Source organism: Acomys russatus, chromosome 9 (genome assembly GCF_903995435.1).
Source record: "Acomys russatus chromosome 9, mAcoRus1.1, whole genome shotgun sequence".
Classification (NCBI taxonomy): domain Eukaryota; kingdom Metazoa; phylum Chordata; class Mammalia; order Rodentia; family Muridae; genus Acomys; species Acomys russatus.
The window spans coordinates 13783450-13855538 of NC_067145.1; positions in this window are offsets into that span (position 1 = coordinate 13783450).

A 72089-nucleotide genomic window follows, 5' to 3' on the forward strand; every position below is an offset into this window, starting at 1 on the left:
AAACAAATAATGTCTCTTCTTTGATGTACATATCTGACAGTGTAAATGGATGGTTTCAGAGCCATCAGGAATTCCTCATCTCTGCCTTTGAAATAATATTATTCTCTTGCAGTCTTGATTCAGAGAACCCATGAATTATGTAGCCACTTGTTTCCATTTTAAAAAAATGTATGCTTTTACCTATGTTCATTTACCATTTACAACAACTAATCTATATTATGGATCAAATTGGTGACTTTATAAATTTTTAAACAAGGTATGTTTTGTGAGAACAGTCCTAAATAGTATAAGAATTTAAAATATTAGCCCCATCCTTTCTCTAAAATATGGCTATTAGGATATGTTGAATTCTAATCTGTAAGCTCCTTAGGAAATCAGAAGGTAAATGAAATGAACCAAACTGGAAAGCTAAACCTGAGGTTAAAACAGGAGACAAGGTAAAAACTTTTGTGCCTGATATCTTTCACATCATTATTTTTTTTTTTCTTCACAGAATTTAAAAATGTGCACTAACTTTATCCTCTGTACTTTACCAATTACTTCTGTTTGTCTGACCAAGTTTCTCCTTGATTTCCTCCCATCATTTGAGCAGTGAGATCATAGTTATGTTTCCCAATGTTTTTTGACATCTATTGCACCAATATCTCAGTGACAATATTTGAAATATCCTAGACTATAAAGATTTTAGGAATTCTTTTAGATTAGAAGACAAAAAACATTTCTATCACCATAAAATTTCTAGCTATTCAAAATTTATTTTATTTTATTTTGCTTTGTTTTTTAATGTTTTATTAATTTATTCATATTACATCTCAGTTGTTAGCCCATCCCTTGTGTCCTCCCATTTCTCCCTCCCTCCTGCTTGCCCCTACTCCCTTCACCTATGTCTGTGACTGAGGGGGACCTCCTCCCTCTGTATATGCTCATAGAGTATCGAGTCTCTTCTTGGTGGCCTGTTATCCTTTCTCTGAGTGCCACCAGGCCTCCCCATTAAGGGGACGTGGTCAAAAATGGGGCATCAGAGTTTGTTTGAAAGTCAGACCTCCCTCTCCACTCAACAGTGGAGAATGTCCTATCCATCGGCGAGGTCTGGCTAGGGTTTCAAAGTTTACTGCCTATATTTTCCTTGGCTGGTGCCACAGTTTAAGTAGGATCCCAGGACCCAAATCTGCCTGTCCAGGCAGTGGTGGTGCAGGCCTTTAATCCCAGCACTTGGGAGGAAGAGGCAGGTGGATCTCTGTGAGTTCAAGGCCAGCCTAGACAAAAGAGGGAGTTCCAGGACAGCCAGCGCTGTTACATAGAGAAACCCTGTCTCAAAAATCAAAACAAACAACAAAACAAAACAACAAAATGTTTGGAGAAGTGTGATATAACTTTCTCACGTACTCTGGTGCCTCACATTTGACCATGTCCCCTGGAGGGGGAGACCTGGTGGCACTCAGAGGAAGGACAGCAAGTAGCCAAGAAGAGACTTGATACCCTATGAGAATATATAGGGGGACGTAATCCCCCTCAGGAACAGTCATAGGGGAGGGGAATAATGGGAAAATGGGGGTGGGGGGAGGAATGGGAGGATACAAGGGATGGGATAAACATTGAGATGTAACAAGAATAAATTAATAAAAAAAATTAAAAACAAAAAACAAAAAACAAAATGTTTTAACGTGGAAAAAAAGAATTTTAAAATAAATGTGTGTCCATTTTCTCATCAAATCTTTTTTGAAATGATTTTTCTATATTTATCTTGAAATAAATATTAACATATATTCTGAAAAATAAAAAGTTTATAGTTTCACAGTTAACCTGATTGTCCCTTATTCATGAAGTTTAATTGATATAACATACATGCCATGATCTAGGTACTCAATGGAAAGTCCTACATTAATACATGGACTACATCTTAATTGTGAATATGTTGCTAGTGGATTTGAGAGGATAAAATAAATAACAGATGGCTTAACTTACATAATTACATTTTACTCTTAAGGTGACATTTGCTGGACACATTTTTAAGAATCATAGACTGAAGAAATTTGCTAATATGTTCATATACATTGGGATGGCATTCCTAGGATATTCATTTTAATATATGACAAAGTAAGGATATGAGTTATAAAAATGATTGCAAAGCCCATTCCAAACCCAAAGGTTCAATGACTTAACATAGTATTCAAAGATAATGTAAACTTTATTTTTAATGAAAAATATAATCAATAATTTTCATACATCTCCACACCTCTCTCCCAGCTGTCCTTGTCCTGGAACTAGCCATAATTTGTTCTAAATTTTTGTCTGAGTATTTTTGCCTTGAAGAAATAAGAAATAAACAAAGCAACCAAATAAACAGCAAACAAACAAAAACAAATGTAATGAACAACATGCAACTTCATTTGCATGGCCTTCATAGCTGTCCTGCTAATTATGATGTTCCAAAATTCATATTTTCTTCTTACAGATCTTCTTGATAGTTGCAAACACATTTCATTTACTCTGAAACAGAAAATCCCTTGCTATTTATTCTCCCTCACCACTTGTTTTTTAATCACCTTTAAATTCATTTCCACATTAAAATTTTATGTCATCTTTATTAATGGAAGAAAATCTAATTTCTTAATCCTTGACTTATGCTGATATGAGATCAAATATGTAACATGATAAGCCTGTTTTATTTTCCTACCTCTATCTTTGATATTAAATCTTAGGCTTATATAAGCCCTAAAACACATATTACCGACTCTAGAGCTGAAAAATTTTGTGTAGTTTCACTTTGTCTCTGAGGGAAGGGATAGTAGGTTTTCTATTGTCCTGCTTTATGAAGAGCAGTAGATGATAAGTGAACTAATAAATGTCTCATCCCCTATAGACAAAGAAGCAACAAGAAGGATATTATCAAGTTCCTTGTATACCAGAAGGGCATCCTGTTTTCAGGGCTAAGTAGGTGGTCTTACACAGGGGTACATGGAGTGCCTTTTGCTGGAGAATACTAAGGTAATAAAGTGAGAGGTCTGAGAGCAAGTACATAGAGATGAGATGGTCCATTTCATCTTCTCTCCAGTGTGTTTTAGCCTGGTGTTCTCTGGGAGAGAACCCCATGTTTCTAACTTGGTACTGATGTTAAGTCATAGAATCAGAAAGGGAATATATGTGGAGGAGATTACATGGCTCGGTCTACAGAGCTCAAGATGATGTATCTCAAATATAATTTGACTGGAGAATCATTGGAAGATACCTAAGAAACTACACATAACATTTAAGGACGTGCCTGGCAAGTATTACATACACATTTAGCATTAACTGTAATTGTTATCCATGATAGTAAAACTAATCTGAAATCACATTACTCTTCAATTTTAGCTAAGCCAGTCAAAAAATAACTAAGATAACTCTCATGAATTTAATGGTTTTGCTTTGTCCAGCTCCCTAACCGTATAATCAGCTGTTCCTCCTGGACATAGCCAATAGTACAAAAATATTATATTCAGAACAATTGCTATATTTGACTTTTTGTGCATCAATAATTCTTTTCCTTACAAACCCTTTTAGTGGCCATTTTTGCATTGATCAATACCACATTTCCTTAGAAAATTAGACAAACATTATATATTAATTATTCCTAGCATTTTTTTTTTTTTACTTTCTCTTTCTGGATTTTTTAAGCAATTTCAATTATATCAGAAACATCTATTTTTTGACTTGCTTGTTTTCTTTCCAAATATGTTACAAATGCCTAGCAAGAAAGAATTACATGTTTATATGCCATTTTATTTCCTCATATACTAAAACATGAAAAATGCATATTTGTAATAAGTAAATATATTTTGATTATAATGAAAAAGTAAGAGGATAATTGTAGTTGTCTAATGAACCAAAAGATCTCTGTGTATTATTTAACTTAAGAAAATTACATGTTCTCAAAATTGTTACAGTAACAAGTCTTTGTTTAGATTATTTTGGCATTCAAAACACAAATAAATATATAATTTATAATATAAATCCAATCATAACTCTAAAGGAATCATCATAATTGTTTCCCAAAGTACCTATATAAAAGGCCACTCTATTCCCTGGCTCACAGCTCTATCTCCATTCCCAGAGTACTGCTGCCACCATGGACTACCTGGTGAAACACCTATGAACCAATACCCTGAAAGCCAGGTCCTCTAAATCACTCCCAACTGCAGTAAATGTCTGCTGCTACCTGGGATATAATTTCAGGCTCATAACTCCCCTTGCATTACTAGGCACCGGCCACTATGAGAGACAACCAGATAATAAAGGCCAGAGCCAGAAAAGCAAACGTGGTATGTATCCACTTATAAGTGGATATTGGTTATAATCTACACTATTACCTTGCTATAATTCTCAGACCCATAGAAGCTAAGTAAGAACTCGGTCCCAGTGGAAGATCATTAATTACGTTGATGAGGTTGAATAAAATAGATTTCTGGGGTGGTCAAGGGAGGAAACCAGGAGGGAAAGGTGGTAGGAAGGGGATCAGGAAGGATTAAATATGGGGAGGGTGGCAGGAGAGAGAAATTGGAACTGTTGGGAGTATCTCTCGGATAAACTAGAAATATAGTACCATGGAAACATCCAGAAATTTCTGATAGTGACCACAGCTAAGAATACTAGTATTAGGGAACATGGAACATGACATTTCCAATGGAAGGATACAGACACCTTCTAATAACTCAAATTTTATTTGGCATTATTGATATTACAGACCTAGCAGATATTTAAATTTATTACTGAGATTATACAATGATGACACGCCAATGAAAATTAGTTGCCAAAATCTTGTTCAGCTAAGTCATTGTTCTTGATTAGGCTTGAATAGCACTACAGATCATTAAATTTTAATTTTATATACACTTAAAGATGCCCTGTGTTCTCTTGTTCTTTAATGTTTTTAAACCAATTTCTTCATTTATTTATTCACATTACATCTAGATCATGGTCCCTTCCTTCCTCTCCTCCCAGTCCATTCCTCCCTTCCTCTTTCCCCCTCACCCTCCCCAATTACTCAGAAAATGTAACCCGCCCTATGCACCTACCCTATCTCATCAAGTCTCCTCAGTAGGGAGTATATCCTCTTCACCTGTGGCCTATCAAGGCAGCCCCACTAGGAGAAATTGTCAAAAAGCAGCAACCAAATCCATGTCAGAGACAGCCCCTGCTCCCTTTACTAGGAAACCCACAGGAATCCTGGCCTTCCCAGCTGCTATCTGCATAGGGCACTTAGATCCAGTCTATGCATGATCCTTGGTTGATGCTTTAGTCTCCACAAGTCCCTCTGGGGCTTGGTTAATTGGCTCTGCTGGTCTACTTGTGGATCTCCAGTCACCTCCAAGTCCTTCTAGCTATCCCACCCTTTTTACACAAGACTCCCTGTATTTTGCCCAAGATTCGGATGTGAGTCTGTTTGAATCCACTGCATCGATGTAGCCTCTCAAAACATGCTATGCTCAGCTCCTGTTTTGTTTGCTCTCTTCAATAACTTCCGCTGTCTATTCTATTTCCCCTGCTGAGTGAGATTTAAGCGTTCTCACTACGGTCTTTCTTGTTATTTAGCTTCTATAGGTCTGTGTATTGTGGTGTGGTTATCCTATATTATGTGGGTAATATCCATTTTTGAGTATATACTATGTGTGTCTTTTTGGGTCTGGGTTACCTCACTCAGAATGATCTTTTCTAGTTCTATCCATTTGCCTGTAAATTTCATGATTTCCTTGTTTTTAATAGCTGAGTCGTATTCCATTGTGATCTTACCATATATAAAAGCGAAGCTATTATATGTAAGACTTAAGAAGTCTCTCCTAGAGCTAAGTAGGTGATTTATTGATTCGTGAATTGAAGTGGAGCCTGATTTTACAATTCAGAAGAATTCAAATCCAAGGCATTGATCTTTTATTGATTCCCTTCACTCTCTATTTAGTAACTGTTTTCCATTTTATTATTTGAATCTTTTCAGCTTTCTCACTCATTTTACTTTCATTAAAATATTTATTTATCATATAAGACTATTCTTTCCTCATTTAATCTTTTCTTTTCTTTTTATTTCCGTAAATCTTCATGCAATCAGTACTGTTTTTAATACACTGAAGAATCATGATATACTGACATTTTACAAAATGGTTGAAAACTCCAAGAATACTCTTATGTTCTCTCATAACCAGTTGTATCACAAAACATTTTATCTACCAAGAAATGAAAGATTTTTATCAGTACTCAGCTCATAGACTTGTGTGTTTTAATTATGTGGTCTAAAACAAACCATTGAAATGGACTTCCTGTCTTTGCATAGAAAGAATAACCTAGCTCATATAACATGTTGGATGTTTGTTTTACTTTTATATTTGTGAAAATGTTTGCTTGTATAAAGCACAAAATATTACTTTTAAGAAGGCTAGCATCTGCTTAATTTTGTTTTTCCCACAACTAATAGACTACTCTTGCTAGATCTCGGAAGAAAACAATTTTTTTTTTTGTTTTGTTTTTTTGTTTTTCAAGACAGGTTTTCTGTGTAGCCTTGACTGTCCTGGATTCGCTTTTGTAGACGAAGCTAGCCTCAACCTCACAGCGATCTGCCTGCCTCTGCCTCCCAAGTGCTGGGATAAAGGTATGCACTACCACTGCCTGGCCAGAAAACAATTTTTTTTTAAATATTTGAAATAGTGACTATCTGTTGATATTTAATATTTGTAATTATTGTAGTATAATACTTGAAATGCACCTTCATTAATTTATAGCATATCTTTTTCTGTAAGTGTGACCACATTAATTTTTATAGAGATGTTTGTAGAAAAAAAATCCACTGTTTTGAAAACCTATTTATATATTTTAGCACTATTTATCTAAAATCATTTTTGTTAGTATATTCAGTTACTTGCTTGTGTTTCTTTTTCATGCCATCATATTTATCCAAGAGCTGTCAAGTCATTCCTCTTAGTATTGCATATCTTTTACTCCCATATTACATATGCCAATATTACACCATCGTATTTTGCAGACAGGTCACTGTCTTGGGAAAGCCTTTACAAGCTTAAGAGATGTCGTTGAGAGTAGTTTTGTCTCCCCCTTTTCTAGAAGACTAAGTGTTGCCTTTTTGCCACTGTGAGGAACAAACATTCAAGTCATAGGTTTCTGTTTTTTCATTCTCATCAGGTCTAAGCAAAACAATGCTTAACTTCAATGAGTTATAAAATTGTACAAAGAATAAAATGAATATCACACCTGGAAAATGGCATCAAACAAAAGCGCTGACACATACTTAGGAAAATCAAGCATGGATCAACATTTCTTGATATCTGTGGTTGCTGTATGGAGGCTTCACAGTTTCTGAATATCTGTCTGGCTACTACACAACCACAGAATCAATCTGGACACTGAATGATTTATGTCAAGTATCAGATCTATACATCATCTACCATCAAAATCCTCCATTCTTTCCAAACTATAGTCATTTTAAAAGGATAAATATAGGTAATAATTTGAAGTTGGAAAGATACCTCATGAATCTTTGATTTGTTCTTAGGAATGTTACATTTCCTGAGAGTTTTTCATCATTAAATGCTAAACCACCCCTCTCCCCGCCAATGAAAACTATTATGAATAGATTGCTAGTTTTAAAAAATGTCATGTCAATTAGTCTTTCATTGAAAGACCCAGTTTTCCCTACATTTAAAAAACGCTGATTGTGTGAACTTGCATAAATGTGATGCCTGACTTATCTTTCTTTTCTACAGCTATAGACTTTTATGCTAATATCTGTCATCTGCTAATCAGTAGACTGTCAATCTATGTTATTCTTTGGAAACTGTGCCTTTTTAATTAATATTGAAGATCCCTGCATGTTAAAACATTTTAATTATTATTCTTGCCTTGCAATTTGTTGGTACACATGCACTGACTTTGTCAATGAAGGTCAATGACCAGCAACTCACAGTCTGCCATTTTGAATACAAAGTTCTACTGATATAAGGAACCCAAGATTATGGCCGCAGTCTTTGCAAAGTCTAGGTCAATAGGTAAGCCACATATTACTCTTTAGAAATAAACATTCTCTAGACAGTCGAGGTCTGTCTCAATGCCTAAGAGGCAATGTATGCTAGTTCTTTGTACAGATTTTGGTCCATCTGATTATATTGTAAAAACAGGGTTCTTACTGAAAAGGTAAGGGCCCCTTATAACATCTTCCTTTTTTTTCCATCCATCTTTGTCTAGCACTCTTAGAATACATAGCATTCCCACACATGCATGTTGGATGCCTGTCAACTGAAGCTAGTGGAAATCTGGAACTTTTCTGTAAATAGATTCTTCTGGGAGCCAAATTTGTTTGCATTTGGCATACTCTGGGCGACTCTTATGTTTCTGAATGTAATGAGGAGTATCGATCACTACTTGTGTAGAGAAATCAAGAAAATTATTTATGAAGGGACAGTCTGGTTCCTTCAGAGAAGGTAGGAAGTTGTACATGTACTAGCAAGGAGGTCAAAGGAGTGTGTGGGTGAGAAAGTTAACAATTTCTAACTCTCTGTATGTCCTCCCAGCTTCCCCATCTGGCAGCTCAAGGTCCCATTATTTCTCCCATGTGCTCTGAGTTGACATTGCACAAATCCCAACTTTCACAATATCCTCTAGGAAATTTTCCTTAGTCATACCTCACCTGCAAACAGTGGGCAAAAAGAATAATTTCAAGGCATCACTGAAGGTTTCTAACTCTTAATTGTTATCGGAATTTTACATTTAGTCTAATTTTTCTTTACTTGAATAGGTTTCATAAAGCACTTAGACATAACAAACGAAAATAAGGATGCTCAGTAGTAAGGCCCTTAATCACTGAGCCACTTCTCCAGCATCATAACCTACATTTTAACTGCACTTCTCATGCCGATATGAGAGATGTCTTGAGAATTTCAATGCCACCTCTTTTCATAACTTACCATGGCCCAATTTCTCCAGAAGTAATTTTATTTATTAATTCTTCAACATGCTTGCAAATCAATCTCATAAACCTTTTACTAAAAATTGCTTTAGGAAGTCATTTTGGATATGAATTACTCTGTCAGTTGAGAATAAACAAAAGGAAAAAAGAGAGGACTTTAAATTTGATACATTGTGAAATATTGAGCAAAGGAAAAGGCCTTTACAAGTTTGTGCAAGATTTAGGGAATTACAGGAATGATCACATTCGAGTGAGATGGTAACATAGCCGCTGTGGGACAGGAAAATGTTGCCTTGTGAAGTAATCGGAGAGCTAGCCAAAACCTCTAATTGGTAGGCATGTTGTTTTATCTGACTCTCCTAATGACAGACATCCAGATAGCAATGCAAACTCAGAGAAGACAAAATGGAAATCAGCACCCAGAATGGAGTCAACAAGCTTCTAAGAACTATCTCTACCTCTACCAAACCCAAGGCCCTGCAAGGGAATAGCAATCACAGGAAGGTTTACCTTGGTTAGAGCAGTGAAGGCAAGAATTAGCAGTTTCCTACAATAAGAAATTGTTTTTGTTTGGAGAATATTGTCTGGCAAGAAGAATGCTATGATTTCAGTGAATCCTGCATAGATGAGTAACTGAGGGAATAAACAAACAGCCTAACAATTCCTGTCCCTATTTTTCAGATTCATCAAACCTTAACAGAACCTAAAATCAAGGGAACCCACAGTGCAAGTCATAGAGGCAGGTATCTCAGACAGGATGTACATCAGAGAGAAATGATTCCCAGAAGGCTCTCTGTCTCTGTTTCTGTCTCTGTCCCTGTCTCTGTCTGTGTCTCTATCTCTGTCTCTGTCTCTCTGTCTCTCTCTCTCTCTCTCTCTCTCTCTCTCTCTCTCTCTCTCTCTCTCTCTCTCACACACACACACACACACACACACACACACACACACACACACACACGTGGAAAACATGCTTCCTGGGTGAGAGAGAGGAAGAGCAAGAGACAGTAGGACACATTAAGGTATTGGTCCTTGCTTCCTACCTTGTTTGAGAAACTGTTTTGTTATTGTTGTTGTTTTCCCTGCTGCTTGCTTCTGTGGCTTAGAGCTGACCCACGAGCTTCTAAAATTACTCCAGTCATCACTTCTTATCTCACAACAAGCACACTGAAATGACAGATGTATGTTCTCATGCCTGGCTTTACAAAATGAACTCAAGATTCAATCTAAAGTTCTCACACTTTTACAGTAATCTCTCCATCTGCTATATACTTCTTGTCCATTTTATGTCACATTTACTTTTGGGCACTAAATATTTTTGCACAGTATTTTATTTACACATATGAATACAATTATTAGATCTTCAGATGAAAGTAACAATTTCCTATATTTTATGTTCCTCTTAAAGAATGGAGGTTATCTAACTGTACATAAAACCAGACACACTAAATCCATTAGAAGAAAAAGTGGGGAAGAGCCTGGAGCTCATTTTCACAGGACACGTTTTCCTGAACAGAACACCAACAGCTCAGGCTCTAAGATCAACAATTAATGATTGGCACTTCATGAAGAAACTTAAAAACTTCTGTAAGGCACAGGACCTTGTCAACAGAACAAATCAACAGCCTACTGATGAGGAAAAGATATTTAGCAGCCCTACATTTAACAGAGGGCTAATACACAAAGTATATTTTTAAAAACTCAAGAAATTGAACACCACTAAACCAAATAGTCCTGTTAAAAATGGATTACCGAGCTAAACAGAGACATCTCAACAGAGAAATATTGAATGGCAGATAAAACACCTAAAAATGATCAACATTCCTAGTCATCAGGGAAATACAAATCACATCAACTCTAAGATTCCATTTTACACCCATCAGAATAGATAAGATCAAAAACTCAATTGACAGCACATGCTGGAAAGGATGTGGAGAAAGGGGAACACTCCTCCATTGCTTGTGGATGTGACAACTTGTACAACCAATTTGGAAATCATTCGGTGCTTTCTCAGAAAATCGGGAATAGTGCTACCTAAATATCCAGCTATTCCACTCCTGGATATATGCCTGAACGATGCTCACCATACAAAAGAACATTTGTTCGACTATTTTCATAGCAGCTTTATTCATAATAGCCATAAACTGAAAGCAACCTAGATGTCCCTCAACTGAAGAATGGATAAAGAAACTCTGGTATATTTACACAATGGAATACTATTCAGCTATCAAAGACAAATCTTAAAATTTGCAAGCAAATGGATAGAACTAGAAATGATCAATCTGAATGATGTAAGCCAGATACAGAAAGATATACATGGTATATACTCACATATAAGTGGTTATTTGCCCAATATTGATATTCTCTGAGAGACTCCATCCAGTGGGGGATCAGGAAATATACTGTGACTCTCACTAGTACTCTGAGAGAGGAGTTGTGAGTTGTATGGAAGAGTTGGGGGTTGGAAGGCTTGGAGGGTGTTTCAGGAGCTCCTCAAGAAGACTATCAAGGATGGAGGATCTGAGGGACCTGCACAAAGTGATGCACCAACCAAGGACAATGCAAGCAGAGAAAATAGGCCCTTTGTTCAGATGTAGCCAATGCACAGCTCATTCTGGGGACTGCCTCTGACAGGAACTCTGTTGCCTGCAATTTGATCAGTGCTGCTTGCTGGAGAGGCCCTGTGAGAACACAGTGGAGGGGATGCAGGCTATCCAGATGAGATCTGATAGGCTGTGGTCAGACGGTGGGGGAGGAGGACCCCACCTGCCAGAGGCCTAGGGGAGGGGATTTGAGAAGAAAAAGGACAGAGGTTAGGAAAACGAAGATAAGAGAGAGGAGATTAAATTCAGGATGAAATTGAAAAAAGTATAATAATAAAAATAACAATTCAGTGTTCTAAGTGCTTGTGTACACATGACAAAATTTAAATAGCTTCGGAATCATTCTAGGAATGTGGTGGTTCATAAGAACAACCATCCCTGATTTGCTATCTGACTGCTATTTGCTTGAGATGATTGGCTTTTTTTTCCACCACAACAAAGACAAGTTTGCCATATATAAACTCTGAACCAATCTTTTAGTTCATATATATATATATATATATATATATATATATATATATATGTATATATATATATATATATATATATATACACACACACATACATACATATACATATATATATCAACTGTCTAACTTCTGTGATTTAAATGTCTATAATTTCTCCATTTTTCTCACTGATATTTTCTCAGGATTGTAACCTCAGTGGCAGTTCAAAGAGCTCTATGAAACATATTCTGAACATTACTTCCCTGTGGCAATATCATGTCTGTTTGTTCTTTTGGAATGACTTCCACTGTGTGTTTATTGGGTGCATATTTAGATAGGTGCTGATACAAGAGATGTTTTTAGGGAATAAATGAAATACTGATTAGTGGTAGACTACAGGGAATACTTGACTATCAGAGGAATCAAATTGCCTGAAAGATCTGAACCTAAAAAACTGGGAAAGGAATTAGAATGCTCAGTGGAGCTGCATCCTTAAGGTTTTCTAGGGATTAGAAGCTAGGGTTTAAATAGTTGAACTGATCCTTGAAAACTTACTTTTCTTTAAGTTTTAAGTTCTCTCAATGAAAAGAAAGCAAAAGACATTGTTTCCTGCAAAGAAAACTGTTTGATTCTTTAATCAAAGTGGCTCCTAACTATGTGACCGAAGCACTTTCTGCTGTGTTGAAAGCCCCAAAGTAGCCCTTAACTAAACAAAACCACTAGGATATAACTTCAAAAAAGCATGGCCTTTATTTCCCTTGAACTTGGCTTATTTGTCACGACTCTTACATGTTTCACCCTCCATTTCCGACACCTTCTCATTTCCAGTTTTTGACCTTAAACCGATTAGCTCTATATTCTGCTTTCATCTTGTATATACCAAATTATTCAGTGCCTTTGTTCCACATGATATTACTCATATTGCTGAAATGACTTCAGCTTTTCCTTTCTTTCATTTTTAGTTATATTTGTTTTAAAAGATGCAGAGAGAGACTTTTAAACTTTTGATCCTATTACCTCAAACTCCTTTATGCTGTGTTTATATGTGTTTGCTATGACACACAGCAAAAAGCTTAGATTTCCAAGTTTTAATTCCAATGATAAGTTCTCAACAGGACAAAGTGGCTTGACTTTTATTTCCTCAGTCATAATTATGAAGGAGATTGAAGAAGAAATATATAGACGTCTATAGGAACTATTAGTGTTCTCGTTCAATATATCTAAAATGAATTAAGGATCATTGATGAAATTCACATTACCAAGTAATTCTAAATGAAAACATCTTAAAATCGGTATGCCCTTCCTGCAAGTCACTTGCCTCCTTTATAAAAAGTGCATAGAGTTAATTTATTAATTTTTATTCTATTCTGGTATTTTTTCTTTCAAATAACAGGAAATCTATTAATGCTTACATAATTAAAAGCACTACCTCCTTTTTTTCTTATGAACTTATTTATGAAAAAATAACTTGAGTGCATACTGGCTATGCCAAATACAGAACCCATATTTTAAATATCAGTGGATAAAGACATGTCCTTATAGAGCAACCTTTGGCTGTTGTTTATCAAATGCTGCTATGGACCATGTCACAGATTCTGGAACATTCTGTGTCCTTCCTATTCTACTCAGGAAAAGTTTTAATTTCTTATTCTGAGTTAATAAGACACACTACTGAGGAAACAGATTTTTTCACGCTTCTTATTTTGACCTGTTCCTTTTTCTAATTCCTCAAGTGGTTTCCAAATGATGTGACCAAGACATACCTACTGCAAACAGACTTCCAGTTTTGTTTGATGCCCATTCTCTGAAATAAGTCATCAATGTAGTGATTTCAGAAAGAAGGGGTATCTGATATGTCTCAGAACAGTGTTTGTTACATCCTCCAATCAACTAAGGTTACAATTCTGTCTGTAGTCTATTCATAGAGGTAGATGAACTAAGACAACTGTCTAAGGCTACTTGGAAGTAGGAAGTACCCCTGCATCATCCAGGCATGCATGAGAAAGGGACTAAGAGTAAAAAGCAGACATCAAAATACACTAAGTAGAGAGATTCCTAGATCATACAGTGACCAGATGTGTGAATTCCAAGCAGAACAAACCAACAAGTTTTTCTAAAGATTAGAGGAAAAGATTGAACAAAGGATTAAAATAGCAAAATCATGGGTGAAATACTTTCCAGAACAATGAAAAATTAATATTAATGAACGGTAGTGGAAAAAAGGCAACAAGGCGATATTGAAGGAGTTGACTATGTATGGCTGTGGTATTTATTGAAGTTAATAAAATTAAAGGCTAAATAAGCTGAGATATTTTTATTGGTCCACTTTTCATCACTATAACAAATTACCTATGACTGTTAAATTTAAAGGTAGAAAATATTTCTTTGGTTTAAGGTTTTGGAGAATGATAGTCCATATAACACAGCATAATCTCTGATGACAAGTAGAAATGAGCAAAAATGAGGAAAAGAGGACTATAAACGAGAAAGATCCTATCTTGATTAGAAATTCAGAAAGAAACTTAGGGAACAGCAACTGAATTTTGTAACAATCCTTTTACAGAAATTAACACATTACACACACACACACACACACACACACACACACACACACACACACACGGCTTTATCTATTTTTAAAAAAACAAATGTCAATTGACCTTAGAACAAAATAAATTTTCAAATATTTTAGTATCTCTCTAATCTACCAAAATGATTACCAGAATTCCAAAACATGAACTTCAGAAATGGCACAGCATCTAACCATGCAAATTGATAGGTAAGCAGGTAAAAATTGGAAGTTCCTGAAATAGAAAGTGCTGTAGATGCTCTTGAAAACTTAAGGAGCCTTAAGAACCCTTTTGATAGTAGCCCATGATCAAGTAAACCATATGTTGATGAATAACATAAACTTGACATGTATAGAATAGTGATTCCAGAGAAGATAAAATTGATTCTGAGGCTGAAGATATGGCTCAGCTGTTATGAGCACTTACTTGCTGCTCTTTAAAGGACCTGTATTCACTTAGTCCCCTGAACCACATCAGGTGGCAAACAACCACCTACAATTCTAGCTTCTGGGTTCCACAGACATTTTCACATATGTGCATGCTTTCAAAAATACACATACAAAAACAAAAAAATAATGAATCTAGGTCCTTGACCAAATATGACTGAGAGTAAACTTGTATGAAAAGTACTGAGATGAAGAAAATTAAATCAATATACAGATATTAGATGCACAGGCCACAGGAATGTAATATCACTGCAACATAAATGTGTGGTAGGGACTGAGGACTGTCATCTTTGTTGATGAACTTACAACACTTTCAGCTTTCAGGGTTGTAAAGCAGAAGAAACAGCATCAATCCCAAGTTGCATTTAATCAGGTGCTGGGGGATGAGGAGGCATAACTATGTATGGAGGGCATTTTGATACCAGAAATTTATTTACCCGTTTTTAGGCATGAGGAGCTTCAGAGAATTTAAAAATAAATTTAACTTCAAAAGGGTTCAGAAACCATGAGTTGTAAAATAAACATGTTGGGCATGCTTTGAATGCAGGCTCCTCTACTCTCTGTTCACTCTGAGTTCATTCTGAAAACTTGAAAATCAATTTCAATCTGTTTTAGCGTGGCGCAGTGGACGTGTGGTTCAGTGCCAGTGATTGTTTCCACTGGATAAATTCTTTTACATCAAAGGCTCCACTAAGAGATGAGAATTTCTGGATGCAACAGACAGAAACAGAGAAAGAGTAAAAGAAAGAGGCAGTTTCTGAGCCTTAACTGTGCTTGTCTTTCTTATCTTTTCGGTAAAGAGCTTTAATGTGCACAATAAATTTTGGCTTTATAAATAATTCAGAAAATAACTGTAGTGTGTGTGTGTGTGTGTGTGTGTGTGTGTGTGTGTGTGTGTGTGTATCCACTGAGACAGAAAATAGTCTGCATTTTTCCATGGAGCTATCTTTAATATTTAGCATGTGTATCTTGGAAAATTATATACTTCTATCAAAGGACAGAGGTATCATCACAATAGTCACAAAGTTATTGTAATCAGAAATGTGTGATCCTAACTAATGACAGTTTCTGACACCCCCACAATCCCCTACATAGTGAAAGTGTCTTCGTCTGTTCAGTATGAGTCATTTCAAAACATTACACTTGAGTTATGCTAATTATTAGTCTCAGAGTGAAGATCTATATATAATCTCTGCATAGGCTGGCAAGAATAAGAAGACAAAAATGACTGGAAGGTTGAAACTTTGAAATCTGCATGTGATCTCTATTGACATTAGAACAAGGCTCAAGGTTTTGGTCTATAGAAACTAGAAAATGCTACTTTCAAAGTTTCATGTTCAAGAGCCCATGATGGTAGGGAAAGGAGCTCCTGTATAAGAGAAGAGCATGCTGGTTCAGACCACCAACACATATCTTCTTTTTTTTTTTCAGAGGTATAGGTAAAATTTATTACTGACACACCAGAAGTCCCAATTGTTGATGTGTCAGGGTCTCTCAGCACTTGGGAGGCAAAGGACCAACACATATCTTCTTATGTATACATGTTTTACTTAGTCAGATCTGAGAGCCATTAAGTCAATATCGTACTAAGTTCTGTGAGATATTTACTAAAATATGAAATACTAAGTTAATTATGGGAGCTTCATAATTCATATTTTGTTGTGCTGTGGTAAGGGCAAAAAGGCATCTCTTTGTGATTCACAGCTATAGTATAAAAAAATTGGCATAGCTAAGTTTTTAAACATAACATCAAAAGCTGCCTTCTGTCAGTGTCAGTATTCATTGGAACTGTTAGAAATTCAGTTGTAAGAATACATGAATCTTTCATGGGTCATTTAATAAATAGGAATCCAACAAAATAAACGAAGAAAATAGTGACATATAAACACTAATTGAGACTATAGCATTTTATATGTATTTAATATGTGTTTCTGTATATGCGTATATACATACATATGTGTGCCACAGTGCATGGACAAAGATCTAATGTCACTGTGTTATTCAACCATATGAAAGACAGAACTGAACTCAAGTGATTGGGTGTGAAGGCACATATATTTATCTGATGGGGCTACCTCATCAAACTTGTAATACTAATTTTCTGGATTATTAAAAACACACAAAAAGGACAGAGATCCAAGATGGCGGCGAGCAGTGTGAACCGCGTTTGGAGGCTCCAGTGAACAATTCAGGGAATTGCTCAGATTTCTGAGCGTGGAACACCGAGGTCCTAACATCACGGTAGTGGGAGTGCTCCATGGTTCAGAGGGACCAGGGTGCGGAGGACCTGTGTGCCCCGCACACGGGAGGAGCATGGTTTTTCTCTGATCGGAGCGGCAGCGGCAGAGGCAGCAGCACCAGAGGCACCAGCAGCGGTAGCTGAGGTTTGCAGCTCATAGCCTTCCGGTGGAGGCGATTGGTGTGGTGGCTGGTGGGAATTGCTGCGGGAGAGGGGACTCGGGGCAGGATTTGGGTCGCATGGAGCCTTTGGACCCAGACTGGACTCGGTGGACAGTTCGGCCCCAGAGTCCCGGGTACTGGCCCGGCCCAGCAAGCAATTCTGCCTGAGGCACTAACTGAGCGTGGCCACAGCTCCCCTGCTGTGGCGCAGGCTTGTTGAGCGGGCACCTCCACACTAGGCAGCACCTCAGCTCAGCGGCAACTCCCCTGCGGTGACACAGTCTGGGCGGAGCACTTGGTTTCACCACAGGCACTAACTCAGAGAAGTTGCAGTTCTCTTGCTGTGGCGCAGGCTTGGCCGAGCACTCAGTTCCAACCTAGGCGCCACCTCAGCTCAGTGGCAGCTCCCCTGCAGTGACACAGTCTGGGCGGAGCACTTGTTCCACCACTGGCGCTAACTCAGAGCAGCCGCAGTTCTCCTGCTGTGGCGCAGGCTTGGTGACCTGCTCAGTTCCATCCTAGGCACCACCTCAGCTCAGCGGCAGCTCCCCTGCAGTGACACAGTCTGGGCAGAGCAATTGTTCCACCATGGCACTAACTCAGAGCAGCCGCAGTTCTCCTGCTGTGGCGCAGGCTGGACAGAGCTCTCGGTTCCACCAGCTCTAAGACTCTGGTTGGACACAGTGTGCAGTTTGAATCCAGAATTCCTGGCTGAGATTGGTGGTCAGTTCGGGCCCTGAGTCAATAACTGACCACAGCACGCACTTTGGGCCAAAAGGCCCTAGCGGAGCTTGGTGTGTAGTCCCAGCCCAAAAATTCTGGCTGGACCCTGTGTGCATTTTGGGCCCAAAATCCCTAGCTGAGCTTGGCAGATGGTTCAGGCCCTGAGAATCTAGCTGAGTTCTGCCCGTGGTTCGGTCCCAGTGCTCCTGGCTGGACTTGGCAGGGAACACAGAAGGCTGTGGATACCTTGGCCTGACCCAATGCTCATTCAGAGACCCAGAACAATTGCAGGATCCACAGCAGAGGGGGGCTGAGGATCACTGGCTGTGAGAGACCAGAACAACAGGGCTAACCTCCTAACATCCACACCAGTGAGGCTTTGAGCTCGCAGCCTAGGGAAATCGTGAGAAAACAAGTGAATCTATCGTCAGACACCCTCCATCCAACTCTGGAAGCTACCCAACAAAAACAAAGATGGCAAGATGTCTAAAGGACAACGAAAAAGCATACGCAAAAAACCCCAAAACAACATGGCATCTCCAGTTTCCAGCTATCCCAAAGAAAACAACCCAGAGAACTCAAATACAATGGAAATACAAGAAAATGACCTCAAATCCTTAGTAATGAGGATGATAATGGAGGAAACAAATAAAATTCCTAATCAAATGCAAGAAGACGCAGACAAACAGGTGAGAGGCATAAAAGAAGCACATAGAGTGGAACTGGAAAAATTGCAGGAAAATGCAAACAACCAGATGAAAGAAATAAATAAAACGGTTCAAGCTCTGAAGACCTATAAAGAGGCAATGGAAGAAACTCAGGAATATACAAAAAATCAGATGAAAGAAATCAAAAAATCAGTTCAAGATCTGAAAATGAAAATGGATTCAATGATAAACACACAGACAGAAGAAAAACGAGAACGTGAGACCTCAGAGAAGAAGGCGAGCAACACAGAGGTGAGCTTTTCTAACAGAATCCAAGAGATGGAAGAACGAATCTCAGGGCTAGAAGATACAATCACAGATATTGAATCAACCATTAAAGAAAATGCCAAATCTGGAAAACTCCTGACACAAAACATCCAAGAAATTAAGGACACCATGAAAAGAAGAAATCTGCGGATAATAGGCATTGAAGAAAGAGAAGACATCAGACTCCAGGGCCCAGAAACTATTCTCAATAAAATCATAGAAGAAAATTTCACCAATCTAAAGAAAGAGATGCCTATAAACATACAAGAGGCCTACAGAACACCAAATAGAATTGACCAGAAAAGAAAAACTGCCCGCCACATAATAATCAAAACACAAAACATGCAGAACAAAGAAAAAATATTAAAAGCTGCAAGGGAAAAGGGCCAAATAACTTTTAATGGTAAACCTATCAGAATTACATCCGACTTCTCAGCAGAGACCATAAAAGCCAGTAGGGCCTGGAAAGAGATCCTGCAAACCCTAAGAGAACACAGATGCCAGGCCAGACTACTTTACCCAGCAAAATTATCAATAACCATTGATGGAGAAAACAAAATATTCCATGACAAAAACAAATTCAAACAGTACCTATCCACAAACCCAGCTTTACAGAAGGCACTAGAAGGAAAACTCCATCCCAAAGGGTCAAGCTACAACCAAAACTATCCAGGAAATAGATAACTATCCCATGGCAAAAACACAACTACACAAACGCTCGACTGGAAACAACATCAAAATTAAGACTCTTAACAGTCACTGGTCATTAATATCTCTCAACATCAATGGCCTCAATTCTCCAATAAAAAGACACAGACTAACTGAATGGGTACATAAACAAGATCCAACATTCTTCTGCATCCAAGAAACACATCTCACCCATAATGAAAGGCATTACCTCAGGGTAAAAGGTTGGAAAAAAATATTCCAAGCAAATGGTCACAAGAAGCAAGCAGGCGTAGCCATTTTAGTATCAAACAAAATAGACTTTCAACCAAAATTAATCAAAAGGGATGAGGAAGGACACTTCATATTCATCAAAGGTAAAGTCAACCAAGATGACATCACAATTCTGAACATCTATGCTCCCAATACAAGGGCACCCACATTTGTAAAAGATCTCCTAAAAAAGCTTAAACCACACATCGATCCCCACACAATAATAGTGGGAGACTTCAACACCCCACTCTCACTGAAGGATAAGTCATTGAAACAGAAACTAAGCCGAGAAATAACATCATTAACCAATGCCATGGGTCAAATGGATCTAACAGATATCTATAGAACCTTTCACCCAAACAAGAAAGAACATACCTTCTTCTCTGCACCCCATGGAACCTTCTCCAAAATTGATCACATCGGAGGTCACAAAGCAAGCCTCAATAGATACAAGAGGATTGAAATAATACCTTGTATCCTATCAGATCACCATGCTCTTAGGCTGCAATTCAACAACAACAGAAATAACAAAAAGCCTACACGTACGTGGAAACTAAACAACTCTCTGCTAAATGACACCTGGGTCAGGGAAGAAATAAAGAAAGAAATCAAGGAGTTTCTGAAATTCAATGAAAATGAAGAAACAACATACGCAAATTTGTGGGATACATTGAAAGCAGTGCTAAGAGGAAAATTCATAGCACTAAGTGCCTTTAAAAAGAAATTGGAAACATCGCACATAAGCATCTTAACAACACAACTGGAAGCCCTAGAAAAAAAGAAGCATAAACACCCAAGAGGAGTAGACGCCTGGAAATAATCAAACTCAGGGCTGAAATTAACAAATTAGAAACTAAGAAAACAGTCCAAAGAATCAACAAAACCAAAAGCTAGTTTTTTGAGAAAATCAACAAGATAGACAGACCATTAGCCAAACTAACTAAAAGGCAGAGAGACAGTATTGAAATCAACAAAATCAGAAATGAAAAGGGACACATAACAACAGACACTGAAGAAATTCAAAGAATCATAAGATCCTACTTTAAAGGCATATACGCCACAAAATTTGAAAATCTAAGGGAAATGGACGCTTTTCTTGAACAATTTCACTTGCCAAAGTTGAATGAAGAACAGATAAACAAGCTAAATAGTCCCATTTCCCCTACAGAAATAGAAGCAATCATCGATGGTCTCCCAACCAACAAAAGCCCAGGGACAGATGGTTTCAGTGCAGAATTCTACTAAACCTTCAAGGGCAAGCTAATACCGATACTCTTCAAGCTACTCCAAAAGATAGAAATGGATGGAAAATTACCAAATTCATTCTATGAGGCCATAGTCTCATTGATACCTAAACCTCACAAAGACTCAACAAAGAAAGAGAATTTTAGACCAATTTCTCTTATGAACATAGATGCAAAAATACTAAATAAAATACTTGCAAAACGAATACAGGAGCACATCAAAGATATCATTCATCATGACCAAGTAGGCTTCATTCCAGGCATGCAGGGATGGTTTAATATACGGAAATCCATCAATGTAATCCACCATATAAACAAACTGAAAATAAAAAACCACATGATCATCTCTTTGGATGCAGAGAAAGCATTTGATAAAATTCAACACCCATTCATGTTTAAAGTTTTAGAGAGATCGGGGATACAAGGCACTTTCCTCAACATAATAAAGGCTATATACAGCAAGCCAATAGCCAAAATCAAAGTAAATGGTGAGATACTCAAGGAAATTCTCCTAAAATCGGGAGCAAGGCAAGGCTGCCCACTCTCTCCATATCTCTTCAATATAGTACTCGAAGTTCTAGCCAGAGCAATAAGACAACAAAAGGAGATCAAGGGTATCCAAATGGGAAAGGAGGAAGTCAAATTATCCCTCTTTGCAGATGATATGATAGTGTACATAAGTGACCCTCAAAACTCCACCAGAGAATTCCTAAAGCTGATAAACACCTTCAGCAAATTGGCTGGATACAAAATTAACTCAAAAAAGTCTGTAGCCTTCCTATACACAAATGACAAGCTTGCAGAGGAAGAAATTAGGAAAACCACACCCTTCACATTAGCCACAAGCAATATAAAATATCTAGGAGTTACCCTAACTAAGCAAGTGAAGGACTTGTATGAAAAAATTTCAAAACTCTGAAGAAAGAGATTGAAGATGACCTGAGAAGATGGCATGATCTTCCTTGCTCATGGATCGGGAGAATTAACATAGTAAAAATGGCCATCCTACCAAAAGCAATCTACAGATTCAATGCAATCCCTATCAAAATAACTACACAATTTTTTAAAGACATTGAAAGTTCAATTCTGAACTTCATATGGAAAAACAAAAAACCCAGAATAGCTAAAACAATCTTGTACAATAAAAGGTGCTCCGGAGGAATCTCCATACCTGATCTCAAACTGTACTATAAAGCAATAGTAATTAAAACAGCATGGTACTGGCACAGCAACAGGCCGGTTGATCAGTGGAATCGAATCGAAGACCCAGATATGAATCCACACACATATGGTCACTTGATTTTTGACAAAGAAGCCAAATCCATTCAATGGAAAAAGGATAGCATCTTCAACAAATGGTGCTGGTCTAACTGGAGGTCTATGTGTAAAAAAATGCAACTGGACCCATATTTGTCACCTTGCACAAAACTCAAATCCAAGTGGATTAAAGACCTCAACATAAAACCAGAGACACTAAGCCACTTAGAAGAAAAAGTGGGAAAGTGCCTGGAACATATTGGCACAGGAGACAACTTCCTGAACAGAACACCAACGGCCCAGGCCTTAATGTCAACCATTAATAAATGGGACCTCATGAGGCTGAGAAGCTTCTGTAAGGCAGGAGACACTGTCAAGAGAACAAAGCGACAGCCTACAGACTGGGAAAAAATCTTCACCAACCCTACATCTGACAAAGGTCTAATATCCAAAATATATAGAGAACTCAAGAAATTAAACACCACCAAACCGAATAACCCAATTGAGAAATGGGGCTTGGAACTAAACAGAGAATTCTCAACAGAGGAGTATCAAATGGCTGAGAAACAGTTAAAGAAATGCTCAACCTCCTTAGTCATCAGGGAAATGCAAATTAAAACAACTCTGAGATTCCATCTTACACCCATCAGAATGGCTAAGATCAAAAACTCAAGCGACACCACATGCTGGCAAGGATGTGGGGAGAGAGGAACACTCCTTCATTGCTGGTGGGAATGCAAACTAGTACAGCCACTTTGGAAATCAATCTGGTGCTATCTCAGAAAACTGGGAATAGGGCATCCTCAAGACCCAGCTATTCCACTCCTTGGAATATACCCAGAAGATGCTCCAGCACACAACAAGAAAATTTGCTCAACCATGTTAATAGCAGCGTTATTCATAATAGCCAGAACATGGAAACAGCCTAAGTGTCACTCAGTAGAAGAGTGGATAAAGAAACTGTGGTACATATACACTATGGAATACTACTCAGCTATTAAAAACAAGGAATTCCTGAAATTTGTGGACAAATGGATTGAGCTAGAAATGATCATAATGAGTGAGTTAACCCAGAAGCAGAAAGAATCAAATGGTATATACTCACTTATATCTGCATACTAGCCCAAGGGGCATTTCCCACGAAAGCCTTCACTTACCAGGAAACTGGGACAGAGGAGAAGGCATCCTATTGGGACTCTAAATGAGAGACACATGGGAGAATAGCAAAATAAAAGGATACAGATGGTCCTAGAAATCTACAAGTAGAACAATATGATAGGCAGATTTGGGCCCAGGGGTCCCGCTCAAACTAAGGCACCAGCCAAGGACAATACAGGAGGTAAACTTTAAACCCCTTCCCAGATCTAGCCAATGGTCAGAATATTCTCCACAGTTGGGTGGAGAGTGTGATATGACTTTCTCACGTACTCTGGTGCCTCACATTTGACCATGTCCCCTGGAGGGGGAGACCTGGTGGCACTCAGAGGAAGGACAGCAAGTAGCCAAGAAGAGACTTGATACCCTATGAGAATATATAGGGGGACGTAATCCCCCTCAGGAACAGTCATAGGGGAGGGGAATAATAGGAAAATGGGGGGGGGGGAATGGGACGATACAAGGGATGGGATAAACATTGAGATGTAACAAGAATAAATTAATAAAAAAAAAGAATCGAAAAAAAAAAACACACAAAAAAAAGGAATGGTTCTAAGTGGTTAACTGGTAAAATACTTTACATCTCGGAAGTATTATAAGCCTATAAAACTAGAGGAGTCCTGATTTAAAAAAAACTAATTTAATGCTTCTAAAAATGAATAGAAATTCTCTTTCCATGCTATGGACAGTTCTTTTGTTGTAAGACAAATGTATATTTAATCAGAGTCAAAAGCCCTTGATCTAAGGCTTTTAAGTCAGCCCATATACAAGGACCCTGAGAACACAGTTATAGCAATATGCAAACATATCTTCTTATATGAAGGCCAATGAGAGAAATGTTATTGATAAGAAAATACAAAAACCATGCAAAAGGGCACACTGCTATTGGCAATATGTCAACATTACCTTGAGTGGTGTACCATAGGGCACTCTTGAAGAGTCGGGAAATAATGAACACATGGCGAGAAGTATGTGGGAAGAAATAAAAATAAACACACAGCTATTTACCCTCACTTCATTTACACTGGATTTAAAATGCCATATGCTTCTTTGCTGAGAGAGAGGCTGTTTGTTGGATGTATGTTTATGCTAGTAATCCCTTTATTTATTTGTTTCTTTGTTTTGTTTTTACATGCCACTTCATGCAATGCTACTGAATGGAACTCAATCTCCAGGTTAAGTAACAGAAATAAGAGTGGTATTAAGTTCTTCGATAGCCATCCTTTCTACTGCACTATTTTAAATTCTGTTTCATACTGTAATCTCACTTGTTTCATGTTGTAATCTCACTTGGAATGTGAGACAACAGCTCTTCCTGTCCCTGAATCAATCAGGTTGATTTCCATGTCAGTCTTCTCACCTAAGAGGGTCTCACAAGCGTCTTAAACAGGTTTGGAAAGATAGCAATTCTGAGGAGCTCAGAGCCATAAATTAACACAAAGCTCTAGTCTTCCACAGTCCTTGAAATGCTAATGGGAGAGACGTGTTCATGGGAACAGACCTTGGTGTCAGAATGTGTAGATCACATTGAAAGCAAAAGTAAATTTGAAAACCCTTTATTAGGCTGCTTTTGTTTGGGTGTATCTATAGCTTTCTCTCTGTGAGCAGATTCCAAAGAGATTTTTAAAAGAAGAAACTTCAGCCAATCGGTACTTTTATAGCTCTTGACAAGGCAGTCATCCCATTTCTTTGTTTATATTCTTTTGACGAGAAAATGACTTAGACAGTTTGGAAGAAAATCAATGCATCTTTTCCTTTTTCCTTTTTTTTTTTTTTTTTTTAATTTTTTTTTTGTCTTGAGCCAAAAGCCTAAGCAAATATCCAAGCCCACTTCCTTATTTTCAATCTTTTTTCCAACATCAATGTATTTAAAATATCTCAGTAAAGATTACTTGTTAAGTCCAAGAACAAAGATTGACAACAACCTTCCCAGAAGACAGCCAAAGCCCTGACTCACACTTATCCACCAAGGCTAATTTTGGAATCCACTCATTTTCCTTAAAAAATAATTTAATCCAGTAATCATTTCACAGAAATCCATACAGAAATGAAAGCAAATCGTGTCTCTAATCTTGCTGCCAGCCCATGTCTTAGGAGTGAGTGTTTCTTGTTTGGGTAGGTGTGTATGTGTGTATGGTGTGTATGTGTGTGTGTGTGTGTGTGAGAGAGAGAGAGAGAGAGAGAGAGAGAGAGAGAGAGAGAGAGAGAGAGAGAGAGAGAGAGAGAGAGAGAGACAGAGACAGAGACAGAGACAGAGACAGAGACAGAGACAGAGAGAGAGAGACACAGAGAGAGACAGAGAGAGAGATAGAGAGAGAGAGAATGATTTTAATTATTTTGTGCAGTGACACTGACAGCAGTATCCAACTTCTGGGTTGCAACCCATGTGGCAACTGTTTATCTCCAAAATAGATTTACATTGCATTTGTAACAGTAGCAAACTTACAGTTATTAAGTAGCAGCAAAACTAATTATATCACTGTGAGTCACACCACCACACATAAGAAACTATTAAAGGTTCTCTACACTGAGAATCTTGAGAACCTCTGCTCTAGGAGATGCTAAGAACGTTGTAATACAATGTTTCCCTAGTTCACATGTTTACAAAGCAGTCTTCATGATTAAGTGTATCGGTGAAACACACTGGAGGCAAAGTTTCTTAGTTTAAAGAGAAGATCTAGAGAGCAGTTACTCCCATTTGAATTCCAGCTGACAATTTGTAGTTGTGTGACTTTGGACAAATATTTTAATATCTTTGTTTTTCGATATTTTCATCTGAAAACTAGTATAAATATTATCCAGCTAGTGGTTTGTTTAAAGAATAAAACAAAATGTAGAAGTTACTTATGGAAAACATGCAATGTCTTTTTGGTATTGTGAGATTGGCTCATATCTGACTTTATGTTTACATAGGATATATGAGAAAATATTACAGTAATTTTTATAATAAAGTAAATTTAACTTTGCCATAACTTCTAAATATTAATCTTCCATAACTTATAATATTGTTTGAAACAAAAGTTTTGTATAAAATAGAATATCATTTGGTAATCACTGCGAAACACTTATATGTAACAGAATTATTTTCTCTGGAGTTTTTGTTGTTATTTCTCTGTCCTTTGTCACAATGTTTTACATACAATCAGAGTGATCCATGATTTCTGTGAAGAAATTTCTTTAACATCTAAGCCCAAATTCTCCATCCAAATTTATCTTAAGCCTCACAGAGAACTTAAAAGTAAAAAAATATTTTTTCTATGCTACATGTGAGAAAACAAGTCTTAAAATAAATGCTAATTGACTCTCCTCCAGCCTTGCAATTAATCCATGTCCAAGTCAGATTTTGAACCTAGGTTTGTATTAGTAATCTAGTCCTGTCTTTATCTGATAGGATTTTTCAGAAAGAAATATTTTGAACTTCTAAATATATTTATTTGGTTGAAACTGTGCAGAGGAAGGCATAAAACTTCTTGAAATCTTTAAAAGTTTGGATGGTATCCTTTTTCAGGGGAACAAAATTTCAGCAGCCTTAGGCAGGCCTGCTTGCAGTTCTGTCACTCTTTTTTAAAAAAAGCAACAGAATCTAACTTGAAAGTAGAGGATAGAAGAGATAAGACACACAGTCTTAGAAACTGGCAATGGAAAAGGTAAGTGAAGAATGTGTGGAGGTTAGCGGAGTTTATTTAGTATACTGAATAGTAAAAATGTGTAAAGTTGGTGTAGGAAGTAATTTATAATACTAAGAAAGGACATGAATAAATGAAAGGACAAAAGCAGAGAACTAGGCACAGTCTCAGATCTATGTTGAGTTAAGAAAAACAACCTGTAGTTCACAGGGAAACCAGTACCATTGTAACATGAACAATCAAGAACTGGAAATTAAATGTAACTGGCTAAGTGGGGTATTTGAAAAATAAAACTATCTATTTTATGATCACTTAGATAAGAACTTATAGTTGCTAGGACATAAATAAACAAGTTGTTTAATAAGATGCTCAGAAGTTTGGAATCTTGATTTCATACCAAAATTATCTATATTATTTCTGAAAAAATAACTCACTACTCTAGACTTCTTCCAGATTCTATGGTATCTAGGAAGTGTTGGGTAGAGCCTGAGAATATGCATTTAACATATCTCTGGATTATTTTCTTCATATTAGCCCTAAAGTGATATTTATGAGCCATCAATATGTTTTAACATTTTTAACTGCTTTAGAATGTGCTTCTTTTCCCATGTGTAGGCATGTTACTATGTAATCAATATTAGAAGTAAGGTGTGTAGATATCTGTGTAGATATCAATATCATAATATTGACCTCCATTATAAAAAATATAGAAATTGTAGGTTGAAATTTTAACATAGAAGCTTCCATGGGCATTCTATACAAGAAGCACAGATGCACATAATTTTGTCTTTCCATAATGTCATAATTTATTGGATAACAATAAATTTCATGGGAAGAAATTTCAAAAGCAGCAGTTTGTTATATTATCCCATCTTCATTGGTAATTCTGATGGAGACAAAGTCAGATTCTTTTATTCCATTATTAAGTAATAATATTTGGATCACATTACACATTAAATATGCATGCATATATATGGTTACAAAAATAATGCAAATTAATGAGGCTAAAGATGAGGTCCAGAAATTTTAGAAGACTGAGAAAAATGAGTATAGGTTCTGTGTTGCTTAGGGAAGGAAATAAAATCAGCCGTAGGAACAAAGTCATTGTTATAGATATCATGGTAGAGACTGAAGATGCAGTCAATTGCACGGACAAAATATGAAAAACTAGTCCATGGTTAAAAAGCAATCTAGTAGAGCTGTTAATACTATGGGACCCGTCTAAGTTGAAGCTCCAGAACAGTAAAATTTCCCTGTCTCTCTGTCCTTCTGGCATATACTAGTCATCAGCTGCTAGATTTGTAGGTACTGTTGTCCTTGTATTTGCTTTATGTCCACTATTTTATGAGGTATGAGTGCAGAACTATTTCTGACCTCTGATCTGGAATATCCTACAAATTTTTGGTCTGATTTCCTTGGTGTGATTTAAGATACCAATGATTCCCTATTGCACCAAATCATCCTACTAGATTTATAGGATATTACCCTTTTGATTATAAGAACAAGTCATTTTTAAGTCTGATTTAGTTTAATGGGCCTCAAAAGATGGAATGTATGGCTCCCAAGGCAGGACACAGACTGAAAAACTGTTTTACACAATAGAGGATAACCTACAAGTAGGACACAGCCCTATCTCAACAATGCCTCCTAACAACTTTGTCTAAGAGCCAAGTCCAAACTGTAATAGACATCAAACTTTTCTGCTAAGTTACATATAGAAAATTAGATGTTTAATTTTAGATGAATCAAAGAAAATTATTCTCATCAGATCAATTATTTGCTCAGATTTGACTATATCTCCCTCAGTTCCCAGTGCAATAGAGTTATAATGTGGCCTTGACATATGTATTTAAGTATTGAAGGCTTTGTCCCTAAATGGATTAATTTGTGAAGCGGTATAAAATTACCAAAGCGGTCTTTGTTCTCTGTTGCTTTCTCTAACCCTCTCACATTTATTTTTTTTACATACTAATACATTTTAATATAAAATGTTACATCTTGCTAAATAACAATTCTATTATAGATACTATGTATACGCATATATACATTGACATATATTGTCTATGTTTTTATATATATGTACGTATAATTCTGTGAGGGCAGACTTTGATGTATATCTTCTGTTGAATACAAGTGCCTAGATAATATTGGTACATATTAGAAGCTCAATAAATCATTTTCAATGAATAGGAAATAAATCAGCAAACCAATAACATAACATAGCTTCCTTTTTGAAGCACCTCATAAGTAACACTAAGTCTCTTTTTATTAAACTACATGCATGAAATGCCTGATATTCTAATGTGTGTGTGTGTGTGTGTGTGTGAGCATCTTGAATCTGCTTGTGGGAACGTGTATACATCCCTATATATTTTACTTAGGGTTACTATTATTGTTATAAAACACCATGACCAAGAGCAGCTTGTGGAGGAAAGAGTTTATGTTGCTTACAGTTGCAGGTAACAGTCTACTGCTGAAGAAACTCATGACAGGGACTGCAAAGAAACATGAAGGCTGACTGAGTGCTTATTGGTTTGCTCCTCATGGCTTGCTCAGCCTGCTTTTCTATAGTGCTCACAATCACTTGCTTGGGGTGACACCATCCACAATTATCTATGCCCTCCACGTAAATCCTCAATCAAGAAAATGTACCACAGGTTTGCCCTCAGCCCAATGCAGTATGAGCATTTTTTTCCAACTGAGTTTCTCTCTTCCATAATGAATCTAGCCTGTGTCAAGTTGCCTTGTTCATGAAGATTTTGTTTAACATTCTGCCACATCTGTTTTTGAACCTCACAGTCATGAACATGGAAATATCAACATAATATTTATGACTGACAGTGAACTTTTTTTCCCATTAAACTGTATTTAACAGTGGCTAATCATTTCTCTTGACCCAACCTGGCAATAATACAGTGAATGAAACAAAAGATGTCAAGAGCTTAACACAGTGTCAAACACTGAGAGTGCAGACAAGAAATGATGGTTTTATTTTATAAGGGTGAGATCTTTTTTTTAATTATTTTTTATTAATTTATTCATATTACATCTCAATTGTTAGGCCTTCCCTTGTATCCTCCTATTCCTCCCTCCCTCCCATTTCTCCCCTTCTCCCTTCCCCTATGACTGTGATTGGGGGAGACCTCCTCCCCCTATATATGCTCCTAGAGTATCGAGTCTCTTCTTGGTAACTTGCTATCCTTCCTCTGATTGCCGCCAGGCCCCCCATCCAGAGGACTTGGTCAGAAAAGGGGCACCAGAGTCCGTGTGAGAGTCAAATTTCCCTCTCTACTCAATGGTGGGGAATATCCTGTTCATCGGCTAGGTCTGGGTAGAGGTTCGAAGCTTACTGCCTATATTCTCCTTTGCTGGTGCCTTAGTTTGATGAGGACCCCAGGAGACAGATCCGCCTGTCATAGAGTTCTTCTTGTAGATTTCCAGGACCCGGTGGATCCTTCTATTTCCCCATTCTTCCATGCTATTCTCTCCTAAAATCTCAATAGGATGTCCTCTCCTCTGACCCACTTTTCTGGTAAGTAATGCCCTACCACACAACAGGGACATATGCTCAACCATGTTCATAGCTGCTTTATTCATAATAACCAGAACATGGAAAAAGCCTAAGTGTCCCTCAGTAAAAGAATGGACTAAGAAACTGTGGCACATTTACACTATGGAATACTACTCAGCTATTAAAAACAAAGAATTCCCAAAATTTGTGGACAAATGGATTGAACTAGAAATTATCATAATGAGTGAGTTCACCCAGAAGCAAAAAGAGGCAAACGGTATATACTCACTTATATTGAGACACTAATCCAAGGGATACGCCCCATGAAAAACTTTACTGACAGTGAACTTTGTGCAATCTAGACTAAGAAACATCAAAAGGAGAATAATGAGAGAGGTAACTGTCTGTGTTGTCCCATGTTTTTACCATTCCCACATCTTTTCCTCCCACTCACATTTCATCGTAGGAAGACCAACAAGAAGGTCCTACTGGACTCCACCATTTTCATATTGGACTTCTTATTATTTAAGAACTGTAAGAAGGTGAATTCCTTTTCTTTGTACCATACAGCTTGAGGTATCCTATTATAACAACAAAAAAAAGGGCTATTTTAGTGCCTGTCTTCTTTTTTAAATGCAGTTATATAAAGAATACACACAAACAAAATGAGCACACACACAGTTATTGTGAGCAGACATTGGTCTCATGACACATAAATCCATCACCTATTCATTCCTTTTAGAACTGGCCACAGAATCCACAGAATGCATTGTACTAGTGAAAGTTTGAGAAGAATAGGATTATGGCAAGAATTGAAATATTTCCTTCAAAGGAAGAAAACTATTATTTAAAACTATCAAGTTGACTCCATGAAATAAAACAGAAAATGATTTCAACATTAGTAAAAAAAAATGTAAAATTTACAATTTTCATGTCTTAGAAAGAATATTGGGAAATATTTTTAAATTAAGATATATCAATTTGTGAAAAAGCTTTTATTTTTGAACTTCAAAACTATGTTTAAAAAAAGATACCCTATGAGCATATAAAGGGGGAAGAAATCCCCCTCAGTCATAGTCATAGGGGAGGGGAGTAAGGGGAAAATGTGAGGGAGGGAGCAATGGGAGGATACAAGGGATGGGATAATCATTGAGATGTGATATGAATAAATTAATAAAAAATTAATTAAAAATTTGAAAAATAAAAAAATTTATATTCATTTCAGTAATGCCTGTTTTAATAATTTATTGTTTCCAAATGCTGGGTGCCAATTTAAGGAACTGAAGGGGGTTTATTCTCTTGGTTTTGTAAAAGAAAGAGAAACAACAAACCTGACTAGTTCCAGTCATTTTATTTCTTTAAATAATTTATCAATGTGTGCTTAAAAAAAGAAAGTGAGAAAGGAAAAATGATTGTGTGGTTTTGGACCACTCTAATTCAGAGTTTGTTAAATGCTAAATTTGTTTGAAAGATTCATTGACATTATCTTAAATCTGTATTTTAAACATACTTTATGCCAAAGAATGTCATACCATTCCCCTGAGTCCAGTGTGGTACAATATTGACTGTTGTAAAAGACAGGAATCCTGCACTGTGTACAGATTCTAAATAACTTGGAGACCTTTGTAATATCACAGTTCTATTTATTGTCTCTTTTCTGATTTTTAATTAATGTTTATGTAAAAGATTGACATTTCAACATTACTAGTTAAGTTGATATTGAAATTTTAAATTTTCTGTGATCACTACCATTAAAATCATGTTAAATTAATTGTTTCTATGTAAATTACAACACTAAATTGGCTTCTGTTTCTTTATATAACATCTATAAGTCCAAAGATGAAACTTTTTTCACATCATTTACACATTTGGATCTAAGGGAGCCCAATGATAACATGGGTTATCATTGAAAATATAAGCAGTAAAACTGAATGTTTAAAAAACAATCCTATCATTTTAATTAGAAAAGATTTTTCTTTAAATTAATTTATTCATATTACATCTCAATGTTTATCCCCTCCCTTGTATCCTCCCATTCCTTCCTCCCTCCCTTTTTCCCCTTACTCCTCTCCCCTATGACTGTGACTGAGGGGGATTTCCTCCCCCTGTATATGCTCATAGGTATCAAGTCTCTTCTTGGTAGCCTGCTGTCCTTTCTCTGAGTGCCACCAGGTCTCCTCATTCAGGGGAGATGGTCAAATACGAGGCACCAGAGTATGTGTGAAAGTCATACCCCACTCTCCACTCAACTGTGGAGAATGTCCTGTCCATTGGCTAGATCTGGGTAGGGGTTTGAAGTTTACGGCCTGTATTGTCCTTGGCTGGTGCCATAGTTTGAACGGGACCCCTGGGCCCAAGTCTTCCTATCATAATGTTCTACTTGTAGGTTTCTAGGATACACTGGATCTTTCAACTTTGCCATTCTCCCATGCTTCTCTCATCTAGAGTCCCAATAGGATGTCCTCCCCTCTGTTCCAGTTTCTTGGTTAGTGAAGATCTTCATTTTGCATGTATTAATTTGGTTACTATCTTTCATCTATCTATCTGCTTATTTACTCATTTATTTGGTGTGTGCTTGCATGTGTGCCTGTGAACATATGTGTGTGGATTATTGTGTGTTTATGTATGTTTGTTGTAACATAACTGTAAGGTCAGAGGATACGTATGAGGGTGGATTACTTCTTCCTACTTCATGTCATCAGTCCTGGTGGCATCCTTACTTACTGGGTCACTTGGCTACCTCAGTATTTCTTAATACTCAAACATAATGTTGTGTATCCATCAAACAGAAAATATGTAAAGTTTTCTTATGTATTACTCAGAAAGTTAAAGAAGAAAATGAAATTACTCTGGTTTTAGTTTTTAATACAATTTTGATGATATCGGGAAGGATAATAGTGGTTGAATTCAATATTACATATCTCTAGAAAAGTAAAACTAGTAAAAAAATATATAAAATATATAACATGCTATAAATGTTAACAATGTTTTTCGAGCAGATTACTTTAAGAATTTTTATAAATTTAGGTTAATAGTAGTTATAGATAACTAATAGGAACTCAATAAATCATTCAATAACATAAAATTATATTTAAATTTAAATCAAAGTATTTTGTTAGCATATTAACAGAAAAAATGTTTAATTGGGAAATGTACAAACATAATTTGACCATATTACCATCTGTGAAAGATCAAAATTGAACAGAAAGTGTTTATGAACATGATATATATATATATATATATATATATATATATATATATATATATACATACATACATATATATAAACAAAAAACTTCCATGTATCATTAAGTACACTAGGAAATAATCAACCCTCTTCACACTACACTAAAAACATTTGCTTCAGCACTTGGCTGTCCAATTCACTGAAAATTTTGCCAGGTGGACAAAAACATATATATTTGAAAGTGGTGTATGTCAGGATTCATCTTCAGAAATATTGGTGGTATGGTAATTTAGGACTTACAAATTCATAAGTGTTACTATGGACAAGTCAAACAGCATGTCAGATGTTATAAGATTACCCTAAAGTAAAAAGTATATGCCTTTTGACTATGAAAGCTGCAGTAGACATGTTTATCTCAAAGTGGCTTCAGAGAAACAGAGAAGCCTATGTTTTTTTCCCAGACAAATGTAAGAAAGCAGAGAAGATTACAGTTTCACCAGAAACAATACCAGTTGTATCACAAGCTAATGAGGAAACAGAAATGCATCCCATCATCTCAACAGTATCCCGAAACTTGTCAGGAATAAGTTATAGTAAAATGCAGAAACACAACAACCCTTTCTCTCCAGGACATTTTCCCAGGGCACTGTTTCATCCATGTATACTATTTCCATCTTGTAACTTTCACCACTTTCCAACCCCCTCATCATATTATGAACTCATCAAAGGATTGATACATTGGTTAGGTCAGAGCTCTTATGACCCAATCACTTCCCAAAGATTGAATTTATCATCTGGGGACCTGAGACCTTAACATATGACTCTTTCTGGGAGAAACCTAAAAATAAGTTCCTTCCCCTATCTCCTCTCTGTATGCATGTGTATGTGTTTAGTGAAATAGAATTCAGAAATATCCTTTTAATGGTTTATACTGATTGTCCACATGTCAGGATATAGGATACCTGTGGAAACAAATATCTGGGTATGTTTAGGAGAGCAATTTTAAACAGTGAAGTTAAATACAATGGTAATATACATCCTAAAATTGAGCTGAACCAGTTTAGGCTTACCTTAAATTTAAAATTCTCCAGCCTTGGTCTTCTCAGAGCCTATATAAAGAGTGCACATCCCCATTTCTGGTAGTAATTTTCTATTTAAAAAATTAAATTTATGGCAGAATTAAAAATTACCAAAGATAATATATTTAAATATCAACCAAGACGATCCAGGTCAGTAAAAACAATTTAAGCACCAAAACATGCTAGAAGAGAAATTGGTGAAGTCTTTATCGCTCATCAGACAGTTAAAATTTGCGAGAAGTGAGTATATACCATTTGATTCTTTCTGCTTCTGGGTTAACTCACTCATCCTGGTGGCACTCAGAGGAAGAACAGCAAGTAGCCAAGAAGAGACTTGATACCCTATGAGAATATATAGGGGGATGTAATCCCCCTCAGGAACAGTCATAGGGGAGGGGAATAATGGGAAAATGGGGGGGGGGAGGAATGGGAGGATACAAGGGATGGGATAAACATTGAGATGTAACAAGAATAAATTAATAAAAAGAAAAAGAAAAAAAATTGCGAGAAGTAAAGATTATGTCTAAATTATAAATCAAATGCATTTATCGGCTGTACTCACAATTTTTCTCTATGGCCAAGTAATATTGACTATTTAGATTTCATTTTCTAAGTAGTTGTTTTTGCTCTACATATTGGTATTTCAGAAGAGGTTCAGTTTAATGATATATCATTCATAAAAGTGTGAGAAACTGTAATACCTTAGTGCATATTTACCTTTGTTGACAATGTAAGCACTGAAGAGTATCAATCCATGTTACATACAAAATACATCCCTTGTATCCTCCCATTCCTCCCTCCCTCCCATTTTCCCCTTACTTCCCTCTCCTATGACTGTGACTGAGGGGGACCTCCTCCCCCTGAAAATGCACATAGGGTATCAAGTCTCTTCTTGGTAGCCTGCTATCCTTCCTCTGAGTGCTACCAGGTCTCCCCATCCAGGGGACATGGTCAAATATGGGGCACCATAGTTTATGTGAAAGTCAGACCCCACTCTCCACTCAACTGTAAAGAATGTCCTGTTCAATGGTTAGATGTGGGTAGGGATTTGAAGTTTACTGCACGTATTGTTCTTGGCTGGTGCCATAGAAATGGGCCTCAGAACTAAACAGAGAATTCTCAACAGAGGAATATCAAATGGCTGAGAAACACTTAAAGAAAATGCTCAACATCCTTAGTCATCAGGAAAATGCAAATCAAAACAACTCTGAGATTCAGTCTTATACCCATCAGAATGGCTAAGATCAAAAATCAAGTGACACGACATGCTGGCGAGAATGTGGAGAGATAGGAACACTCCTTCACTGCTAGTGGGAATGCAATCTAGTACAGCCACTTTGGAAATCTCTGATGCTATCTCAGAAAACTGGTAATAGGGCTTCCTCAAGACCCAGCTATTCCACTCCTTGGAATATACCCGGAAGATGCTCCAGTACACAAGAACATTTGCTCAACCATGTTCATAGCAGCCTTATTCATAATAGCCAGATCATGAAAACAGCCTAAGTGTCCCTCAACATTGTTACTCTCATGTGATAACTTGAAATCCAAAATATTTTTAAACTACATTTACCTGTTACCTAGAAATGGTGAGCATTTAAAAAATTAATGTTTCTCGGCCATTGGCATTTCAGTTTTTGGGAACTCTTCATTTGGTTCTATGTTCATTTTTTAATTGTGCCGTTTTCTTCTTTAATGTTCTGAATTATTTCTGTATTTTAAATATTAACCCATTATCTCTTTATAAGTAGTAAAGTTGTTACCACTTCAAGAGACTAACTTCAGCTGAATAATGATGCTGTTTATTGTATAGAAGCTTTTAAATATTGTGAGGTACCATTTACCATTTGTTGGTCTTAATGCCTGATCTATCAGGTTCTTTTTCAGAAAAATCCTTTTTACATGGAAGTGAGTTGACACATGCTCCATATATTCTCTTCTGTCAGATTCAGAATGTCAAGCCCTAAGTTGAGGTCCTTCGATCATTTAGAGTTGACATCTGTGCACTGTGGAAGCAAAGCATCCACGTTCAGTTCTCTACATGTCAGGCCCTAGGTTGAGAGCCACAACATCAAATGATAAAAGGATGCCAACAGGAAAGTAATAAGTCAGTATCTTTACTTCAAATGATGATCCTATACATAGAAAACCTAAGACTACTTTAGATCACTGATTGATAAACATGTTCAGCAAAATAGCAGCATTTGTGAAAATGACCATCCTCCCAAAAGTAACCTATTAATTCATTGTAATACCCATAAAAATTTTAATTAGGTTCAGAAAGAGTAGTATCAAATTTTATATATGGATACAAAAGACCCAACATAACTTGTTGGGGATAGTGGCCATATGGCCAATGTTCAGCCATCTTGTCAGAGTCTAGGTTCCTATTTTTCCAACAGTCCGTCATTTACCAGAAACCAGCTGACCCTGTCGTGGTTCGGCAGTTAGACACCTGTTGTGGTTTATTGTGGGGGCTGGTCATTCTACAACCCCCGAGCTCATAGTAAGAGCTACTCCTTTCTGGCTAGAAACTAGCTTTTCCAGTAAGACTACTGGTAAAATCAGATTAAAGGCCAGCAGCAGTACCGGGAACTTTTTCCTGACTAACCAGATCTTTTACAACTTCCTTTTCTCTCTGGAATTCCTCCCACTTTTGTGATTATATCAGCTGTAAAGGTAGACATCTGCTGGAGTATTCCAGAGTTAGGTATCCATAGCAACCCTCTCTTACGCAAATATCCACGCCCCCATGCCTATAAAAACTCTGTGAAAATTGTCAATAAATGGGGCTTGATCAGAATCCAGACTTGCCCTCATTTCTTTGTGTCTCCTGTCCCCCCCCACCCACTTGTCTGCCTCTCCACAGGTACCGATTGAAAACCCCGCCAGGCCAGGTAAGTAACCAAAATAATTCTCAATAACAAAACTGTATCACTCAGATTTAAGACCTATAATAACAAAATAGTGTGGTAATGACATAAAAACAAATATGTTTATCAGTGGAATAGAGCTGAGGGCCCACATAGAAGCTTAAACTCACACTGTCACCTAACTTTTGAACAAGAGGTAAAAAATACACAGTAGAGAGAAAATAAAATCTCCAATGACTCCTCCTATTTAAAATAAAACTTTTGCTGTAGTTTTAAAATAAAGAGTGGTTATTTCAATGTTTCATTTACTGAAATTAAAAAGGGGAAATTATATGAAAAGAATTTACTAAAATTGTAGAGAAGTGAAATAAATGTTTATAAAAACCAAACTATCAAACTCATAAAGTAAATTATCTAAAACTAAATGTTATCTTAGAAAATATGCAAGAATATATTGTATGCATTATTAAAGAAAACAAAATTTGGGGGTATATTATTTCTCTTAAATACCTGAATGTATGTGTGTGTGTGTGTGCGTGTGTGTGTGTGTGTGTATACACACACACAAATATATGTATACAGACACACACACACACATACAACATCACACAATTTTAACATGAGAGAGATTATATAACATTTCATGAGCTAAAAGATATGGGACACCAGGAAACAATAGTGGTGCATAGACAAGAAAAATGCTATACAGAAAAAAAAATCTCCTCTTACTGTGAATAAAAAGCTGTACTTATGCATTTTCCATAATATAACTCACAGGAAAACATAGCCTATGAATAAATGAAGTATAAACCTCATATATAAATGGAATTGATGGTTGATAAATTTCCCTAAAGAAATAAGAAAGGAGTAAGGGTTTGCCCAACTGGAGAGTGTTTGCTTTGCTTCCCATTTAGAAGGCCATTGTTTGAAGACCTATTTCTAAAATATATACATATGTATTCCATAAATATATGTATACATATATTTACAAAAGTATAATATATTTATATATTTCATATGTATTCAATATATGTAATATAAAAAGTGAATATATAAAATAAATGAGAAGTGTAATAAAGATATAAATTAATGTAACATATTCTTACATATTTTCTAAGGTAAAGTATCATTTCTTTTTTTTGTTTTAAGTACTTTATCTTATGGATTTGAAGCTCTTATTTTCTATTGCACTGCTCTATACTTTGAGGCAACTCTTTTCAAATAACTTTGCTTTTAATTTTGACAATTTCTGTAATAAATTTAATTTCAATAAAAACAATAATTATATATAGTAAATACATATATTACAATATTAAAATTATGTCTTAAATTGTTTTATTTTTGGAAGTTTCAAACTAAAAGTAAGTAAATAGAGGAAAGGAATTATCATGGTTTTATAATTTTAAATTTATAGGAATAAAAAATCATAGAAGTTCCTGTAATATTGTATGAAACCCAAATCTTCTCCACTCAGTTAACTATTTGTCTTCTATTTTACTCTCCTCCACTCCTTTCATTAATAACGTAGTGGTTGTATATAAAGAAAATTATCAATTACCCTTCTGTCACTTGCTTTTCATAGCTAATTGCAGTGTTCACAATTCTGGCTTGTTTTGGCTTTCATCTCATGGTTGGTTTGGCTTGATTAGATCTGTTTTTGGGAGGGTTGCTGTTGTTTCTTTGTTGTGGCTTTTTTTGTTTGTTTATTTTTCTTGTCTGCTCCTATTTTAGTTTGTTTTCTGTTTGCTATTGCTATTGATTTGGTTTTGCTTTGTTTAAGGGCGCTTGTTGTTTTTAAAGTACAGAATAACCACTGTAGCTTTGTGTTTCACTTTAAGTCTCAAATTTCTGAATTTTGGGTTCAGAATTTTAAATATGCCATCCTAAAATTCAATAAACAAAATAAAACATTTTAATAAGTACATTTTGTGTCATGATAAACCTTTTATTTTCTCTCTAAATTAATGAATATTTTTAATATGTATCTTCAATTTATTTCACTAGTGTTAGGAACATTCACAATTATTACAATGAGAAATGTGCTTTCTTTCAGCTAAATGTGAATTTTACTTTGTAACCTATAACCTTAAGTTTTACTATAAATTTTTTAAAAATAGTTTTGTAATACACTGATAAGATCATGTCATATTATAGACATTTCTCCATGGCATTAAATCATTTCTGATTCTTTTATGTAAAATAGAAGATGCTAACTGAACCATGTGTCAAAACAGAAGGAAGAATAATACAATCAAAAAAAATAATTATAAAGTAACCTTTGTGAAGCTTTCTTATGAAAATAAAATTACACATTGCCCATAGATTGAATGGTATCCTATCGATAACTTGTCAATTGCTCTAAAATTGAAGCAACAATAATGTACAGGCTCTATAGACACATTTGCACCAATATTAACTTAAAACAAATATGGCACAGAGATGATAGCAGAGAAATTGTGTAAATTCGGTCTAGTAAAATACCAATCTTCTTTCTCCCTAATATTCATACTTCTTACATAGAATGTAAACTCAATGGCCAGAGCTCCAACAATCTGTGTAATAGGAAGAAAAAACTAAAAAAAAAAAAAAAAAAACTCAGCCCCAACTCAGGAGCCATTAATATAATCTTATTCTTCTAATTGTTTAAGGAAAAGAAATACCATGATTATGTAAACCAGAGATGAGCAAGTTTTCTGATTTTCACAGCTGAATGTAATCATCCACTTCTCCAGTAGCTACTGCTCTCCATGAAGTTTCCACCTAGCTGCTGGAGAAGCATTTCTAGCACAATAATTCTCTCAGCTGGGGAGAAAAACAGTCCAGGTGCCAAGAACAATTTACGTATCCTACGATGTGCCATCTCCCACAAATATTTGAAAGTTTAGTCATTGCCATCCTTCCATGGATATTTGTAGGGCATTATGTGGAAAATATTCCTGAGTTGTGTTCCTCCAGTTTCACTCACTCTAGGAATCTGGCAACACTGTCAGCATGTTCAGCTCTAAATAAGATGTGTGTACTTCAGGCAGTATAAACTTTGTAGGCTACAGACATAACTCAGTGGTAGTTCTTTCCCAGAGCAATACAACACACACACACACACACACACACAGGCATGCATGCACATATGCATGCACACAAGCACACACACAAGAGAAGAAATGTTTTGTAATAGCAGAATTACATACTGAAATATTTCAAACTGTAATTCTATCTCTTTAACATAAAAAATTAAACAAGATCTTCTTTTTTAATCTAGAAAAAGAGAGAAGTGCAAGACATTCTTAAATAATCTAGAATAGTTCAAAAATTTCAGCTCACAGAGTGAATCTAACTCTATATATGCCTTTGTAAATGTAAGCTTTTAAAGGACAGTCAGTGTGTGTGTGTGTGTGTGTGTGTGTGTGTGTGTGTGTGTGTGTTTGTGTGTGTTTGGGATATGGGCAGTAATAATGCAAATGCAAATACTGAAAGTAAAAATGATATGGCCCTAAAAACAGAAAACATATGATGCTATTGTCTTGTATAATGTTTCTAATATTAACTTTTTAAAATGGGTATGAAACGATTATAAATATGTACACTGGTTTTCTTTAGATATGCAATACTTTAAGTAAGCTTAAGAATGATTAGAAATGTAAAGAAAATAAACCAGAGAAGATCTGTATAAACTTCAACAGCTGTCTGAAGAAGGGGGATGATGGACAGAAGGAAAAAGGCCATTACACTTAGACTAGCATAGAGGGAAGACACAAGAGTGAGACGGCCCCAGATGCTAGGGAACCATGATGTGTTATAGAAAGCACCTTTAGAAAAGTAGTAGAAAGAAGAAAAGGAGTTCAGAAAATAAGACAGACTTAAGAAGTTCTACGGCTATGGTTTGCTAAGTTATTGCCCTAAGAGGTTTGGATTTGGGGAAGGAAAAGTACAGTATTTTATTAAGTGTATCTCTTCTCTAGGTTATGTAATCAATCCAACTAGCCTGGTAGGTCTCTATGTAATTATTTTGAAAGGAAATACATATTTAAGAATCTTGCCCAAGCTAAATATATAAAATTAAAATATCAAATAATAGGCTTAAATTTTTAAAATTTTAAGTTTGATATAAGGAGGGTATATAATACAATATTGAATGATATATGCATATTATTAGCCAGTTTTTTATTTAAATAAAACCTGAAATACTTGAACTATTAAAAGAAAATATTTTTCTTTAATGTTCAAGCTTTCAATTCAAAGTTGGTTGAATGATGATTATATATGTAATATATATATATATATATATATATATATATATATATAATATATATATATATATATATATATAAAACTTACACTCTGCCCTGCTTGCTGCCCTGAATGCCCTACTATGACATGCCTCCCCACTTTGATGATTTAAGCCCGCTGAAACTGTGAGTCAAAGAACTACTACTGAGCATGAAGATGGCATTGTGTCTGGTCTGCAGGGAGGAGACCACAGAAACTACGAGGAGTCATGGGCCACAACAGCTCACTGAGTGGGGCTGGGCAGGAGGCTAACTGCTGATACCAGAGGACTTTCCTGGCACAATTGATCAAATGGACCCAGACTAGCCAGGCTTTACAGCCTAGCAGGGATTCACACGCTCTTGGGGGAGGCTGGACAGACCATAGGGGATAGGGCAGAAATCTAGCTATCCAACAACAATCAGAAGGCAGTAGCTTCTCTCTCCCTGCCAGGCAGAACCTAGGCCCCACTACCTGGTTGGAGCAGACATAAACCTAAACAACTTCTTGAAGCCACCATGGGTTCAGGCACTATAGCGTGATCTGAGTCTAAGACCCAAAGACCCAGGGCCTGAGGGCAGGATATTGAAAGCTCAGCGAAAGACAGGATAATTGGCTCTACATACACTACCTCAAATTGATACTGGAGTTACAGAGCACCAGCACCTACCTCAATTGACCCAGTGAGAAGGCAAGGGTGTGGATCAAAGTCTTCAAGAACTGAAATCTTCCTAGGGACGAGTTCTATTATCACCACAGGGAAAGGCCCTCACCTATAATAACTCACCAACAAACTGCTCTCAGTGCTAAGTGAAGGACACCAGAAGCTACCTCCCAATATCAAAGACAGCAAGATAAAAAAAAAAAAAAAAAAAAAAAAAAAAAAAAAAAAAAAAAAAGACCAGCATAAAAATGTAAACATCAAAAACAAAAACAATATGGCATCTCCAGATCCCAGCTATCCCAAAGAAAGCAACCCAGAAAACTCAAACACAATTGAAAGGCAAGAAAATGACATCAAATCCTTAGTAATGAAGATGATATGGAGGAAATAAATAAAATCTTTAAACAAATGCAGGAATATCCAGCCAAACAGGTGGAACATAAAAGAGGCCTAATGAGAGATACTGGAAGAAATGCAAGAAAATACAAAAGATCAGATGAAGGAAATCAATAAAACAGTTCGAGATCTGAAGGCCAATAAAGAGGCACTGGAAGAAACTCAGGAATATACAAACAATCAGATGAAGTAAATCAATAAAACCATTCAATATCTGAAGATGAAAATGGAAACAATGATAAAGACAAAGACAGAAGAAAAACGGGAAAGAGAAAACTTAGAGAAGAAAGCAAACTTCTCTAACAAAATCCAAGAGATGGAGGAATGAATCTCGGGACTAGAAGATACAATCATACATTTTGAGCAACCATCAAATAAAACTGATAAATATGAAAATTTTTTTGACAAAAAGCTTCCAAGAAATCAAGGATACCATAAAAAGATGAAACCTGAGGTTAATAGGAATTGAGGAAAGAGAAGACACCCATCTCCAAGGTCCAGAAAATATTTTCAACAAAATCATAGAAGAAATTTTCCCAAAGATAAAGAAGGAAATGTTTATAAACATACAAGAGGCATACACAATGCCACAAAGAGTACATCAGAAAAGAAAAACTTCCTGCCACATAATAATCAAAACCTAAAAAATACAAAACAAAGAAAAATATTAAAAGTGGGAAAAGAGCCAAGTAACATATAATGGCAAAACTGTCAGCATTAAACACGACCTCTTAGCAAAGACCATAAAATCCACAAAGGCCTGGACTGAGGTCTTGCAAACCCTACGAAAACACAGATATCAGGCCAGACTACTGTACCCAGCAACACTATCAATAACCATTGATGGAGAAAACAAGATATTCCATGACAAAAACAAATTCAAACAGTACCTATCCACAAATCCAGCTTTACAGGAATTACTTGAAGGAAAACTCCACCCCAAAGGGACAAGCTACAACCAAAATTGCATGGGAAATAGATAACTACACCATCACAAAAACACAACTATACAAACACTTTACAGCAACCAACATCAAAATCAAGGGACTTAACAGTTAGTGGTCATTAATATCTCTCAACGTCAATTTTCTCACTTCTCCACTAAAAAGACACAGACTAGTTGAATGGATGCATAAACAAAACCCAACATTCTTCTGCCATAAAGATAGATATTATCTTTGGGTAAAAGGCTGGAAAAAGATATTCCAAGCAAATGGACACAAGAAACAAACTGGTGTACCCATTTTAATATCTAATAAAATAGACTTTCAACCAAAATTAATCAAAAGGGATGAGGAATAACATTTCACACTCATCAAAGGTAATGTCAACCTAGATGACATCACAATTCTGACCGTCTACGCTCCCAATACAAGGGCACCCACATTTGTAAAAGAACTTATATCAAAGCTTAAACTACACATTAATAGTAGGAGACTTCAGCCCTCCACTTTCACCAAAGTATAGGTGAAACAGAAACTAGAAACTAAACCAAGAAATAACAGCACTAACCAATGTCATGAATCAAATGGATCTAACAGATATCTACAGAACTTTTCACCCAGATTATACCTTCTTCTCAGCACCTCATGGAACCTTCTGAAAATTTGTCACATAGTGGGTCACAAAGCAAGCCTTAACGGACACAAGAAGATTGACATAATACCTTGTATCCTGTCAGATCACCATGGTACAGGCTGGACTTCAACAACAACAGAAATAACAAAAAGCCTACACACACATGGAAACTAAACAACTGTCTACATAATGACACCTGGGTCAAGGAAGAAATAAGAAAGAAATAAAGAACTTCTTGAAATTCGATGAAAATTAAGGAACAACTTACCCAAATTTGTGGGACACATTGAAAGCAAAGCTAAGAGGAAAATTCAGAGCATGTAATGCATTTCTAAAGAAATTGAAAATATCCAATATAAGCAACTTAACAACACATCTGGAAGCCATAGAAAAAAAGAAGCAGAAACACCCAAGAGGAGTAGTCATCTGGAAATAATCAAACACAGGGCTGAAATCAATAAATTAGAAACAAAGAGAACAATTCAAAGAATAAACAAATCCAGGGGCTGGTTCTTTGAGAAAATCAAGAAGATAGAAACACAGTTAGCCAAACTAACTAAATAACAGAGAGACACTATCCAAATCAACAAAATCAGAAATGAAAAGGGAAACATAACAACAGATACTGAAGAAATACAAATAATCATAAGATCCTATTTCAAAGGCATATATGCCACAAAATTTGAAAGTCTAAGGGAAATGGACAATTTTCTTGATTGATTCCACTTTCCAAAAGTGAATCAAGATCAGATAAACAAACCAAATAGTCCAATTTCCCCTACAGAAACAGAAGCAGTAATTAGGAGTCTCCTAACCAAATAAAAGCCCAGGGCCAGATGGTTTCATTGCAGAATTCTACCAGATCTTCAAAGAAGAGCTAATACCACTACTCTTCAAATTATTCTGAAAGATAGAAATGGGTGGAACATTACCACATTCATTCAATGAGGCCACACTCACATTAATACCCTATCCTCACAAAGATGCAACAAAGAAATAGAATTTCAGACCAATTTCTCTTATGAACATTGATGCAAAAATAATAAAGTACTCACAAAGCGAATACAAGAACACATCAAAGATATAATTTACCATGACCAGGAAGGCTCCATTTCAGGCATGCAGGGATGGTTGAATATATAAAAAACTATCAATGTAATCCACAATATAAACAAACTGAAAGAAAAAAAACATATGATCATCTCTTTAGATGCAGAAAAGCATTTTACAAAATCCAAAGCTCTTTCATGTTTAAAGTTTTGGAGAGATCAGGGATACAAGGCACATACCTAAACATAATGAAGGCTATCTATAGCAAACCAATAACCAACATCAAATTAAATGGAGAGATACTCAAGGAAAATCCTCTAAAATCAGGGACCAGGAAAGGCTGCCCACTTTCTCTATATCTCTTCTGTATAGTTCTTGAAGTGCTATCTAGAGCAATGAGACAACAAAGGGAGGTCAAGGGGATCCAAATTGGAAAGCAGGATGTCAAATTATCCCTATTCACAGATGATATAATAGTGTACATAAGTGAACCCCAAAATTCCACCAGAGAGCTCCTACAGCTGATAGACACCTTCATCAAAAGGGCTGGATGCAAAATTAACTCAAAAAAGTCAGTAGCCTTCCTATATACAAATGACAATCATGCAGAGGAAGAAATTAGGGAAACTACACCCTTCATGATAGCCAGAAGAAATATAAAATATCCAGGAGTTCCTCTAACCAAGCAAGTGAAGGACTTGTTTGAAAAAAAATTCATAATTCTGCAGAAAGAGATTGAAGATGACATGAGAAGATAGAATGATTTCCCTTGTTCGTGGATCAGAAGAATTAGCATAGTAATAAATGGGACCTCACGGGACTGAGAAGCTTCTGTAAGGCAGGAAACACTGTCAGCATAACAAAGCAATAGCCTACAGACTGGGAAAAGATCTTCACCAACCCTATATCTGACCAAGGTCTAATATCCAAAATATATAAAGAACTCAAGAAATTAAACACCACCAAACCAAAAACCCAATTGAGAAAGGGGCTCAGAACTAAACAGAATTCTCAACAGAGGAATATTGAATGGCTGAGAAACACTTACAGAAATGCTCAACAACTTTATTCATCAGAGAAATGTAAATCAAAATGGCTCTGAGATTCCATCTTATGTCCATCAGAATGGCTAAGATCAAAAATTCAAGTGACACCACATGCTGGTGAGGGTGTGGAGAAAGAGGAACACTCCTTCATTGCTGGTGGGCGTGTAAACTTGTACAGCCACTTTGGAAATCTATCTGGAGCTTTCTCAGAATACTGGGAAGAGGGCTACCTCAAGACCCAGCTACTGCACTCCTTGGAATATACCCAGAAGGTTCTTAACCGCAAAAAAAGGACATATGCTCAACTATGTTCATAGTTGCCTTATTTGTCATAGGCAGGGACTGGAAACAACCTAAATGTCCCTCAGTAGAAGAATGGATAAGGAAACTGTGGTCCATTTATACTATGGAATAATACTCAGCTATTAAAAGCAAGGAAATCCATATAGTGGCGGAGGAGGTCCCCCTCGGTCATAGGCCTAGGGGAGGGGAATAGGGTTCAAGCTGGAGTGAGGGTGGAATGGGAGGATACAAGTAATGGTATAACAATTGAGTTGTATCTGAATAAATTAATAAAATTTTTTAAAAGTATAAAAACAAAAATCAAAACGAAGAAAAACAAGGAAATCCTGAAATTTGTGGGCAAATGAATGGATCTAGAAATGGTCATACTGAGTGAGTTTACCCGGACTCAGAAAAACTCACATGGTATATACTCACTTATAAATGGACACTATCCCAACAAGGATGTCCCCGGAAAGTCTTCACTTACCAGGAGATTGGGAAAGATTCAGCGACCTCCTATTGGGCTCTAGGTAAGAGAAGTATGGAAAATGGGGAAATAGAAGGATCCAGAGGGTCCTAGAAACCTACAAGAAGAACATCATGATAGGTGGATATGGACCCAGAGGGTTCTGCTCAAAATACTGTACCACCCATGAACAATACATGCAGTAAATATTGAACCCCTATTCAGACCTAGCCAAGGGACATTATCCACAGTTGTGTGGAGAGCAGGGACAGACTTGAACATGAGCTCTGGTTCCCTCCCTTGTGGGGAAGCCCTTGTAGCACTCAGAGGAAGAATAGGAAAGCTACAAAGATGAGACTTGATAGGCTGTGACCATATGGTGGGGGTGGACATCCCCTTCTGTCACAGACCTAGGGGAGAGGAATAGGGTGAAAAGGGAGGTAGGGAGGAATGGGAGGAGACAAGCAAAGGGATAACAATTGAGATGTAATCTGAATAAATTAATAAAAAATAAATAAAACAACTTACACATCAGTGAGGCATCAACAATGATATAATTTCCTCTGAGTACAACCAACTGTGGCTCTTATCTGGTATACTTTATTGTTTCCATCTATTCCAATAGTGCCAATAAGTAATTTTTCTGTTAATATATTTATTTTTATGAACTATCTTAGATCAGTGTTCTAAATGAGATTACTGTTGCTATAAAAAAGGCTGTGATTCTAAGCTTTCTGTGAGATAGTAGATATTTTGATTCATAGTCTTAGGGGATTCAGTCCATGTTTGGTTGTCCCAATTAATTTTGAGCCTGTGATGCTGTGATGAGGAACATGTCATTTTGTGGAATGCACAGATAACAATGGGTTCAGTCCATGGACATGACATAAGAGAAATAAGAAGAGTAGTGGCTTGAATCCCACTCTCCTATATAAGAAAATCTTCTAGAGGCATGAAGATTCTCATTGTGCCTTGTCATCAGAATTTCTACAGACTTAGCTGTTAACACATTGCACTTGAGGGTCATCTCAAATCCAATCTTCAGCATTTAACTCTACCTTCCCAAAGGCTTATTTTCTTCTCAAAACACAAAATATATTCAGTTGAGCCAATCTCTATGAGTTGCTAAAGTCTTAATATTTCAATATCCCTCAAAAGACCAATCCAAAATGTAGTCTGCAACCCAGTGTAAATGCTGAGATGTGATTCTTTTCATGAAGTCAAAACAATAAATTACATACTTGCAACATAAAAGTGTGCAACAAGCAGATGTCACATATGGGTATCCATGAAAAAGAAACATGGAAACAAGGAAGATTAAACATTGAAAATACAGAAAGTTACAAAATAAGCCAATGTTACAGAATTAAGCATCTAGAGTATACAATGTAAAATGTGGGTTCCAAAGATTCTGGCTAGCAGTCCCTGAGAATCTCTTGATTGAAATCAAATGGACATCTTATTTTTGTGTAATTTTAACTGAAATAGAATTTCATCTACTTCCCAAATTTCTTTCTTCCCTCTAGTCACTCACAGTTACCCTCTCTTGAACCTCTTCTATGCCCCCTAATCTCAAATTAATAATCTCTTCTCTTTGATATTATTGGAACACACATAGATATATAGATGTATAGGTACATATGTATACATAATGATATAAAAATATGGTGTATGGCAAATGGATGTAACTAGAAGAGATCATCCTGAGTGAGATAACCCAGGCTCTGAAAAACATACGTGGTATATACTCACTCAAAAATGGATATTAACCACATAATATGAGATAACTACACTAAAATACAGAGATTGAAACATTAACCAAGGACCATGTATGATGTGGCCCAGAGCCTTTGCTCAGAGTAGTAGCACAGTCTCCTTGTGAGTCATAATGTGGAGAGTAGGGGCTACTTCAGTCATGTACTCTGACCACCATAATTTGATCACCTCCCCCGGCAGGCTAAAGAGGAATATGCTACAGGTAGTACAGATGAGACTTGATTGGCTGAGGTCAGATGTTAGGGGAGGAGGGCTCTCCTTTCTGAGGACTATGTGAGGGAGGGAGAGGGGATGAAAAAGTGATGGGGATCTGAAGGGGATGAGGGAGGGGGATACAAATGGAATGTAAATACTTTAAACTGAAGAACAGTCAGGTAACTTATATTGCCAATCGTACTATATGGGAATAGCTCTGAGACTGGCTGAGCCATGAATGTCTAGGCATAGACACTGCTTCTTGTTGGCTACAGAATCCCTATGAATTATTATTAGATGTCATTCTTGGTATGGCATGAATGAAGACTTACAGATGTCCTTTTTTTTTCCTGCTCATACAAAGGGCATAAAACCAGCCTTAATTGTTCTGTGCATTCTGTCACCCTATACACTTATAATTTTAGGACTATACAATGACTGTGAGAAATTATATGTTTTCAGAACAAAAGAAATGGACACTGACACTGGATCAGACCTAACAGGATTCACTCCCCTCAGCATGCTGTACACTGATTTCCTTCATCCTTCATGTTCCAGCACCAAGTGCTTCAGTTGCTATTCCTTACCAGAATAAGATAGCTCCTAGGACACCTTTGAAGAAAAGTCCAATCCCAATTGGTCCAGCATTTCATACTGTCCCACATAGGACTTTAATTCAGCCTGGAATTTCTATCCCTTTAGAAATTGGACCACAAATGCTATTCCTAGCTTGTTTAACCATTTCTCCTTGTCGTAAATCAGCTGGAAGAAATCTTAAGAGAATGATGCCTCATTTCCTTTAAGGGGGGTTGGGTGTGTTGTTGGTAGCCTGCCTTCCTATATTAGACATCCACTTCTTAAAAGATTTTCCTTAGATATCTTTTAAATAACTTTGCATGTATACATCTGTTAGCCAATGAAATCTTGAGTCATTTGGTTTCTTTATGCACCAATGGTATCTATCATATGGTCTTAGTACAAAGAAGAGCACATTTTTCTTAATGGGATGACCACATTTTGATAGTTCTGCTTCCAACACATTGAATGACCAGTTGCTTGCTAATGGCCAGGGCGAGGTTTCTCACCATTGTATTTCATTAAAGTTTGAGACAAATTGTCTAGTGTTGTGGCTTTTCTGTAGTACCTGCAAATCACATTTATTATACTCCTGCTTGTAGAGAACTCTTCATAAAGCCACAGATTCAGGTCTGGAAAAATAATGAGTAGAAGAGGCTATGGGATATTTCATCTACTTTTTAATCTGACTGTGATTTTGTTGACTTGAAAAAATCCAGCCAATTTGGTGATAAAATGCCACCATGATTATCCAAGTTAATAACTGCAAGGGTCAGAAGACACTATTTTATGATGGCTCATGTGTCATAGTAAGTTAATAGTCCTCAGTTAATCATTCAATTTCAAGTAAAGACCTGAAGCATCCTGCAGCATTCTAAGATGTCTTATCAAAAGAAAAGTACTTTTCTTTAGAGAATGGAATGACTGGCTTCAAAATTCTAAAATAGTACACAATTGTTTATTTGTATAAATTGCTCATAAATGACAAGAAGAATCTGCTATTTGTACTTCAACTGTCATTGGTCCAGAAAAATTCCCAAGTGAAGATGTGTGATGAATAAAACAAAGAAATAAAAGGAGGACTATTCCTAGGTATGGCAGGTATGAGGGAGAACTTCATCAGAGTCATCTAGAGGGGTCCAGAGTAAATATGACCAGTGACTGAGCTGGGATATGTCAGGAAAGTGGGGAAGGCAGAGGAAGAGATGGAACCAGGTGCAACAGCTAAGAGGACTACACTGGATAATTTAATGTGATTCTTTGATCTATTGACATTAGCTCAAAGCCTGTTTCCAGTAGTTCTACAAATATCTCATTGCTTAATTTGTCCTAGTGTATAGAAAATTGGATCTAATTCAGTTGCAAAGCACTTGCCTTGTATACACAAACCCTAGATTGCAACCTTAGGATCACAAAATAACCAGGCAAGAAAAAGAAACACAAAAGGTTTGTTTTATTTATGGTTCTGGTAACCTATAAAACCAAATAGCACACTGCCAGTTCTCTATTTTTATAATATGAAGGAGAAATAGAAAGGACATCAGTCCCATACAGGAGGAGTAAATGTTATAGAGTACTTTCATGTTATAACAGACAGCTGTGTTACAGAAATTAATCTTAATTTAGAGTGGTGGTTCCCCTTCCCTGAAGCCTCACTACTTACTTTGGTGAATTTCACATATTCAAGTTGCTATGTGGGGATACTACATCCTACACTATGGAGGGACAAACCAATGTTATAGTACTTGCAAAGTCAAAACATACTAACTGTTGTATTTTCCATTATGGTAATATATGCTCTTCTAGCCCAAGATCCACTTACCCTTTGGCATTTAATTTTTCAATTTAGTAATTACAAGTCTATTGTGTGGTCTAGGTTCAAGAGAAAAGTACTAATACAACAATTCAAGAAACCAGAGATTGCTTCATTAATTTACATCTTCTGTGATAATAATCCCTCAGTAGATATAAATTGAAAATAATTTAAAATTTTAAATTTTTCTAAGATGTTGGATCTGTCTGTATGCATTAAAGCAAAGTATATGTGACATTTTCAATTCCCTCACTCTGGGTCTTGATTTGATCCATGTGTGGCCAATACACCAAATGACTAGATCCTGTCCTAAACTCCCATGCTAAAAATGTAACACAGTTGCCCTTTCCAATTGATCTTAAATCTATAGATTTGACAAGGTCTTACTAAGTATGTTTTCATCAGTCAGACATTGTCATAGTTGGTTTTAAGTCATCTTGACACGAGCTATAGTTATCAGAGAAAAGAGAGACTCAATTGAGAAATGCATCTATAAGACCAGCCTGTAGCCAAGACTGTAGAACATTTTCTTAGTTAGTGATTGATGAGGAAAGGCTCAGCCTATTGTGGATGTGGCCACTACTGGGCTGATCATTCTGGCTTCTATAAGAAAGCATGTTGAACACGCCATGAAAAGCAAGTTAGTAAGCAACACCCCATTGTGGCCTCTGCATCCGCTCCTGCCTATCGTTTCGTGCCATGCTTGACTTCCTGTCCTGACGTTCTTTGATGATGAGCTGAGATGTGTAAATGTAAACCCCTTCTTTCCCAGGTTTTTCTGGTCATAGTGTTTTATCAAAGTTATAGTAACCCTAACTAATATAAACAGTCTCTAGATACCTTTAAATAGCAAAATTCATTCTTGTCTTATTTTCTCTAATTATTTATTTTATTGCTTCCTCTTTATTTATTTTTTGTCTAATACACCAGGTCATGGGCCATATTTTAAACCTAATTCTTAGATATCTGATTGGATGTAATTTATTCATAACATTTAAAAAAAAAAAAAAAACAAGAGAGCAGGTTAGCTCAGAAAAGGTCCTTGATGCTAATTCTTACAACATGAATCCAAGACCTAGGACTCCCAAATTTAAAAGGGAGGGTGGATTCTATATATACATCCTGGGATGTGTCATGTGGATGCCACTACAGTTATATAAGGTAATACAGGGTTAAATCCTCAGTTGCAAATGATAGGACTATTTTTGTTATGGACTACAGACTGGTATTTGATGTTGTAGAAATCTACTTCCACTGGAGTGGGAAGGTCATATTCAAAGACTATGGAAACCTCAATTGGCAGAATCATTAGAATTCAGTAGCTCAGCATTCCTAATTCCATCATGGTCTCCACATATTTTAATATTTTACCTTAGGCTAGCTCATTTTGTTTCCTACTAAGTGTCTTTATTTTAGTAAAAGATACTCTGTAAGTCTGGGAACTCAAATTGCATTGTAATTCAGCCATTTTCAGAAAAAAAAAAGAGACTCTGGGCTTGATTTTGATCAATTACTTGTGCTACAGGAAATATGGGCTTCTTGAGGTCATACTTAAATGCCTTCAGGTCATTTATATAGCACTTAAGATAGTAATTTGAATCAATAAACTCATTCTTTTCTTTCATTACTTTGTCCAGCAGCATTAAGAAGAGTCAGTCAACATCATTATGTTTATTTGTTTTCCAAAAATACTTGAAAGTATATAAAGTGTCACACAACTCCCTGCTTCCTGTAAATGTTTGACTCAAAACATCCAATAGAAATTTTTACATAACTCTACTGTCAGATTGATTCAAAGACTGCAGTATAACCTTTACTATGGGGAAAGGAACTATTAGAATCTTTAAACTTAATTAGAATAGAGAGTTAATACTAGAAACCACAGAACCAAATAACTCTTCCTTGTGTCTGTGTCTCTCAAAATTACTATTGCTACAAGAACTTTACCGAATTTTATTTTCCAGAAGACAATACAAATAAAAGGCTTAATACAAATATATACTTAATACAAGTATATGTATTTGCAAATGTATTTATGTGTGTGTGTGTGTGTGTGTGCGCGCGCATGTGTGTGTGGAAGCGTCTATTATATATTCTGACGTAAACGTAAACTGACCACACATCTGAACTACTAACTCAAGGATCAACATGGAGAGCAACTGTATACTTCCTGAATCTCTCTTTTTACTCAGATTAGTCTTTTAGACTGGTTGGTAGAATCCCTTCCAGCTTAGCAAATAAATTGCACTTTATTCAGATTTCTCATAAAAATATTAAGTTCATATGACACCCCCACAGAATAACTTTCAGACACATATTTTGTCATCAAATGACCCAGGAAAGTTAGCATGCTCATATATGCTCATATATGTACATATGACCAAAAGCAAATGGACTGTTGTTCATAAACAAGCATACACATATATGGGATTCAAAATTTATATTAATTTTGTATATACATGACAGAAATTCACTTAAAAGGAACAATAAAGAAAACTAAAGAAATAACTCATGGTTTCATACTCATTATTATGTACTGTGATTTAATTTGTTCATAGGCCTTTCTTAAACTAAATCATCATGAAGCCATGAGGATCTTGCTGACACTCTGTTTCTAAGCATTCTGTATTAAAAGATAAGTCATGAAATTACCTTTCATTTTTCTATATCTACATACTCACAGTGTTATCACTGTGGTACTAGAGCAGTTATTACTATCAGACAATTAATATTTTTCTTTGTAGTATGTGAAAGCACTATCCTCATCTTTCGAAGTTAAGAATGGTAATGGTACTATGTAATGTTCCATGCAGATAAATATTTAAAACATAGGGCATGATGCTCTGGCCTTTTTTCCTCTTACAGCTAGTCAGGCAAACTTTAAAAAGAAAGATATGTGTACTATCTGTATCAGTAATTCTTAGTACTTTTGGGAAATATAATGTAGGCTGCCATAGTTACTAAATATTCAGAAATTTAACCCTATTCTAATAATAGAAAAAGAAAATATACTTTGTGTGGTTTCCTTCAAACATAATATATTAAAACTCTGAGTGCAAGATAATTACTTAACAGAGAGCTTACAAAAATATATGTGTGAATATGAATGTCAGAATAGGTCAGTTTGACATAACAATAGAAGAGAGTATGGCTCTTTCATTCTGTGTCTGGATATGGAGTGGGCACAGTTTCAGTAATGTTGAAATCCCCGCATTGTTTTACTTTTTCAAAACAGATAATGTATCTTCATGGTTAGAGTCCAGAATCATTACAAATGCCTGGGCTCTGCTTCAAACCGCCTTTTAAATTTCACTGAAAATACATCTTCTATTTCCTTACTTAATAGTGAAAACAACCATATAACTACAACCTGTTTCGCTGGTGATTTTTGAAGTTTACTTTAAGCAGCAATTGTTTAAATAGACATGCAACTTTGTATCACTGAATTTGTTCTGAAAATATGGTTTTATAAAGTTACAACAGAAACATTTTTTGTCTCATCTCATCTCATCTAATACAAAGCTAGAAGAAATATATATTACTAAGCAGCATTTTTAACATTTTTAACCATAAGTTTGCAAATGAACATCTTCCTTTTGTGTATTTGTATCTTTTTAACTTACTTAATTTACTTTTATGTCCATTATTTAATTTATATAATATACTTTGGCAATAATCTTATTAGTTTAATAAAATTGGTAAGCTTTAATCACATATAAACTTTTCAATTGTGAGGATGTGATTTAAAGTTTTCAGTATTCTTAGTTCTAATAGCATCTTCTAGATAAAATAAAGTTGCTTACACTTTTCTTATTATGGATCGTGTCTTATTTTGTGCAGATTTTATTTTTCTTCTCTGAACATAATCTAAAAAGAAGAATGTATTAAAATATTAATAATCTACAAGACTTTTCTTTCTTGTTTTCCATTGTTATGCTAACATTAAAGTACTATTTTAATACCTATATTGAATTAAAGAGTTTGATAAGACTACATCAACTCATCAACATTTTTAAAGGGCAAAGAAGTTTTCATAGGAGTGGGGATAGAAATATGTACACTTGAATTCATAAGTATCTATGTAAACTATTATTTTCTTAGATATCTACAATACTTTTCTGAAGAAAATGATTGAGAAATGCTTTTCAATCTACAACTCTGAGACTTCAAAGTAATTTGTGAGTAAGTTGTACAGTCTCTTGGTTTTCAAATATTAAGGAGAGATTGTGATACCAGAAAAGTGGGCATTTAAATACAGAGTAATGAATGGGGTGAGCTTTGGGAACTAGGAGACACACTACAGGAGCCAATGATGACGGAAAAATCAGATTCTTCAAGGTATCATGGTGGCAGGAATGGAAGGTCACAGGAGAAGCTGCAATGTGGGGACAGAGTGAAGTACCAAATAAATGATAAGGCTGTGTAGAGCTAGTGATGTACAACTAGGTAACCTGAAGAGATACTACAGAAAATCTTAATTTTTATATTATCTCATTCCTATAATTTGACTAATTATCATATCTATTCATGGCAGATATGCACATCTAAAATGATAGAAAAGTTTATTCAAAAACTGAGACTTCCTGTAGAAAGACAGCAATGCAGTGTCTCCGTAGGTTTGAGTAGGACATGAAGTTCATGTGTTTTGTGGATTATCAACTAGAAAAACAATGAAATTTTGAATACTAAGACAAAATAGGAAAGTAAGATAAAGCACACGCTTAGCTAAGTTAAGGAAAATGAAACTATGATGGGCTATGACTGTAAAACCAACACTTGGGAGGTGAAATTAAATGGATGAAGAACAGCCTCAGCTACACGGCAATCTGATTTAGTGAATACCTTGTTTTAAACTAACAAAATATTAAAAGAGTGTCCACAATATTGTTTCTAGTATTACAGTGTTTTCAGTCCTTGTGTCGCTCCATCTAAGTCCATATATAGCTCATATTATCCATAAGAAACCAAAATTAGTTTAGAAGGATATTAGTATTTTTAATTTAAAAGATTGTCAATGTTCACAAGTCCTTTGCACTACCTTTTATACTGTAAAGTAAAAGATATTTTGAATATTCTACAGCAAGATATTTATAAGTAGTTTATATGTAGTACCAATCAGCAAAATTCCCATGAAGTGAGCAACAGAAAACAATTAATTTTACCTTCCTTTGGATTTTATTGAGAGTGTTCGAAATGATTTGTTCCCAACTCATAATAAGTGAAGCAGTGTGGAATAGAGAGAGTATTTTCTCTTTCAAGGTTTCTGAAAATGCAGCTTTTAAGTCTTTCCAATAAAGTAGATTAATAAGAACCATTGTGGCCAAAAAGAAAGCAATGTTGAAAAATGTTATAAAATAAAACAAAGAAACAGCAAATAAACTAAGGCAGTTGAACAAAACAGCAAAACAGAAATTTAAAGTTCTTTGGTCTTTAAGCCTATATTACAAATAGGTCACAGATCTTTCACATATATTCTTTCTAAATCAAGTTTTAATATATTTATGTCATGAGTGAAAAAATACTTTTTCATATATGATAACAATCAACCTGAGTCTCTGAAAGGACTGAGGAGTGGTGCCACTATGCTGCTGCATACAACAAATAACCTCCCTCCAATATTCTGTCATGGAGATATTTTGAGCATTTAATGTTTATATCCTATCATTACAACAGTGTTGATATTCTCAAATGTGGGAAACTTTTAACATTAAGTTCTCTCTAGCAGGTCTTGATTATTAAAATGTGTTGACTTTTCCTCAGGAATTAAGGCCAAAGCAAAAGTAGTAACTTTTCTATTTTCCTGGGCTAATAATTGGAACTTTATAATTAACTGCATCCAGTTAGTATATAAATCACAGAAAACAACTCTACTCCTAGTTTCTCCTTTGAGAGAAACTCTGCCTCCATTGGTGAGGGTCATTAAGAATGTAATGGCCTTTTAAGCCTGAAATCTAGAGGAGTGAATCAGACTGTCCTAATACACTGGTTAATGATGCCTTCGTTCTACCAATTACTTGCAAACCCATTGCATTAAAATGAACAGTCTTAGATTAAATGTTAGTGTGGATATAGTTGATAGCTATGCACAGGGAGAGAAATGTAATTGTATTCTATAGAAAGGAGAACTTGATCAAATAAATGAATAATTGGATTAAGCATACCACGGGACACTCAGTGAATATCAAAATACTTAGTTAAATATTTTCAGTGTTTATTGTTTAATTTCTACATATAGAATACTTACATAATTTCAAAAATGTAATCATATATTACTATAACATTGCATGCCATAAATTCATAGCTCAATTTAATCATGAGAAATACATGAAAATTACCAGACACATCCTATAAAACATTTGACTAGCACCCCAAAAACTACACCAGAAATGTAGAGAGGAAAAGGTTAAAAAAATTGTCATAATTGAGAATATTTGAAGATACTTGTCAGGAAAACATAATGTGGGAAGTCAGATGAAAGACTAGATCAGATGAAGAGCATTCTGGTTAAACTAAAGCAATCTAAATAAATTTAAGGTTTATTCAAACAATGTACTGGTGCTGGTTCATTCATGCTGACTAATGTATACTTTACTTATGGTCACAGTATAGTTTTTTTTTTCCCTCAACACACAAACTAAATCATATTACCATCATCATGGATCAGAGATCACTTTGTACTTAATGGAATGCATTATGACAAAGTACATAGTCCTAGGTAGATCTATAATAATGGTAGTGAGACTGTTATCACTTTCTAGCAGAAAACAAGAAGCACGGGGGTAAGGCTACTCTACTAGCATGATACCCAATATTTACACCCATATTTAAGACATATATGATCTGAGGGGGGAGGATGCTACAGCATAAAGGAAATGGAAACCTGATGAAGCTGATCCAATGATGCAACATCTGTGAGGCCATCACCATGAGGGGATGAGACCCTGTAGCTATGAATCTATTTTGGAGCTATCTGCACTGCTTAGAGAAGGACCAACAAGCTCATTATTTAAAAGGTGGGACTTTAATGAATTTTTCCCTTCATCCAAAAAAAAATTAAATGGGGAGACATGTAAATCAATCTCACTGAAATCAGGGACAAGACAAAACTGCCCACTCTCTCTGTATTTTTTCAATATACTACTGAAGTTATAGCTATAGAAATAAGACAATTAAAGGAGATCAGCGGGAAACAAACAGTGAAGGAAGAAGACAAGTTATTGCTATTTGCATAAGATACATTAGTATACATAAGTTACTGCCAAAATTCTACCAGACAACTCCTACAGCTAATAATCATTCTTAAGCAAAGTGGAAGGATACAAAATTAACTCAAAAAATCAGTAGACTTCCTTTATACAAATGATAAACAGACTGAGAAAGAAATTATTAACCTAGACTCAGAAAGACATGCATTGTATATACTCACTTATAAGTGGATATTAGCCACATAATACAGGATAACCACACCAGAATACCCATAGCTAAAGAAACTAAATAACAAGGAGGAGCTGAAGGATAATGTTTAATTCTTATTGAGAATGACAAATAGAAAAGACAATGGAAGCAGTTGAAGAGAAGGAAGAGGAAGGGAGCTTACCATAGAGGTCCTTTTAAAGACTCTGCCCAGCAGGGTGTCCAAGCAGATGCTGAAACACATAGCCAAACTTAGTAGTGGACCAGAGGGAATCTTTTTTTCTTCAGAAACAATGGTCTTTATTATAGGGAGATTATGGTAAGACCAAAGCCAAGGAGTCGACTCTTCACCAAAGAATTACCTATAGTCAGCATCCTTGTTGATCATTGTGTGGAGAATGGTCTACATGAGGCTAAAGATTCCTGAACAAGACTCCTCCTCTTTATTGATGTCAAATGACCTGTTACTCAGACTATTTAGGGGCTTAGGTAGAAAATATTCTCCTTTACACGCATTCCAGAATAAGGAAGGAGAGAAGAGAACAGTATGGAAGAAGAATATGAATATGATCAATATGCACAACGCAGAATATGACCAACAGAAACACAGCTTCTCCATGGGCATGAACGCCTTTGGTGACTTGGTGGCATGGATTGCTTCACACTGTGTTTCCCCTCTTCAGTTCTTTATTGGAGCCTTTTGCTCTTTAACTATTTATTTACTTTTCCTTGAGACTGATGAATAATGTAAAACCACAGGGAATCTTATGGAAGAGTTGGGGAATACAAGGACCTTGAAGGGTCAGGAGCTCTACAAGGAGACCAATGGAGCCAACAAATGTGGAAGGAGGAGGGGGATGCCGCAGAGACTGATGCACCAACCAAGGACCAAGCATGGTGAGGACCTAAACCCTCTCCTCAGATGCAGTAGATAGGCAGCCTAATCTGCTTGTGAGTCCCATAATATGGGGAGTAGGAACTTATTCTGCCATGGACTCTGGTCTCCACAGGCAATCAATACACCCTGGTGGGGCGGCCTCGCCATACCACAGAGAAAGAGGATGCAAGCAATCCAGATGAGACTTGATAGGCTGAGGCCAGATGTTAATGAGGAGGCTCTACTTTCTGATGACTAGGGGAGGGAATGAGAAGGTATGGGGGAGGGAGGGTAGGATCCAGAGGCAACAAGGGAGGGGGCTACAATCATGATGTAAATTTAAAAAATTTTTTAAAAAATTATAATAAAAGATATTAGGAAAACCATATCCTTCACAATTGCCACAAATAATATAAAAAATGTGGTGTAACTCTAACAAGGCACATGAAAGACCTATATGACAAGAACTTCAAGTCTTTGAAGAAAGAAATTGAGGAAGATTTTAGAAATGGAAAGATCTCCAATGCTCATAGGTCAGTAAGATTAAAATAGTAAAAATGGCCATCTTACTAAAATCCATCTGCAGACTCAATTCAATTCTCATCAAAAATTCTGACACAATAATTTACAAATCTTGAATGAGCAAATATCAACTTTATATTGAAAAAATACACCTCAGATGGAGGGCTAATATCTAAAATAAATAAAAACTTAAGATTAAAAACCAAGAAACCAAATAATTCAACTAAAACATAGAGTACAGAGCTAAACAGAAAATTCTCAACAGAAGAACCTCTAATGAGTGAGAAGCACTTTAAGAAATGCTCTAGTGCCTCTGATTTGATCACTTCCCTGTGGTGCGGAGGCCTGGCAGACACACAGAGAAAGGAGAAGCAGGATACCTAGATGAGACCTGATAGGCTGTGGTCATATGGTGGGGCAAGAGGACCCTTTCAGTCAGAGGTCTAGGGGAGGGATATAGAAGAGGGAGGTAGAGTGGGAATAGAAATGTAAGACCAAGGAGATAACAATCTGCATGTAATTTAAATAAATTATAATGAATAAAATATTTTTTAGAAAAAAATGTCCTTAGTCATCAGGGAAACACAAATCAAAATGAGTCAGAGAATCCATCTTACATCCATCAGAATGCCTAAGATAAAAAAACTCAAGTGGCAGCACATGCTGATGAGGAAATGGAGAAAGAGGAATGCTCCTCCATTGCTGGTAGGAGTGAAAACTTGTACAACTACTTTAGAAATCGATCTGGTGCTTACTCAGACAATAAAGAATAGTCCTAACTCAAGACTCCACACTGCTACTCCTGAGTATATTCCCAAAAGATGCACCACCATACCACAAGGACATTTGCTCAACTATGTTCATAGCAGCTTTATTTATGATATCCTGAATCTGCAAACACACTAATGTCCTTCAGACAAAGAATGGATAAAGGTAATGTGATGTAGTTACACAAAGCTATTAAAAACGGAGACATCATACAATTTGCAATCAAACAGATGGGCCTAGAAAAGATTATCCTGAGTGAGTTAACACAGACCCAGAAAGATACACATGATATAGGGCTCACTTATGAGCAGACATTAGCCAAATAGTACAGAGTTCTCATACTACAATCCACACTTCCAAAGAAGCTAAATAACAAGGAAGGCCTAAATGAGGTAGGTTGAAATTCACTCCGAAAGGGAAATGGAATAGATAGCAGAAGCACATGAAGAGAGGGAACTGGGTAGGAGATGGTGTGAGGAGGGAAAAGAGGGTGGAGATCAGATGTGCAGAATGTGGGGGTAGGAGGTGAGAGGGTAGGAAGAGAGAAAGGAAACCAAGGAGGAAGGAGGGACATCTCTGAGCTTGACTAGAGACCTGTGACAGGATAAGGCCCTGGTGAATATGGGGGTGACTCTAGCTGAGGCTTCTAGCATCAGGGGACATGGAGACTAAAGTGGACACCTTCTACCAAGGCAGGACTCCTAGTGCAGCTAGGGAAACACCAACCCACCCACAAAACTTTTGACCCAAAATTTACACTGCCTACAAGAAGTGCAGGGATAAATAGATAGAAGAGATTGAAGGAACAATGACTGGCCCAACATGAGACCCACACCACAGTAGAAAGCCAATCCCTGACACTATTAATGATATATAGCTACGCCTGTAGACAGGGGCCTACCATAAATGTCCTCTGAGAGGCTCCCATATGAAGATGTAACAAATGGACAGCCTTATCTTCATGCCTGTCTGCTAACAAATGAAGCAGGGGCTGTTTCTGACATGGACACTATTGAATCCCACTAACAGAGCTGCTTTGCTTCAATGAAAGAAGTTGTTTTCAGTCCAGTTTTGATGTGACTTGATGTGCTGGGATGGGTTAATAAAGGGTGTGGATGCCTCTTTCTGAGGAGAAAGGGAGTTGGGAATAGGGAAGAGATGGTGAGTGTGGGAGCAGGATGATAGGATGGAGGGGCCTGTGTTCAGGATATAAAATAAATAATTAGATAAACTTTAAAAAAATCACAACCTGCACAACAAAAAAATTGAAAGAAAAAGTAAATCGAAAAATAACAACAACAAAAACCAAATGTGAAACCCTTTCTAATGCTATGCTGTTTAAGTGTCAGTCACAATATTCTCATTAAGGGTTTTCTAAAACAACAATTTTGTTAAATACATCCATAATTATATATCAGAATTTTCCTCCAGTGTAAAATCCTATGGAATCAGGCATATTCCTAGGTTTAATGAAGAAAACATAGTTTTCTGGATTGCAGCCTACTGGAAATAGTTAATTATCACATCATACATATTAAACTAGATTGTTAATATATTAGCTCACCTTTCTCCTACTGTATTAGTTATGCATTGTTGTTAGTAACTTACATTATAATGTAGGAGTTTATAGCAATAAATATTTAATATCTCATATATTCTCTGAGGGTCAAGTATTTAGGAGTCATTTTGGCTCTTGTTCTGCTTTAGGGAAACTTAGGAAATTGAAGCTCCTTTACTACTGGAGACTCAGTCATCTTGACCACGGCTAGAGAAACTTCTCATCTCATTCACAAGAGTATTGAAGGACTCTTATGTTCCCTGGCTGGGTACTGAGAGCATACTCCTGAGATGTGCTTCTGGTATGTTTCACCAGAGTGAAAAATAATGTGTGTGTGGGGGGGGGGGGGCAGAAGGGAGACAGGGAGGGAGAGAGGAAGAGAAAGATAGAAAGACAGAAACCGAGTGACAAAGACAGAGAGAACACAAGCAGGTATGCAAGAGAAACAAGAAAACAGTACACAATATTTAAATATGATATTATGAATGAATTATTGTCTCTTGTGTCATAATCTAGTGGGTCATACAGCACAAAGATGTATGATACAAGTACTTGAAAATGGACTCCATGGAAGATAGCCAGAGCCTTGGTTCTGCAGAGGACTAAGTGTTTTCAAATATGCCCAATTCTCTGTAAATATATTTTACCCATGCAAATATTGATAGGAACTTTTCCATCCTCTTGGATTTTAAAGCAGAAGATATTAACTGCAAACATATTATTTCTAAAACTTAATATTATGACAGTATTGAAAGAGAACACAATATTGTTTTTCTATTAGTAAAATCTTTGGTAGAATATTTTAATAAAATGGCAGAAAGTCTTGTGTAAAATAGTCTATATTGAAGGGTTGGTTGTCTAGTAGTACATTAAGACAAAATAAACATAAGGCAATCATCTTCAGATTAATTACTTAAATATGTTCCATTGACTAACATAAACTAAGAAGGTTTTGAATTACTAAACATGAATGAACACATTTAATTTCTGAAACTTGTTAGCCATATAATTACCTTACTATGAAAATATTCATCAAATAATTATTTCTTATAAGTTATTAGTAATTCATCAGAAAAATCACATTTCTCTGGGCCAGAAAACATAGAGTTATTTTAAAAGCATTGTTCCATGAGATGATTGACAGCAGTAAATTCTGAAATTTCCCTTAGACAAAATTTAAAGTATTAACCTTCAAAAACATTATTCAAATGTATGCTCTAAGGAATAATCCTTATGAACTAGTAAGGTCAATTCAGAACAAAGCAAAGAAAATAACTTTCAAGGATTTGTGGCATTGCAATAGCTATTTTGAAAAAAAATAAGACAATAACTTTTTCATTCTAATGTTTCCAAACCATGTGTTTCTGATATTGCTGTGTTGCACTGGTACACTGACTTCCACTATTGGGAATTTTTTAAAGAATAGGTATGAGTTTTTTAAAGAATCCAATAACTTGGCGGCCTGCAGATCATGATGGTTAGTATTGTACTAATCATTTTGGAAATAATCTGAATATAATTTTATGATGCCTGTGAGAGAGGAAGTGGCAAATTATTTAGCTCTATATTGTTTTAATTCCATAATTAAGTAATTGAACTTGGAACAAACATCTTACTACTTCCGTTTTAATTAACATTTCACTATGAAGCTATAGTACTAACAGAAAACAGTCTTATGCACACAGAGTCAATTATAATATGCATTACTAAAGTAATAAAATGTTTTACTAATCAAACATTTATGTTTATCAGACATTTTTATGCAGTGGCAATTAGGGGAAAAGGAATCAGGTTACCAGTGATGAATGTTCTTAATTAGAATTAAATATATCCAGATTAGTTATATTTTGTATTCCTATTTATAACTCTTTCCTTACCGAATTTTACATTACTGTAAAGAGTCATCGAAATATATCAATGATACTACCTCAGAAATAATAAGTTGTTCTTTTATGATTATATGACTTTATTTGTACTATGGCCAGATTTGTATTGATTTACACAGATAGCAACACAGATTTTTTTTTCCAGTATTAGGCAGTACGAGTTACAAAGCATTGTAAATTCTGCTTTACATTTTAAATTTAGAATATTATTTTTCTCTGTCTATTCATACAACAAAAATACCAGTAAAGGTCTCATAAATACTATGGAAAGTAAAATGGAGTGTTTAGCTATATATGTGAACCAATCTACACATGTGACCGTCCTGCCATCATCATCCATTCTACAGTGATGACTATCCCATTGTTACAAATGAAAACTCTTTGTCAATAAAGGAATAAATACATTTTATAAACAAGTATCAAAACATATTTTACTTCAACATAATTCCATAGCATTTTGGCATTTTATTATTTATCTTAGAGGTAAAGCCCAGAAATATGTACATCGAATTTTTCTCAAATGTCCTTCTTTATATATTTATGCAAGTACACATGGCATAAACACATATACAGATGATAGAAAGAAATCATGGTAGATGATAAATAGAGGAGTAATGAATAGATGGCTACATAGATGAATGGTAAATATATGATTTAGATAGATAGATAGAAAGAGAGTCCTGCTGTTACTTGAGGTGACAGTGTATGTTGGTATCCCTTGGGGCCTCCCCTTCTCTGAGAAAAAAGAGAGGGGGAATGGGAGGAGGCAACCATGAGGATGAGACTCGAAGGAGAAGATGAAGAGGATTGGGATCAGACTGTAGCATGATTAAATAAATAATATTTTTAAAATTATGCCTTATTACCAAACTAAACAAAGTCTAAAAACAAGAACAACAAACAAATTGAAAAGACTTAGGTGACTTGTCCTCCATATGATATTGTCAGAGTATTTTTTTCTAGACATTTTCTTCATAAAATTTTCTTGGTAACTCGCCAAAGAACTAAGAAGCTTAATGCAACAAATATTAAATATCTTATATGTAGATTTTGAACTATGGACATGGAGAGCATAGGAGGCATTGGAGGGGGAGAAGAAACAATAGTAATGTAGCATAATCATATATGAAATTCTGAATCTTTTTCAAAATGTTTATAGATTCCTAGACAGTAAAATACATGTAGAAGCAAATTAATAGTAAGTGTAAGTGGCTATGGATAAAATGAGATTCAGAGAAACAAGAAATAAAAAAAACAAGATTCTTTCGGATAACTTTTTTATACAATATATAATACAGTAGTAAGACTGTTTATTTTATAAAAAAGAGTGAGGACAGTAAAATTTTCTTCTCTAAATGAATTAAAAAAATATAAGATTATATAGCCAATACAATCACAAGAAGAACTATTATAAAAATTTTGAAACAAAATAATTTTATCAAGAAACAAATGTTTTAAGTGACTCCAGCTAATAAAATTCAGATGATATAAAGAGAAAAACGTATCTGTGTTTAACACCAATTTGAGTTTATAATGAGAAACTGCTACACAATGTCAGCCCTAAATATTTGTACTGGAGCATGTCACAATCTATTTAAAGAATAAGTACTAGCTGAGGCAGTTTGAATCAGAATTGTCCCCAGAGGCTCATATTTTTGAACACTTGATGCTTTGTTGGTATTTTTAGGTGTGCTTCACTTTGGGTAGACTTTGTGGTTTTACAACTTCACACCAAAGGGTGATCAAGGGTTTGTAGGATGACAGGCAGGAGACAGGAGACAAATATGCGTTACAACTGCCTGACAGGAGAAGGTTTTGTATCTGCAGCTGAAAATCAAATGGTCATCACCAAAAAGGTGGAGTGTAAGATCTCAGCTGTGCTGGTGCTGCAGATCTGGGATTTTGAGAGTCTGTCCTCAGTCAACTTCCTTGGCTCCTTGGAAATGAACCTTAACAGCTTCCCTCAGGCAGCCAAATTTGCAAAGACCCGCTATCTGTCCAAGTTTGAAAATGCAAGCCAAGAGAACAAGATCTTATATTCCAGAAAAAGTGTGTGTGTGGCTGATGGCCTTTTGTAAAAAGCAAAGAGCTCATCATAAATGCCCACTGCAGAAGGCGGGCTGGAGGACCATCGACAGACATCTCTCTTTCTCAGCTAGTCACTTTGTAAGCTTCAAATTAAGTGATTTGAAGTGACCTCCTAATGTCATCAAAGCAAAGGTCCTGCCAAGAAACTAGACTGTTTGAAGCTTTATAAATGCATTATAATAAATAAATCAAATAAACAAATAAATAAATATTCACACCATTCCCAGTTAGCTCTTTCTCTCATCTTGCCTCAATATTATGGATCTGACGTAGGCTTTCGTCTTCTATTCCAGTGTCATGATACCTATTTGCTGCTTTGTCCCTACCATGAATATTATGGATGCTCACCTTCTAGGAGTGTGAACCTTCAAATTAAATCCTTTCTTTTAAAAGTGTATTTCATCATCATATTTATCTTGGCAATAAAGAAGTAACTAAGAGAGAAAATGATATCAGATACTGTGCTGTATTTGTGGCAGGCCTAGCCAGGAAGATTTTCAGAATTTGTTCTAAAAAATCAGTCCAATGTCGTAGGCAGGTATTAGTGGTCCATTCTGATAAGAGCTTAAAAGACAATAGTACAGAGAGCATTTTGGAATTTGCAGGCCAAGGCCAATTTAAAGAGGTTACGGAGGGCAACAATACTAGCAAGTGGGATAGAAATAAATTGTGAGGTGGTTTGGCAGAGAATATGGCATCTTTGTTCTTGTCCTAATAATGTTATTGTGGTTGAATTGAAAAGTTTGGGCTAATATCACTGGCAAGGAGATTTCAGAACACCGTATGTTAATTATGTCATATGGTTATTAGTGACCACTCATGCAAATCTACTGTGAAAAAGAGCTACTGAGGAAAAAGAAATGCAAAATATATAATTTGATGGAAAAACAGCGCCAGGAAATTTAACATTGGGGCCTTTGTTGGTGCTGCAGGAAAAAAGAACAAAAAATAAAGGTAGCAGTGCCTCCTAAAGAGCAACAGGAATCTTTTGAAATAAAAATAAAATACATTTATTTCTTGCAAATCCATGTATAGGTAACTGTAATTCATAGATAGACAGGCTGCCAGATTTTACCTCAAGCAAGCAACAGATCTTTTCACTTGAGCCACGTGATTCTGGCTTAAGAATCATGAAGGAGCAAAAGGATATAGGGTTTACTGCCTTAACTGTCTTAGTCATTTTTCATTTTGGAAGCTACTAACCTGCACTTCTGGTTTACTCAGTTATTTAAGTTTAATTTCTTCTCAAGTCTCTGATGAGATTGGAGACCAGATAGTTTAATCTTACAATTAAGCTTAGTTGGTTAGGCGTTAAGATGTTTTTAGATCAAGATAGATATTTAAGTTAATAGAGATGAGATATGATAGATATTGATCTTCATTCAGAAATTTACACCTAACAAGATAGGAAAGACGTTTATTTCAAGTTTGTCAAATACAAACAGCCAAATCACTATTAATGCAAAATTTATATAATTCCTGATTGTCTCATGGTTCTCCCTGCTGTTTGTAGTTTATTTTATTCATGTGTAATAATATAAATGTATACATTACAAAAGAAAAAATAATAATCAGTGTATTAAAAAAAGAATATAGAGTTTTCAGAATCCTCTTTTGCTGTTTAGGAAAGCCCCTGATGCCGGGTTTATGTCAGTGGAATCCTTATATGAAGGGTCAGACAACCCATTAGGTGAAGTTCTGAAATTGAAGTCTGGATTATACTAGAGACTAGAAGATTTTGAAGGTGCCAGTCCATGGGTTGCCTGCCAAGGACAGCTGCTCAAAGGTTGTGGAACCAGCCAAGAAGAGAAATGTATTGCCATCAGCAAAGCTAGCTAAGCCTTTTTACATTAGCCAGGAATTACAGGATTTGAAGTTCATCCCATTAGGACTAGGTTTTGGTTTGGTCCATTATTTCCTCACTGTGTCCCACTTTCTCCCTTCTTAAATTTTGAGGCATACTCTGTTCCATTGTACTTTTGAAATATGTAATTTTCTTTTTGATTTAACAGGTGTTACAATTAAGAAATTGCCTTGAGTCTCAGAAGAGATTTTGTACTTTTAAGCAGTTTCAATACTGAAAGACCATGGGGGACATTTGAAGATGGGCTAAATGCACTGGTTTCTCTTCACAGCAAGAGAAAGGTAATTAAGACTACTCTTGTAGTAAAGACCATTGCATAGCTTCAATTTCTTTATGACTTTTGTATCTCTTACATCTGTCTCAGGAAAGAAAATCAAGAGACGGAAGAAAATGAAAAGAAATATCTAGAAAAAAATAAACACTAGATGAAAGAAAAATCTTGAAAATAAACAACATACTTGACAAAACATTCACATTCCAATAAAATACCAATAGATTCCTGGCATGTAATTATTATGCATAGAAAAAGAATAATGTAAATTTGGCATTGACTGAATTTAGGATTAACATAAGAAATAGAAATAATACGTTTAAGATACTTACTATACCTGATGAAGTTCAACATGAAAAGAATTATCAACATGAAACCTACTACTATTGCTACTGATGGATCAAACACTTAAATAAAGAAATAAGGATCGGAAATGCCATAAGTTGTATATATTACTCTTCCGAAATTCTTCTATATATTTTTCATAGGCAAGAAAATACCAGTTAAAAACTGAGAAAAAAATTATATTGAACTATACTCTTAACAAATTAGAAATTTATTTACATAAAATACCTTATGGGATATAAAAAACTTCTAGGATTAATAAGTAAATTTAGAAAAGCTGGTAGTCAAAAGATGAGATAGAAAGAAGGCTCAGTGGTTAAAAGTACATAACGCTCTTTCAGAAGACTCAAGATCACTGCCCATTTTGATATCAGCTGTAACTGCAGCTACAGTAGGCCCTCAACCTCTGGCCATAGTGATATACATATGTGTGTACCTTTGTGTGCATGGACAAACAAGCATAAGTACACATACATACACACGACACACAAATATACACACAAAAATAACCTAAACATTTAAGTTGCATTTTAAATACTATGAACAAAACTGAAAAAAAATTATTCCCAGGTAACTTTATTGAATTAAGGACATAAGGGTCAAGAACATTTATTAATACCATTTGAATATGTGCTGTATTTATAAATTTGTAAATAAAATATTTATTGATGTATTAAACAAAATGCAAACAAAGGGGTTACAAGGACACTTTAAATTATTAAAAGGAAATATTTGAAAAGACTAAGCTAAAATGTAATAGGTTAGTTAGTTAAAATTGTCAGTGTTTTATAGGACAGTAAGCAATATTTAGTCTGCAGATTCCATGATTTTTGAAACCAAAACTTGTAATTATCTTTTTGTTGACAAATATGGAGAAGATTAAAATGTTTAGATAAAAACTTAAGTGACCCAGATAACTTAAACAAAATAAAAACTGATCAATAAAGTTAATTACAATAATAACTACAGTTCTATAATGCTTATGAATCTGTCCTATTTGTGAAAAGGAATTAAGATAGATTAATGAAACAAAAATGATAAAAACAAAGATAGGTATCCATTTATTGTTATAAATTGTTAGGTCATTCCATGATGGGTACATGGTACAAAAAAATGAAAACTTTAAGGTTTATCTAGGGCAAACTGTAGAACTAATACAAAATGTTTAGCTAAATCTATGTAAAAATTATGAAACTTCTAAAATTGACCAAAGAGTATACTTCTGGTATATAAGCACTGTAATAAAATTACCTGAATTGTTTCCTGTAAGGAAAATCCTCTAATTTTGTTTCACCATATTTAATACTCCTTATCTAGGCAGCATTAAAAAAAAACCAACAAAGTACTAGCCAAAAAATTCAGAGACAATGCTTACGTTATCAGTCTGTGCAGACTCACATAAAATTATAATGAACTCTCAGAAATCAATTGTTTAAAAAAACTCAAATGGGACAGACAACAGTACATAAAAACATCTTAGAAAAAAGATAAAAGAATGGTTGTAAGCAAATCCAACTCCACATAACATCCTGAGTCATAAAGGAAATAAACAAAGAGATGTTCACCAGGATGGTAAAATGGAAAATGCTGTCAGATTTGAAAACATTGGAATAAAATGTAATTGTTCTCTTTTTCTTGTAACTGTGTAATGAAGTTAGACAATTACATAAAAGTGTTTTTACACTGAAATTAAACTTATTCTTTGATTTAGTAATTGCATTCCTAGCTATTTGTCCAAGAATGAAAGGATATATCAAGCATAGAACTTGTACTTGTCTGACTTTTGCATAACTATCTTTACAGCCTAAACCAGGAACCAAATGGATGCACAGTCAAAAGAACATAGAAAATTTGCTCAACCATGTACATAGCAGCCTTATTCATAATAACCAGAACATGGAAACAGCCTAAGTGTCCATCAGTAGAAGAATGGATAAAAAAACTGTGGTACATATACACTATGGAATACTACTCAGCTATTAAACACAAGGAATTCCCGAAATTTGTGGATAAATGGATTGAGCTAGAAATGATTATAATGAGTGAGTTAACCCAGAAGCAGAAAGACTCAAATGGTATATACTCACTTATATCTGCATACTAGCCCAAGGGGCATGTCCCATGAAAGCCTTCACTAACCAGGAAACTGGGACAGAGGGGAGGACATCCTATTGGAACTCTAAATGAGAGAAGCAAGGGAGAATAGCAAAGTAGAAGGATCCAGAGGGTCCTAGAAACCTGCAAGTAGAACATTATGATAGGCAGATTTGGGCCCAGGGGTCCCGCTCAAACTAAGGCACCAGCCAAGGAAAATACAGGCAGTAAACTTTAAACCCCTACCCAGATCTAGCCAATGGTCAGAACATTCTCCACAGTTGAGTAGAGAGTGGGATATGACTTTCTCACGTA